The 53,786-nt window shown below is 36.3% G+C and overlaps 2 protein-coding genes across 3 annotated transcripts; one reads left to right on the top strand and one right to left on the bottom strand.

The window, feature by feature from the left end:
- The first annotated feature begins 274 nt into the window (after positions 1-274).
- LOC128680274 (uncharacterized protein) lies at positions 275-15,432 on the top strand. The gene is made up of 12 exons (XM_053763326.1): positions 275-702; positions 1,596-2,271; positions 2,607-2,795; positions 3,266-3,383; positions 4,036-4,224; positions 5,135-5,275; positions 5,802-5,938; positions 6,417-6,556; positions 7,868-8,018; positions 8,633-8,772; positions 9,387-9,491; positions 9,981-15,432. The coding sequence occupies exons 1-12, from the start codon at positions 492-494 to the stop codon at positions 10,568-10,570; spliced, it is 2,787 nt and encodes a 928-aa protein (XP_053619301.1). The 5' UTR covers positions 275-491; the 3' UTR covers positions 10,571-15,432.
- Positions 15,433-15,626: 194 nt separating this feature from the next.
- On the bottom strand, positions 15,627-53,299 carry LOC128680275 (uncharacterized protein). Of its 2 annotated transcripts, none has more exons than XM_053763328.1 (18): positions 53,170-53,299; positions 35,794-36,005; positions 34,796-34,965; positions 34,013-34,113; positions 32,495-32,569; positions 31,758-31,920; positions 28,581-28,678; positions 26,767-26,942; positions 26,490-26,547; positions 26,187-26,342; positions 25,022-25,131; positions 23,696-23,851; positions 20,706-20,797; positions 20,522-20,595; positions 19,883-20,055; positions 18,266-18,408; positions 17,508-17,589; positions 15,627-16,808 (listed from the first exon to the last, which is right to left on the bottom strand). In XM_053763328.1, exons 2-18 carry the CDS (start codon positions 35,986-35,988, stop codon positions 16,806-16,808), a joined length of 2,025 nt encoding a protein of 674 aa, XP_053619303.1. In that variant the 5' UTR covers positions 35,989-36,005; positions 53,170-53,299; the 3' UTR covers positions 15,627-16,805. The 2 variants fall into 2 exon arrangements, with proteins under 2 accessions (XP_053619303.1, XP_053619302.1); XM_053763327.1 differs by lacking the exon at positions 53,170-53,299 and adding an exon at positions 36,716-36,851.
- Positions 53,300-53,786: the final 487 nt, after the last annotated feature.

Consider the following 53,786-nt stretch of genomic DNA (forward strand, 5'->3'; position numbering starts at 1 on the left):
ATGGAAACGATCAGCGACATCTGTTTTAATGATGAAAAAACTCAAAAAAGGCTTATTTCGTTTCATTAGTGTTCACGATTTTGTTACAGATGTCACTACTGTAAAATATTATTCGATTTTATTCCATAATTTTAATTTATATTAATGAATTAATTTCGTTTTGTATAAGTAATTTAAAAAGTAGCAAGTATTTTTAGTTCGTTATCTTTTCACAGGTTGATTTAGTATTTTTTTGATATAACCCACAGGAATAATGTCTTTGCCTCGTAGTAATGACCGATTTCTAAAAAACAATTTGCATTAAAAAAGTAAGGTATCAAGAAATGGCGTCGCAAGTTGTTTTTTATTCTGAATCAATGTGTTTCTAATCATTTTAAGTGATAAAAGAAGTTTATCGCGTTGTGAACATAAAATTTGCTAGTGCCGTCGATGTTTCATTGAAGAAATACCGTTATCTACTTAACCGTGATTTCCTTGTTCGCTTTGTAACAATGGCGTCAAGTGAATCTCTACAATCAAATGTAAAAGTAGGGGAAAATCGGGATTTTGTAGACGATTACTGCAGCCCCATCGGCGAAGCTGATGCCGGCGAGGCCACCAAACGTCGCAGAGTGACTCATGACTACAAAAGACTTTCGAAATTGGGATACGATCCAAGTGTGTCATCCAATGCGAAACTTTTACAATCATCGGAATCAAAAGGTAATCATCTTCCTATACCTATATATACAGGTATTACAACATGGGTCTTACGCGTAATGAGGATAAATAAAGTGTATAATACACTAGACTTTTGGTGGGAAAACTGTTAACCTATCAAATTGTTAGTTACATCATGAATATGGAGGTCATAGCTGTTTATAAACATATCCCACACAGGAGACTTTTGTTCCTGATCTTTTGAAGCTGAAATGTTGTTATGGGATGTTAATAACATACTATTACACATATATATTCTATACTAATTCAGTTCTAATTGCATCACATAATGACCTTGCATGAGTTATACTTTCTATTATTTGCAAGCGCTATAACAACATTCAAATTAAAAAAATCACATTCTTCACTAATGCTGGTGTCTACTATGGTGTTCCTAATAACTTCGGAGCAGATTCATCTTTATTAGTTTGGACTTGTAATTTTGTCACTATTTTTTGCATTATTTAACTTAGTAGAAATGTGACAAAACTTTAAACAGAGATAACAATATATAATACAATTGTAGTAAAATTAATCATTTAGTCTTGTGTCTGTATCAGTCTGCGTTGAACATTCTAAAGACAATTCTAATAATATGTATAAATAAAAAACAAAACACTTCTGACTTTATAACAAGTAAGCTATAGGTATATTATTTCTGGATATCTGTAAATCATGCAGATGATCTATCAACTTAGGTAATTAATTAATTCATTGTATATTCTAATTATTCTGGGGGTGCAATGAAACACTTTTAGGGTTCCCTAGCTAAATGGCAAAAAAAGATATGGGATAGATTTGTCATGTTTTTATTTATCAAAAATGTAAAATTCATTCAATGTAGTTAGGTACTTGAATTATTTATTTTTATTCAGCTGAAATCCTTCTGTTCTCAGGTAAAAAGCGCAAATGCAGTGAAGATTCCACTTCGTCAAGAGACCTTTGTCTGTGGGGAGAAAGTGGAAAGCCAGCTAAACTAAGTAAAATATGGCCAGTATTCGACTCTGGAGGGTATGGTGATGCTACCATGCTGAACCTTCATGTCATGAAGAAGAATCCTCCACGTCAAAACCCCCTGCTCTTCAACCTGTCTGATGTATTTCAAGACCCTGTGAGTCAAGACTTGTTCGGAAGCATCAATGCATCATGGAGACAGACACAGTTGAACAAAAAAGTACCTCACGATGACATCACTAAACGGATCTTCTCATCAGTTTCAAGGCAACTCCGTATCATCAACACACATCTGCAACAATCAATGTTCCGATACAAATATCCAAGAGTGACACGGTCCAATGTTTTGCTTGATAACTCTAATATGAGGAAACCTGGAACTCATTTCAGTATGACGATGCGGGCTATTCGATTCCAGTCTACTCCGAGAAGGGAGTTGCCGTGTTACGGTAATTTGGAATTGCCGTTTAAGATAAAACAAGAGAATATGTTGCATGTGCCGGCTATAATGACGAATGTTAAATCTGAGAAATTGGAGCCAGAAAAGGTTAAGGAGGAGAAAGTGAAAATTGAGAGAGAAAGAGACAGGGAGAAGGATAAAGACCGTGAAAGGGACAGGTGAGTTTATTATTAAATTTTGTTCATGCACCTTACATCTTTTACTGATTTTGAAATCTAAAAGTAAATGGGTTTATGTTCAAGTTTGTAAGTGCCAAAATTAATAGTGGATGATTACTAATGTGACCCAAAATGGAAGAAGGATGTATAACTATAATACATTTCTTTGGAATCATTGGTCCAGTCATTGTCTTCAGTTTCTCAGACCAAAGTCTATCACGAAACATACAAACACGTGTCCACATGCTGTCTCTTTTCCCCAAGGACATGCTACATATTTTATATTTAAGAAAATAGCCTACTGTAAGACTTCATCAGTAATTTTGAATCCTCAGATCATCGCACTCGTCTCGGCACTCGTCGTCGTCCTCCTGCCACCACTGCCGCCGCCGCGCGCGCATCAAGCGGTGCTCCATCGGCGTGCAGTGCCGTCGCGACCGACCCGCGTCCGCGTCCGCGCCGTCCAACGCCTGGGGTCCCTCCCTGGTTGAGAACCCTGCGATTAAAGGGCTCAAATATCACCGGTGAGTGTTATAGTGCCAAAGTATCAATTATTAAATAAAATACATATGGACCAACACCATTGGTTGGCGTTTCTGCGCGATGTCTGCGAAAGTTAGCGAGTCTGCGCTCGCGCCTGACAGATTATTTATTTCACTTTATTCTGAAGAGTAAACCGATTTACAGTCGAATTATCATTGATATCCTTAGTTATGGCCTAAACAACTGTTTAATTTAATTTCTTTCGACATTTCTTCACATCGGTGTTCGTTCTAAAATACTAGTAGTTTGTAGCTTTGAGGAATACTACTTATATGGGCCCCCAATGAGGAGAGAAACTTCTCAATAATTTTCTGCATGGACATTCTTTTTTTTGTCGCTCGTTGAATTAAACCTAGCGTCAATTGAGTTTTTGAAAAAAAAAATCCAATATTCCCACTGGAAAGAAGCCTAGCCTAGTCTGTAATTAATATATTTTTACATTTGTCCATAGTCTAATGCGCGTGGATACCCATCCCAACGGTGGAGCGAGCGTAGTGTACCTTAACCAGAGAGATGTTGACATGCTCAGCGTACACCAACAAGAGTCTCTGGCCAAAGAGTTTTTGAAGGTAAACATATTCTATACATTTTATATACTTCATTTATAATATTGATATATATCTGATTTTATGTTTAGAGCCAATTAGAATATTCAAAATATTCAACATCTTATGATGATTTTAAGAAAATAGATAATTATTTGTGTAGTAGTACTACCAGTAGTTATACACAGTAAACCTTAAATATGAAACTAAAAATATAGACATGCATTTAAGCATTTAATTCTTTTAGTTCTAACCCTGAGTGTCTATTTTGCTAACGTTCATAAAATCACGTTCCAATAGCAGACACTAGAAACAAGAATTGTGGTAAAGAATACTGCTATTATACTAGTTAAAACTTTGAGAAGCCTGATGGTTCCCAAGAAATATTGACGTGGGCGAAAGCTGGATAATAAATAACTATAGCATCGACATAATGATGACCTTGGTGGCGCAGTGGTAAATTGCTTGCCTCTGAACCGAGAGGTCCCGGGTTCTATCCCCGGTCGGGTCATGATGGAATATGATCTTTTTCTGATTGGCCCGGGTCTTGGATGTTTATCTATATATGTATTTGTATTGTTGAGTTAGTATCCCATAACACAAGTCTCGAACTTACTTTGGGGCTAGCTCAATTTGTCCTAATATATTTATTTATTTATAATATTTTCACTCTCAGCTGGTGTTCTCGGAAGACGCTGATGGCTGGGCACACTTCGTATGCGGCGTAGTGCGAGGGGCAGCGGCACGATTACCGTGCTTACTGCAGTACCTGTCCACGCAGCACCCCAACCTGCCCGTGAAGGCGGGGGTGCTGGCCAGGGCTTCCGACATCGAGACCACCACCGTCAGCAGATACTACCAGCAGGTCAGTGTATTATAGCACCTGCAGCTCATAGTGTATTATAGCACCTGCAGGTCATTGTATATTATAGCACCTGCAGGTCATAATGTATTATAGCACCTGCAGGTCATAGTATATTATAGCACCTGCAGGTCATAGTGTATTATAGCACCTGCAGGTCATAGTATATTATAGCACCTGCAGGTCACAGTGTATTATAGCACCTGCAGGTCACAGTGTATTATAGCACCTGCAGGTCACAGTGTATTATAGCACCTGCAGGTCATAGTGTATTATAGCACCTGCAGGTCATAGTATATTATAGCACCTGCAGGTCACAGTGTATTATAGCACCTGCAGGTCACAGTGTATTATAGCACCTGCAGGTCACAGTGTATTATAGCACCTGCAGGTCATAGTATATTATAGCACCTGCAGGTCATAGTATATTATAGCACCTGCAGGTCATAGTGTATTATAGCACCTGCAGGTCATAGTATATTAAAGCACCTGCAGGTCACAGTGTATTATAGCACCTGCAGGTCATAGTGTATTATAGCATAGTGGGTCAAGTGTATAGCACCTGCAGGTCATAGTGTATTATAGCACCTGCAGGTCATAGTGTATTATAGCACCTGCAGGTCATAGTGTATTATAGCATAGTGGGTCAAGTGTATAGCACCTGCAGGTCAAGTGTATTATAGTACCAGCAGGTCAAGTTTATAATAGCACCAGTACCAAGTATAGCAGTACAGTTACGTATCATATCCCATTCACATGTTCGTTTCCCATCCCTCTCTTACGTGTTCCATCCCGTTTACCGCTACGCATCGTGACCCGACCGGGGATCGAACTCGGGACCTCTGGGTTCAGAGGCAAGCACTTTACCACTGCGCCACCGAACACATAATTAGAAAAGCGTGGTCTCGTGCAGGTCCAGCAGTCGTACTCCGCAGGCACGTTCCGCTGCGGGCCGCTGCACCAGATATCGCTGGTGGGCACCGTGCACGAGGAGGTCGGCGGCTACTTCCCCGACATGCTGCAGATGCTGCATCAGTGCCCTTTCCTCAACATGGTGAGTGGAAGTGGTGGACCTTTCTCTCTCCTCTCTCTCTCTCTGTCATTTTTACTTGTGCCCGCACTCGTTAACGGCCGTGATGGTGCATCAAGCGATGATTGATTATTATTTTCGCTGGGTGTTTCGTTCGCAAACTCAAATCAAAATCAAATCATTTATTAAGAAATTAGGCCTTCACAGGCAACTCTTTCAAGTCATATTCTAAATTAAATTATATTAACAAAAGCTACAAACTACTTGCATCTCGTCGTCACACATTCAAAACTCTTCTTGTTCTCAGCTCGCCCCATTTATATAGTTGCGAAAAAAAAAAAATTGAGAATAGGACGAGTTGAGAATGGGACAAATTGCGATTTGGACGAGTCGAAAATGAGACGATTTGCGAAAGGGACGAGTTGCGAATGGGACAAATTTTGCGAACCCTACTCATGCCACATGAGTTTGTATAGCAATGTAACCATTTACAGTGGACGGCTATATACATATATTACCACGCCCGTTTCATAATATGTTATTTCCACAGACGATGCCATGGGGCCCTATGTCCGCGGTGGAGATGGAGCCGCAGGAGTCAAACGACGGCCCCATACTGTGGATCAGGCCCGGGGAGCAACTGGTCCCCACGGCTGAGTTGGGCAAGAGTCCCATCAAAAAGAGAAGGTAATGTTTTTCAAAAGATTGACCATAAAAAGTGTTTTCCGGGTCCATGTTTGTATATTAAATCATTACGCTAATATTATAGCTATACAGGATAGTAATCCTGTATATACCAGTAGGTATCTAACGCAAAAACTTTCAAAGGAGCATAAGGTATTAAGCATAAGAGACTAATATCTTTTGTTCTACGACTTTTGTCTAAACGTAATAAATACAAAAAAAATATCTTTTTTTAGTTTTAATGTCGTTTCTATAAAATGTTAACTCTATGTTCGATTCCGCTACATAACGCTACTGTACTGTCTCGTATTGCTTGGCTATTACATAGAGTTAAGATGTGTAGAATCGCAAATTAGATTTTTTTTTTAAAATATGAAATACGAGATTCGGACAACGGCAATAAAGACCCTAAGTGCGGGCCCCACTAGTTCTCTTATGATTTGGACGGGCAAATATTGTTAGTTTTGTGTGTGTCTCCCAGAACGGGTATAAACGAGCTCCGCAACCTGCAATACCTGCCGCGCTACAGCGAGGCGCGGGAGTTCCTGTTCGAGGACCGCACGCGGGCGCACGCGGACCACGTGGGCCACGGGCTCGACCGCATCACCACCGCCGCCGTCGGTAGGTTCTCATCTTTCAGGAACCAAGTAAACTCTCTTGTTCTATAACAACAACACTTACGCTTGTCTGTATGTTTATATATTTCTTCTATATCTTTTTATTTTAATTTTTTTTTCGTCTAATTTATTTAGTACTGTTAAGTTTACTGCACCCTCTTAGTTTACTTGTGTCTCTTTCCATCCAAAGGTTGGCTGGAAGAAATTGCATTAGCGATAAGTCCGCCTTTGCACTCATTATGTTTGAATATCTTGTTGTAACTGTACTCCTTTGTGAATGGTGCAATAAAAAGTTTATCTATCTATATCTATATATACTATTCAATGACCAATATATGTATAAATATAATACAAATAATATATAACTATAATAAAAATACCAATATAGAAGTACTCCATGCTTATTATAAAATGCGAAAGTCTGTCTTTTCCGCTTTCACGGCTAAACCGCGTGCTTGCAGTTACTATAATTTTCAACTTTTTATATCTAAAACTAAAGCGTTTAGAAAGATTCTGTTAATGAGACAACGTCCGTTACAGGCAAATGGCAATGGCAAAAAATGTAAAAACATTGCTTTTTGAAAAAAGTGTCAGTTGCTTTTTCCGAATTGATGAACTTTGGCATATAGTTAAAGACCCCCTTTCAAAACATAGGCTACTCTTTTATTTTAAAAAAGACAATATTAGGGGATGAAAGTTTGTATGAAAATCTTGTTGTAAAAACGAGCGAAGACTACATGAATTGGCTAGAATACAGTTATCACAAAAATATATTGGTCTTAGAAATTAGTAATCTGGCATGGGTGGGATTTAACACGTAAATCACAAAAAATATATACTGTCAGAACTATTCTACGATGACCAAGTCGCGGGTTAATTCAGTTTTTAAAAATTAGTGCTTACATTGGCTAAATAAATCTATATAGCTAGGTCCCACCGTTTACCAGAAAATCTGATTTTTCCATTATACAAAATTGTATACTTTTTGACCATGTACTACTTTTATACTACTAAAAAAAAACAATAATTGTCCAACACCTTTCAAAAAAGTTTATTTCAGCATTTCTTCTCAGCAGTGGTCGTTTCGAAATGCAAGTAATTCTTAGCTTTTTGTGAATACTTTTTTTAGTTTTTTGTGTCCCACTGCTGGGCAAAGGCTTTTAGTCTTCCAAAGATCTCTAACCTGGGCCATTTGTTGCCAACTACATTAAAACTTGTCTAAATAGTATTTTCAAATACTATTTATTTTGAAATTTCACGTGAATAAGTGCCTAATGGAGGTCTTAATTTTGACCAATTGTTATTGCCCCCCTAGGTGTCCTAAAAGCTATTCACTGCGGCGACGAATCTGATCGCGGTCGCATCACGAAGGACGTGGTTGCTTTCCACGCGGGGGACTTCAACAAGCTGGTGCAACTGCTGCAGCTGGACCTCTACGAGCCGCCCATCTCGCAGTGCGTCACGTGGTGAGTGCTTGACTTGTGGGCGTGAAGTTTTAAAATATAGGGTGTTTTCGTAATGTTACGTACATTACAAAAAAAAAAGTGTAAATATAAAACTTACAAATGGGAAAGAAAACTAACTAGGTACAGTCAACAGCACATCAAGTTACCCTGCATGAAGCTCTATTGCGCGCTTATAGCGGCGAGTTTGCAATGAATTTGAGTAAGTTGATTTGCTATTGACTGTACAATGGTACAGTGGTGGACTTGTACAATGGTACTAACTATATTTTAAGAAATTTCTAGTAAACCCACGAGAGAAAATTGAGTAAAAAATTAATTATCACCTTTATTAATTATGCGATATAATTATTTTTGTTATGATTTCTGTTTTGATTTTTGTTTTGTTCGAAATGCTTTTTGATACACATTTTTGTTTTTAACATTAGAAAAAAAGGCTCTGTTTTTACTATATGAAAAATAGCCTATTATTAATCAAAAAATGTTACAGAAGTAAATAAAATAGTAATTCGTTTTATCTCCACCCATTTGTTTACGTTTTATTTGTGTTGTGTTTGGTCTTTTTATATTATTACTTAGTGTAATAAAGAGTATATATTGCATTGTATTTATTTCAGGTTGGAAGAAGCTAAGCTTAACCAACTGCGTCGCGAAGGGGTGCGGTATTCACGGTTACCGCTCTGCTCGGACGACATCTACTTTCTGCCGAGAAATATTATACACCAGTTTAGGACAGTGTCTGCTGTCACTTCAGTCGGTAAGTAACAGATGCCTTTAGGCGACTTGAACGAAATCTGACAACAGTGATCGCATACTATATTTTTTTCTAAATTTTTGACAAGGCTTCAGTGTACTTTGCCAGCCATACTATTTCTACTGTACACTATTCCCTGTAATATTTATATAAATAATATATAAATAAATATATTAGGACAAATCACACAGATTGAGCTAGCCCCAAAGTAAGTTCGAGACTTGTGTTCCGTAACACACACAATGATACTATATTTTATAACAAATACATATATAGATAAACATTCAAGATCCGGACTAATCGGAAAAAGATCATTTTCCATCATGACCCGACCGGGGATCGAACCCAGGACCTCTCGGTTCAGTTGCAAGCACTTTACCACTGCGCCACCGAGGTCGTCAATACTAATATTTTAAATGCGAAAGTTTGTGAGGATCTTTTTGTGTATGTTTGTTTCTCTTTCACGCAAAGTCTACTAGACGGATTGTTATGAAATTTGGTACACGGGTACACATTACATAGGGTACTTTTTATACCGAAATTCCCACGGAGAGCCCCGAGGCGCAACTAGTATGTACATAAACATATGAATAAATAAATTCTTCCTCATTCCCCAGCGTGGCATCTGCGCTTGAAGCAGTATTACCCGTCGTCGGAGGCTTCCTCACCCGCGGACGAGAGGCCCGCCGACCCACAACCGGTCATCGTGGATCATGAGACAGGTAGATAACTCATATCTGTACATAACATAAATCTATACTTATATTATTAATGCGACAGTCTCTCGTATCTATCAGATAGAATTAAATTGATATATAATTTGATTAATTTACTACTTATTTCCCTTCTATACTTATATTATTAATGCGACAGTCTCTCGTATCTATCAGATAGAATTAAATTGATATATAATTTGATTAATTTACTACTTATTTCCCTTCTATACTTATATTATTAATGCGACAGTCTCTCGTATCTATCAGATAGAATTAAATTGATATATAATTTGATTAATTTACTACTTATTTCCCTGTCGATGGCAAATATACATGCTCTATTATTTATTAAATATTTTCTTGCCAGAACTGAGCCACTTATTGCTTCATCGCAAACTGCCATCAAGTGATTTACAATGAAATGTAAAAAGTTTTCATCAAGAAACTAATATTTTTCTCAAGAAATTAATTTGTAATATATAAACTCTTTCGCAGAAACAAAAAAATCGTCTACAAAACTCAAAACCGGAGTGATAGAGATGAGGGCACTCAGTGCTAAGTTCAAAGAGAAAACGCCACTCAAAATACAAAACTCTCGAAAAAGCATAGAGGTCCAGAAAGTGGAAGAAAAAAAGGAGAGGAAGCCTGAATTCAAACTGGATAAAGACAAAACTGACGCAAAAGAACAGAAGAACGATGTAAAAGAAGTCAAAATCGAAAAGGAGATTAAATCAGAGAAGGAAATCAAAACCGAACGATCAGAGCATAAAGATAAACATGAAAATAGAAGTGAGAAAGACAGAATTAAAGAAAAGACAGATTCAAAATCAGAGAAAGTCGATAAGAACCATCATAGGCATAAAGATGAGAAACACAGGACAGAACGGTCGGATAAACATGACCATCATAGAAGACATTCTTCGTCCCACTCCCACAAGTCACACAAATCGGACAGACCGAGAGAACACAGGAAAGAACACAGAAGCTCGGATAAATATGAGAAACTTAAGGACAGTACTAAAACTGAGAAGCCCGTTGACAGTGTTAAGTTACCGCAGGAAGTGATCCAACGGCCCCCGGACTAAGTGTGAGTGAATGTGTGAAGTGAAATGTTGCTGTCGGAGACTGGATCCTGGACTATATGGTAAAGATTTTTGATTGGTCTTGCTTTACAATCATTGTTGTGTGATTTAAATGGAATTTTTCTGTTGTAGATGAAGTGTAAAAATGTCTACTCAAATTGATTTATTTGTTACATCTATATTCTGTTTGATGAAAAGTAACATTTTAATGCCTGTTAAAAGCCGATTGAAAACATACTTTTTCGTCTATCGTTCAAAAATTTTCAGATTCTTCCTCCTTATTTTCATGTAAATCACACGCCAGTGTTCTCCTTCGTTCGCACGAGCGATTTTTCGACGTGAGTTAAAAAGCGTTGAAATATATCACATACAAAATATGGAACGATATTTCATAAGATCACACTTCTACCGCAACGCTACGACGAGAGCTGTCAGCGAGCATTCTGCTAATTTTTGTCAATGTAAAATATGTCTACAGAAGACATTTTAAAGCTCAGTTTTCAATGAACATTATCATCACTGGTGAAACGGTACGGTTGAAGTTCGCTATGACCTTTATTGTGAATATTTTTCATCACATTTTGAGCACTGTGCGGTATTTTGAATAACTAATTTTGCAAAACCAATATAATGTTACAATTTCGGTACGTTATAATGTTCCGTCTAAGTTGAGAGTATTTTTGACGCCCATGCGAACGAGGGGTTAGAATCGAAGATCGTCTTCGTTGTCTTATGAATCGCAATTAGGGATCCCACGTACCTGATTCCAGTGACCTTCTCCTCAGCATCCCTTCATTTTGACCCCCCCCAAGTTAGTACCTTAGGGTAATTTTGTAAATATTGTAGTCGGTCTCACAGAGGCTAGTGTCGATGGTAAAAAGCGCAGTTTTGGACCGCCAGTGTTTTTTTTTTATTGAATAAAATCTTAATCATATTTTTTTCAGTGATCTCTGTATATTGTGTTTTTCGCTGGATTTAGTGGCAAAAAATAATGGTTAGTAAATACTTAAAAATCAAGCTAAATTAATTCTAATTAAACTGTCCAAGGATAATATGTTTATCTGTAATTTACAAAACATATGGAATCCACAATTATATGAGATTAATAAGATTTAATGTCGTATAATTTAGAATTCCATATTTTTTGAAAATAACTGAATGAAAACAGTGTTTCCGAAGGTACTATGGAGTACCAACTTGTTTGTATTTAAAAAATAATAAAGATAAATCACTTGATTATAGAAAAGTTTTAAATAAAATCGTTTTTAATTTAATCTTTTCTTTTCATTTAAAAACTTGAAAGTAAATGTTTCCAAGTCAAGAAGTTAATAAATGTTTTTTATGAAAATTTTTCATGAAAAAAACAATTCAAAGAATTGTATTACTTTCATTGTGAAATATGTATTTGGTGAGATAACTACTGAATCATTTTCCATACTAAAAAAAATACTTCTATTTTTCTTAAGATGTCTAAAACTGCGTCGCGAATGTGATTGGAAAGAGTTTAACGAAGACGAAGAATATTATAATAAAATAAATTTTAATAAGAAGAATAAATTAATATTCACACATATTTCTAAAAATTGCACTAAGGTTTAAAAAAAAACTATATATTCTGATAGGACTAGTTAAGGATATTCTTAACATTTTGTGATTTTTTATTTTAATTTATTGAATTTGTGGTCATGATCAAAGGATGTATTCTTTACATTATGCGGCATTGTTTTTTTTAAATTGTCTACGTAAAGAATAAAATTGATTTGTATGGTCTTTCGTTTGTGCCGAATATTACGATTTAATAAAATTAACTGTTACTAAACAATTTCATAAGTTATTCTTTTGTTGAAATCATTCATTGGAAATAGAACTTAAAAAAAACAGGTCAGAGTCCTTTATTCTATCTTGTCTATAGTAGCTATCATAAATCACAGATGGAATAAATAAGTTTGTATTAAAAAAAATGCAAATCTCTCAAACTTCATCTGAACAACTACTATGGATTTGTAAAAAACCTATCACATACAAATTATGCAGTAGACTATGTAGGTAACACTAATTAGGCCCATGAATATCTCTTAAATTACTTAAAAACTATAAGTACAGCGAACGTTGTTTACATGTTAGGACTTGTAAGAAAAACGTACCTTAATTGGTTAGTGAAGTTTTGTCAGTAAGGCTAACATTAAAAAATGACAACGCAAACTTTGTTTATGTTGGACGCCAGCGCCCCTATCGGCGAATTTGTTAAATCGTTTAGTGTCAGTTAACCTTGTTAAATCACACCACATGTAAATGGATCACGAACCGTATTATTAAGACTCTTATTGGTATCATTGAGATTTAAAATAACAACGCTTTTTTGTAATTAGAGTTTTTATAAAACGCATGAAACATTGACGTCAATGTTTCATTCGTCTTCATTATTACTAATGTAGAGTGATGCTTACATAGTTCATGCAGCCGTTGCTCACAAAGACAAATAAAACTAGCATACCTAATTGAAATAGAACATTGTCCGGCCCATCTCATACTAAGCGACAAATTGGGGCTTGTAAAAGCGCACACGGTGAGGGACGTAAGATACTGACACTCGGTCCCGTTTCTTCTCGCGTATTTCCCATAAGCAATTATCTTGGGTGAGCGAGAAAAAAATTTACTAAGTCTACTTTTCTCTGTCTATGGTCGAACAAATGGCAGCAATCGTGAGACTGAGGGCGATCGCTATTATAAAAACACTAATGACAAAAAGAGTTCATAAAAGTTTAATAAATGTTGTTTTAAATGTGGAAATGAAGTCGTGTTTCTTGTGAGACTTAGAACTGAGATTTTGTTATTAACTTGGAAATTTTATTATATCCCAGTAGTACACATGTTTAGCTGAAAACCTTTATGATAAGATTTCGTATGATGTTGAAAAAATTCGTATATGAAAAATGAGTTATTATGGAAAAATCTTTTAACAAAACAATGTGAAGAGAATTTTAAAGTTGTTTTATCATCGAAACATATCCACAACTTGCATCATATAAATATATACCTGTTATAATTTTCGTCTAGTGAATGCAATAGCTCTCAAACTAATAGTTACAGTATTATTGTTTTTAAAAAATAGCATAACCTCTTGCCAAAATTTTATTTAGCCCACTTGCATGTTTAAGGGTTAAATGTAACCCAAGGATTGTCAATGTCAAACAATAGACTATTGTGCGGTGGATACGCGATTTAAGGAATTAATAATCTGTACTTGATGGTGTTGAAAATTTTCAAGGTCAAATTTGTTCAACAGTAGCGACGACTTCACCAAACCTAATTATTTAGTTTCTCTGTAGGTTTTTTAAACCCCGCCAGACATGCAAGTTGGCTTTATATTGCATTATTATCGAAAAATAATGGTCTTTTGCCTTTCCTGTAATAAATATACAGTTTATGAACAAGAAATAAACTTTTAATTTTTTTTTTTCAGTAATAATGCAATGCAAAATACTCTATGAGAAACTGTGTATCATGTTCGTTATTTTCTCACCAAAGCGGTACTTTCTTATCATAAAAACTGATGAAATAATGTAATTTTATTTACTTATGCAGAAGTAGGATAACTTCTGTGAAAGTAAATGAAAATTCTGTACTATCAGCAACGAAAATCTATCATTTTCGATCCACTTTGACATCAATCATTTCGCAGTGAAACGCAGTCAACCAATGACAGTGCGGCATTGTGATTGTGACAAGACGACAGTTAATTTGATTGCTGCCTCTCACTGCGAAAACTTTCTTTAGTGTGTGAAATTCAAACCCACACTTGTTTCAAGTCTCATACAAACTGACTTATATATTGAGAACATTAAATAAGAGCAAGTTTTATAATAATATTGCGTGTTGTTAGATTTTCAAAAGTATCGCGATATAAATCTATCGCGAATGAGCATGGAAAAAGATTGACCTCCCATACAAAATCTACAAAATTTGCGTAGATATTCGAAAAAAAGTGCAAAAAGTGCAAGAAATCTATGTTTTCAGTCCGTATATAAATTTTCGTATCATATTTTTAACGTTAGATAAGTTTATAAAAGATTAAAAAGAATCCCTGGGAACAATATTAACTGAAAATATGGCGGCTATATTTTGCGGCCGACGAGTTCCCAAATGAAAATTTTGTAATGTGTATTTTAGTGTAAGCATTAAAACCGAAACTCCACCTAAATATTTGTATGAAAATAATCCTAAAGTATGTCTTTATTTGTATGAAAGTATACAAATATTACATATGGCATGTTCGCTGCATGAATATTACATATGGCTAAAAAAAATCAGTATATTCGTTGCTGATTGTACTTTAGATTAAAAAGTTAAGTCAAAAAGAAGAGAGAAAATGTTAATAACCGATGACTGAAGTCAACATAATGTAAAACTACCTTCATTTATTGAAATTAGTACCATGTATACATTTCTAGACTAGATCCATTGAATTAGCATAATACCAATTACCCGAAAATTAAATGTTTAGATGACCTTATGCACGAAGTGGAAAAGAAAATGTATCCTTGCATCCATGCTAAACGGCTGAAGGAACTCAGATGAGCGATACTAACATTGCGAGAAAACTGAAAGACGAGCGTTAACGTTTTTTTGTATGAATGAAACGAAGGTCTATAGTTTTCTCTGTCTAAATATAAATAAACCAGATTTTTTTTTTTAAAGGGTAGTTGTCAAATTTAGCGTAATTGCTCGGTCTCAAGCCGGGGCCTCCCCGGTCACTGTTGTGATTGATATATTTATCGTATTTATGTTTAGGTGGTTAATTTATTGTTCGTTTCCTATATTTTTTTTTGAAAATATTAATTAGATTACATATAAATAGAAAATGATGGCTTTCTTTTATTTTTCCATTATCCTTTCACATCCCACGATAACTAACAAACACTTTGTTATATATTTTTTTTCATTAATTTATTGCGTTTTCACATTCAATGCACCGTTTCAATGTTATTTTATTCATTTTATTGAAAGAAATATTTTCATCCGTGTGAATATGTAGTAGTTAATGAATAAAACAAAAAAATAATTTTTTAAACTTTAATTAATATCTTATACCGCAGGTATACAAAATATTGACAAAACGGTTTTAAGTACAAACAATAAATAGTTGATATTCAGTCGGATAATAAAAATCACAATTAATGAACATGTGTATAAACCAAAGCAAGTTTTATACAAATGAACATTTCTTTCGCGAATAATCCAAAATAACAAAAGTCATGGCATGCTGTAATTTAAAACATTTAAGTATGTATTTTAAATTACATTTTGTTATGTGCAATAACATATTTAGTATATATCCTATAATATTATGCAAGGCAAGAGTTTTAAAATGGCTAAAATTTGACTGAAATACAATCAATACAGGTATATATTGTTACATATTACAATTAATTTAGATGTGAATATATAAATAAAATATTGTCTAAAATAATGCAGTGATAATGGCACAAACATATTAGGGTTATGAAAAATTGACAAGACTATTGACTTGACTTGATCACTTGCCACTTAACTAACGCTAAAGTGTAATCGAACCATGAATAAGCAAGATTTGGCATCAATAGTTATCGTTGTAATTAGCGTTGCCGAACTGTCGATAGTTTTAATTGAAAAAGGCCACACAATCGCTATTATGGTGCAATCACCAAAACTGGCTATCGATCGCTGTGGATACTATTGATTTTTTCTCAAACTATCGATAGTCTATCGAAACGCTATCGATAGTTGACACACTAGTTGTAATGAATTCGTAAAGGTATAAATTATATCTCGATGAATATTAAGATCTTAGCACCTTTATTATCTTTTGTAAACTTCCTTATTTAATGTAAACATATTTTTTGACATCGATTACATCATACTCTTATTACGAAAAATTTAAAGAAATTCTGACAATATCTAAGTATTAATAGGGTACAATTTTTGATAGAAATATTTTTTTTAGATTTCTCGAGTATTATTTGTTATATAATAAAATAGCTCAATTGCACTTACTAAGGCACATTAAAATGCATCACTTATCAGTCCTACACAAATTAGAAATAAATATTTTCCTATATATTTACGAGTTTTCGTCAAAAATAGGGATACAACCATAGACTAACTACAAATTAATTATAAAGGCAGGTTACGTTGATTTCTAAACCTGTATAGGGTTACTTTGGCAATAGAGGGTCACTCGATGGTTACCACGCGACGGTCACTGGAAAAAAAAATAAAAAATTAACAAATTGTACTTATTTTGTATGGAAATGTTTACAGCGCTGTTGCGATGAGATGAATAACGATTATCAAAAGTTGAAATGTTCACAGGGCTATTGAGATGAGTTGAATAAAGATTATATTGTTACCAAAAGTTTAATTATAGGTTATTTTTTAATTAGCTCAAACGTTTTTAATTTATGGTGAGACAGTTTCAATGTTGGCAACATTTGTGAAATGTCATAATTGCGTGCAATTAAAAATCGGAGTAGATCGCGCCCTTTAAAATAATATTTAAACATTTTAAAATAAATTTGTTATAATAATTTGTAATACTTTTTTTACAAGCTTTTATTTAACTTTCAATGTAACTAAGATGTTCCTATTCTTCGGGTGTAATCTTGCAACTCAAGTTTGAAGCAGATATCTTCAATTGATTGAGCTGAATTTTTGTACACACGTTTAGTTTGGATGACAATGCATAATAATGATAAGCATGACCTGATGGTGCACCCAGTAATGGCTCCAGATGTGGGAACTCCTCAAAGGTTTACTGCACGGACATTATATTTTTGTCACACATTGAATCTCTCTCTAAACAATAAAAGCTTGTGTCAAAAACGATATTTCTGTAAAAAAAACTTATTGTTTATGGAATAACAATGATATCTCTATACTTGTGAAACGTATGAAAACTCACCACAAATCTATTAACTTTGGGCGCGAAAGTCTTTGTGACAGAGTTTGACTGCACCTTCATGTTCTCGAACTTCTCGCGGAGGCTGCAAACAAAGTTGATGATTGTTGACGAGATTAAAATGTTTTTTGACGTCACTTGTGCCCACTGTCACACAAGCCCCAGGCACCAATACTCGTGACGTCACACAAGCCCCAGGCACCAACACTCGTGACGTCACTTGCGCCTACTGTCACACAAGCCCCAGGCACCAACACTCGTGACGTCACTTGTGCCCACTGTCACATAAGCCCCAGGCACCAACACTGGTGACGTCACTTGTGCCCACTGTCACACAAGACCCAGGCACCAACACTGGTGACGTCACACAAGCCCCAGGCACCAACACTGGTGACGTCACACAAGCCCCAGGCACCAACACTGGTGACGTCACACAAGCCCCAGGCACCAACACTCGTGACGTCACTTGTGCCCACTGTCACACAAGCCCCAGGCACCAACACTCGTGACGTCACTTGTGCCCACTGTCACAGAAGCCCCAGGCACCAACACTGGTGACGTCACTTGTGCCCACTGTCACACAAGCCCCAGGCACCAACATTCGTGACGTCACTTGTGCCCACTGTCACACAAGCCCCAGGCACCAACATTCGTGACGTCACTTATGCCCACTGTTACAAAAGCCCTATATATTTTTTTGTCTTTGACACATGAGAAAAAGTATAATTTGACTCGAAGTCTTTATAAAACAGAGGCGTCACCTCTTGGCAGTCTCGAGCTGCGAGTCCCCGTCCCCCCCGAGGTCCCAGTCCGCGAGGTCGCGCGCGTCGCGGGCGCGCGGCTCACTCTCCGACCAGTTCTCGAAGCGCGAGCGGAAACTCTTCGTGCGCGCCAGCTGCTGCGCCTGCGCACGGTTTACATTACATCGCATGCTATCGATAGTAGATCCTCCTCGTTTTGCAATGGTTCGTATTGTACAAAACTATGAACAGTGTGGCTAGTGCTAAGATAACTGATTGCAATATTAATGCCAATAAACATTTTGGAATCGATAGTATTGCCTTTTCTTAAACTGGGGTGTCCACAATTCACGGAATCACTCTACATCGAAAACACGTTTCGTCGAAAAATCTAGATTGGCTTGAATTAAAATAATCGATAAATTCAGTTCTGCTTGACATAATTAAGTTAAGTTATGAAGTTACGGTAAGTAACTTGAGATACAATATTTTTTTCTGCGAAACTTGATTTCGATGTAGATTAATTCTGTCAACTGCAGACACGGTCTCGATAGTCGATTGTCGAGCGGCAACAGTAATATGCATTTCACTTCTCACTATCAAATATAAATAAATAAATATATTAGGACAAACCACACCGAGGTCGCTGGCGCAGTGGTAAAGTGCTTGCCTCTGAACCAAGAGGTCCCGGGTTCTATTTTTAGCATTAAATCTGTCCTTTGTACCATTTTGGTAAATAAAGTTTAAATAAATAAATAAATAAGACAGGCTGTACAATCAATAGTACATCAACCCACCCAAATTCATTGCAAACTCGTCGCTATTACTGTTCTATAGAGGTTCATGCAGGATAACTTGGTGTGCTGTTGACTGTACCTAGGTCTATCCGAACGCCATTAAGTGGGCTACACTTTGGCGTAACCAGGTTTAACCAGCTAAACCTAAGAGTAACCGCACTTCGGTGTTTACCCGTGACACACAGGAATCATAAAATATGCACTGTATGTTTTAAAAAGTCGCGCAAAACAAATATACGAATAATAGTGTCGGTATATGGATTTTGTTTTTCATTTCTGGTTGAGTTGACGTCTCGGTGGCGCAGTGGTAAAGTGAGGTCCCGGGTTCGATCCCCGGTCGGGTCATGATGGAAAATGATCTTTTTCTGATTGGCCCGGGTCTTGGATGTTTATCTATATGTATATGTTATAAAATATAGTATTGTTGAGTTAGTATCCCATAATACAAGTCTCGAACTTACTTTGGGGCTAGCTCAATCTGTGTGATTTGTCCTAATATATTTATTATTATATCTGTTTATTTATTTATTATTTGGTCACAAAGTCTGACAGTCAATGGAGCTTTATAAAGTAGATGGCGCTACTGTACATAATAACGTATCTACAAAATGTATCTATGTTTAAATGTCACTTTAATTGATCAGTTTAATTAACTACGAGATTTACTTATTTTATCGGTCTCATCAAAGTATATTATAAATGTAAAAAATCCGTGAGTTCACAATACATTACTATCACACAAGCTCCATATAAAGTTTTGTTTTTGACATTAGAACAATTATCTGATTTGAATGTTTGGAAAGTAGCCAATTAATAATAGTAAGTAAATAATAAAATTTACCTGTTTTAAAGCTTCATCCCTCTGTCGCGCCTCGAGATACACTCTCCTGCGTTCTTCCTCGCTATCTTCCTCGTAGTCAGATTCTTCGCTGTAATCTTCTTCAGATGACGAGTGTCCCTGGTGGTTGTGTTCCCCTGGGGGAGGGGGGGTGAAGCGCTTCAGGGGCTTCGGGCCTGGGGGGGGGGGGGACATGTCTATATTAAACTAACGCCCCGTCCCGGCTTCGCTCGGATAAAAACAATAAATTTGAGATGACAAAGGTATTTACTACAATTTTACATTGACATATAGATGCAATATTATACTATTATTATAAAGAGGTAAGCGTTTGTGAGTTTTTATGTTTGAAGTGGGTAATCGCTGAAACTACCGAACCGATTTCAAAAATTCTTTCACTATTAGAAAGGTTACATTAAACAAGATTGCTATAGGCTATATTTTATCTCCAAATTCCCACGGGAGCAAAGCCCTAGGCAACATCTAGTGTTAATTTAATTGATTTCACGTGTCTACTGGAACAGATTTCATTTGAAATAAGTAGCACCTTTGTACGTATTTTTATAATAATCTATATTTTAAGTTTCTTATGTGTAATGTTAATTTTATCCTATTAAATTATATAAAAGGTGAAAATGTTACCTTGATTCTCATCTTGTCTGTTGAGTTGTGTCTCCATCTGTCGGAACACGGAGATCATGCGGGACGCCGTGTGTCTGTAACATTTTATTTACATTACATCCACGGGAAGACATGAAGTGGTCCTATTCTAGGGCGGAACCACACGCCACATTTTATTATATTCAGATAAAGGTGTTATAGTCACCTATCGGCAGCCAATTCGGTGTCGCAATGTCTCTCGTCGCTGCGCACGACGCTCGGCTCGTGGTACAGTTCGGGCGATGGAGATTTGGCGCGCTGTAAACATTTTATTTGGATATTATAACTCAGTCATGTAGCACGATACAAAGACAAACGATGGACAGCCCCAACGACTATTTGGAAAGGGCCTAGTGGAAGAAGTAACTCAGGGAAGCTTAAACTCGTTGGTCAGACGATATATTAGCCCTAGCAGGAAAAGATTGGTTGCGTAAGGCCCAAGATAGAGAGGAATAGTGTAGACTGGAGGAGGTCTATACCCAAATGGTAAGAAAAACTGTAAATGTAAAAAATAACAAGAAACGAATATAAAAATAAATAAGGTGACGATCTCGGTGGCGCAGTGGTAAAGTGCTTGCCCCTGAACCGAGAGGTCCCGGGTTCGATCCACGGTCGGGTCATGATGGAAACAGCCGAAACTATTGTAGGAAGCTGAAATTGGGCATATAAGTTCCCTGGGAAGTGTAGATGAGCACTAAGAGAGGATTCTTGGAAATTCCACGCCGAAGGGGGTGAAAGGGGTGAAATTCTTTTATATGAAAGTTCTACACCGTTGAAGTTAGTGACTTGAAAATTTGGATTTTAGTTGTTTACAATAAATGAATAAATACGTGTTTCAGATTGTTTTGAATATTAACCCTCAACCCCATCAAAAGATTGTATGGGACTTAATACAATTTTCGAGATAAAAAGCTGAAAATTTTCATTTTCAGCTTTTTATCTCGAAATTTTCGAGAATTTGAAGCAATTTTCGAGATAAAAAGCGGTAAACATACTCTTCATCATTGTTCAGGTTTAGGTTTAAAGACATTTATTATTATTAAGACAATTTGTCACTTACATGAAAACTTAAATTAATTTTACAATATTATATATTCGTTCGTTGGCTAAAAGTTACACAATAAAGTATTTTTTAGCTTGTATAAAAAACATAACATAATTATTCATTACTAGGTAGCAGATATCAAGTCAAGTACAATAATTCACTCACACCTTATCAGGTAACATTTAGATAGGTATATTTAAGATTATGTGTTTGGCCAGCATTTTTTTAAATATGGCGAGCAATTCAACATTTTTATCATGTGAAGGTAGTTTATTAAAATGACGCGCTCCTTCAACTGTTATCGCTGTCGATCCGTATTTTGTTCGCGACTTAGGAAGAACTATGAAGCTCGCGCGTCGAGTGCAGATGCACGTAACCTTTTACTGTTTAATAAATTGTAGATCGGAACGGACAATGTTATGCATAGTTTTGTGGATAAATATTCAGATGTTATAAATGTATAATTGTTTGATGCTCATTAATAACTAAATTAATGAGCATCGTTATAGATTTTTGCGGTTGCTGTTCGAAAATTATAGTTGAATAGTACTTTAATGATTTTATTTTGTAAAATGTGTAATTCATGTTGTTGAAATATAGAACGCACCCTATTCTGACAATAGACAATCAAACGTCAAGTCGTGTTTTTTTTCCCGCCTTCTGCGTCTCTTCTTCCCGCGCTGCTCTGTCTGTAACGTGCTATTTTTATTATCACTAATAAACTAAACTTAATTAATTATCAGTTTTTCTTTACATGTATTCTAGTTTTAACAGCACTTGCCCAGATTTCGATTAGGTATTATAGTTGCGGTTTTACTAAGGCATTATATATTTTTAAACGCAAGTTGCGTGAAATACAGCGAACACTAGTCCTGTGGCAGGCTAGAAGTGATATTAATTTAGTTTTGATTTGTTTTATGTGGATTGGTGTCCATGTACAGGCCGAGATATTTTTCGTTGGTTTTCTTTTGCACGGGTTTATTATTTATTGTTAAAGGTAAGTAATCAGGTACAGGTTTATTTTTAGTTTTAAAAAGTATATAACTAGTTTTTGAGATATTAATTGTTAGCAAATTATATTGAAACCTAAGTTAGTTTAAGCCTAAGTCGTGCATGTTATTGATATATACCAAGAAGAGCAGCGGTCCTAAAATTGATCCTTGCGGGATTCCATAGGACTCACTCTCGGAACTGTGGCTCACTCTCGAATCTACCATCAATTTTTACTATTTGAATTCTATTTGTTAGGTAGGATTCGAACACTTTCAGTGCTTTATCGGAAATTCCAGCGACTTTTAGCTTTTTTAAAAGTAATTTGTGACTGACAGTGTCGAAAGCCTTTTTTATATCAATGAATACTCCAAGTCCTACATTTCTTCTATCGATATTGTTTTAAATTTTAGTTATAAGGTCAATGGCTGCTGTTGTTGTATTGCTTTTAGATCTGAACCCGTATTGACGATCAAAAAAGAAATTTATTGACTATAAATAATTTTGTAGACGTTTATGTAGAACTTTTTCCATGATTTTTGATAACACTGGCAAAACTGAAATTGGCCGATAATTACCCGGTTCTGTTTTTGATCCCGATTTATATATAGGTGTAATTTTGGCTATTTTTAGAGAGTCTGGAAATAATCCATCCTCTAAAAGTTTATTAATGCATTCTGTTAATTTGACCTATTATTAAATGTTTTATACATTTGATTGTCTTAGTGTTATGATCAAGATTGTTAATAATATCAAGGATTTCCTCCTCGGTACAAGGTCCGAGATTATTCATCTGTAGATAAGAACTGGTTGACTTTGGCAATGCATGAATGTAATTATCATGGAATTCTTTAGGAATTAGAAATTGTTTATCATGGAATTTTGATTGTTCTTAAAGAATGACCGACTACTATGAAATTCACACGGGCGAAGCTGCGGGCAAAGGCTAGTACATTATAATAGAACAAGCGACTCGTAACGATTTCGCCCGTGTAAAACCATTATAAATTATACACCTGAACCTTCCTCAGGAATCACACTATCTATTGGTGAAAACTGCATGAAAATCCGTGCATTGTTTTTTTTTAGTTTATCGCGAATAGACAGACAGACGTGTATACCTGCGGCTGGCGCGGCGGCGTCATGCGGAACTCGCGGCGGGCGCTGTCGGGCCGGAAGGTCTCGAAGAACCGGAACCGGTCGGAGAGGTCGGCCGGCGCTACGCGCGCGTCCTCCACGCGGTCGCCGGACCGGACCACGTCCTTTGCCACGAAAGGCTGGAAATTTTTGATACTATACATTATGCTTCCTACTAATATTATAAATGCGAAAGTTTATGAGTTTCGAATGAAATTGTGGCGAGTAGGCCACTGTCATGCATGTAAATTCCATCGCTACAACGAGGCATCGTATCACGCCACCACTACGTCATCGATCATACGATACCCCCGTCGCCTGCGCCTACGCGTCTACGAGAAGCTCCGCGCACACATCGATGCAAGCTCCGCCCTCTCTGTGATAGCCGGCCAATGACCCGCGGGCCGTGCTACGAGCTACGATATGGTGGAGGCATCGTCTATTGTCTACGCGAGGCAACCATCTTTAACTTCGACCCCACTGCTGGCAGAAAAAGGTGTCAAGCGGGAGTCGGCATAGTGTATATAATAAGAAATTTTGTATTGTTTTTACACTGTCGAAGAAATACACCACTGGTCGCATACAAGTTTTTATTTATATACTTCCCTTGTCCAGTCTCGAGATTAGTAAGTGTTAGGATACCTAGGACACACACAGCACTTCAAAATTATTGAAATATATTCACAAAGTTTATAAGTAAAGCAGAATATTTATATTAAAATGTCAGTTAATAATACTAACAGCCACGAAATAAATACGTTTATAGTATGGAAACACAAGCGTGTCTTTTACATTATTTAAATACTCGAATTAATCATTGTGATAACTACAAAACGAATTATAGAAATAACTCTTAAACTTGTATATGAATAACACATAGGGTACTTTTTATCCCGAAATTCCCACGGGAGAGATGCCTCAGAGTGCAGCTAATCCTAACTATCCTAATGCGAAAGTATGTTTGTTTATTACCTCTTAACGATCTATCTACTCAACCAATCTTCATGAAATTTTGCATACATATTGTTTGAAGTATGGAGGAGAAGGACATAGGGACATTTTCATCCCGGAAAAACTATTGTTCCCGTAAGATTTTTCGAAAAACCTGTATTCTATTATAGATGGCGCTAGATGCTAATAAAATAAACTCTGCAACAAAAACACTAGATGGCGCTGTTTGTCTTTTAAAAGCGCAATAGATATTTTTCTTCAACTGTCCCAATCCCATTTTAATACTAAAAAAAACTGTTCCCGAGGCCATTTAAGCAGGCGAAGCCGCGGATAAAATGCTAGTCGTTTGAATAACTCACGATTTCCTTCCTCTTGGGCGGGTCCTGCGGCGGCGGCGGCAACAGCGGCGCCATGTTCTTAGCGTTCGCGTCCAATTCTAGAAAGATCGAACGAGACTTCTTGCCGATACCTGGGAAATTATAATGGAATAATAATATATTAGGACAAATGGCACAGATTGAGCTGTAACTGCCCCAAAGTAAGTTCGAGACTTGTGTTATGGGATACTAACTCAACGATGCTATATTCTATAACATATACATATGTAGATAAACATCCAAGACCCAGGTAAATCTGAAAAATATATTTTATCATGTTGACCTGACCGAGATTCGAACCCGAGACCTCCAGTGTAGCATGTAGCAGTCCGGCGTGATGACCATTAGGCCACGGCGGTCGTCATCGTATAACATTATTCGTCGATTTGGAATAATCACAGCAGTGGCACTCGAGTTTAAGTTAATTTTAGTAAATTTTTAGTTGTGTAAGTAAATTTCACGCTGTATACGTATAAAGAGAACAAATCGCGAATGAAAAAGCTACAATATCGTGAAAATTTTATAAACTTTAAGGTTTTTTAATGTGATAATTAACGTGACACGAGATAAAATTGACAGTCATGAAAATATAGGTAGTATCGTGAGTGTTGATTTCGTGTAAATTTCACGTGTAAACGTCAAAGAGAAAATAAAACAAATCAAGAGGAAAAGCAACAATATATTGAATATTTAATAAACTAATAGGCTTTTAATGTGAAAATTAACGTCTGTAAATGTAAAAATCTAAATCCTTTTAGGCGGTTTGAATATAATCCTAGGTTAGCAACTAATACACTCGCAAAGAAAAAAATGTAAATAAATATCTTCGCGTCAAAAATTCAATATCCCTTAGGATACAATGATAATATGAGACAGAGAGAGGGTTGATTCCACCCTAGTATTGGACCACTCCATATCCTCCCGTGATTGTCGTACGAGGCGACTAAGAGACAAACTTAACAGCTAGGCAACAATAGCATTCCCAAAGAGGGTTGACTTCAGGCGGGCGGTTGTAAAATATAACCTTCCTTAAAATTGATGGCAATTATTTACGCTAATTAATAGGCTTTGCTGCAGCTCCGAATGTAACCTGGCGCAGATTAGACATAGATAGATAAGGGTGTGGGAGAAAGAGAGAGAAAATTACCTTCATTAAAGAGCGTTCGGTCATCGATCTCCCTGTTCCTGGGCGGCTGGTTCTCGTCATTAAAAACTTCGCCATTCTCGAATCGTTGTTTGATCGCGCGCGCTTTTTCCGCGTCCAATTCTAGCTCGCGAGAGATTTTGTCCGCTGACACTACGCCTAGAACGTGAATAAGTTATAAGAAAAACTCCTCTAGATAAATTAAATGTCTGTGAAAAAAAAAAACACGGGTTGCACTCCGGATTTCAAATATTGAGAAACTATTTAATGTTTAATAATGTTTAATTGAAAAATTAATTGACTAACCTTGTTCGCTCTGCAGTACTGATTGCTCGTACATCTCCTTGATTTTGGCTTGCTTGCCCTGAAACAATTAATTAGATAACAATATGTAACGAAATCATAAAATGATTTAGGACCTAATAAAGATCCTTGGGTGATACTAGATTCTTTCTAGCTTTAACAAAAGTTTTGTTGTGATACGCGGGGCTGAAGCAAACAGGTGGGGTGCGCGACTCCGCCATGATCTCCCATTGTAGATACTACCAGAGCCATCTATGTTGAGAGACCTAACAGAACTCACCATGAACAACCTGCTCCTTATGTTCTGAATCTCCTGCTTCCTCTCGCGGTGTCTCTCAGAAGAAGAGTGCTGTCCGCTCTCAAACTTGCCAACTATCTCGCTCATGTTGCAGAAAGACACCGGCTGTTCCTTATTGGCTGTGTGTTTGTACGACTTCTTGAGCACTGAGTCTTCGTCTAGAAAAAAATATGCCATATTTAATAAAATCCATACATACATAGGTAACTTTTTTATCGTGGCTTTACGAAGCCGAGTCGAGCGAAGCAGGGACAGCAACTTTTTAAAATAAAACTAACTTGGCCAAGTGCGAGTCGGGCTCGCGCACAAAGGGTTCCATACCGTTATATGTATATCAAAACAGCAAAAAAAAATAAAATTAGTTATATATGGGATTCTGTTGTTATGGCGGCAACAGAAATACATCTGTGAAATTTTAACTGTCTATCAACACTGATGAGAGACAGACAGATGGACGGAGGTTACGTTTTACCATTTGGGTGGTGAAAACTGGTGCCGTCGTCACATTCATCATCATTCATCATCTGTATAACATATTATACAGATTCCAATTTTGGTCTAACAGGCGGCCTACCATCAACTATTACCAAAACGATTCAATTGTAGGGCAGTTCAGTTTAGGAACTTAAAATGAATCGCGTTATTTGGCACCACCAACTAATCTTCACAAAGTCGCATTTGAATCGTAAGGAGTGAATGAAATCAATAAAAAAAAAATTGTCTCTGAATCGTAAACCCCAGTGACAGTAGCCAAATGTAAGAAAGAGATAAGGCTATACGTGGTCTCATCTTGATGGTACGAATTAGCGATGCAGATCAGTTTAGGTCCTGAACTGAATCGCATTAAGAGAATAAGCCCCCAGGTAATATTCTCTGGCGTGTGTTTTTGGGTTAGAATGGAACCACTCCCATATCTTCCCGTGAATGTAGTACCTACTAGTCTCCTAGGTTTGTTTATAAGCTACCGAGGCAGCTTCAAAAATAGACAAAAGCTGTTTTTTTTTTGGTGTGGAGATAGTTTGAGAGTTGTAGAGTTATTACAGACTACTTTATCCACTACTAGCTGCTCGCCCAGGCTTCGCTCTGGTAAAGCCATAATATAAAGTAGCCTATGTAATTCCTGAAGGTTTCGCCTATCTCTGTGCCAAATTTCATCAAAATCGGCACAGTAGTTTTTCCGTTATTACAAACAAAAATACAAATATTTTCTCTTTATAATATAAGTATGGATTCTACGGGCGGAGACGCTGGTAAAAGCAAAAGGTATAAAAATTTCATCACCCTGTCCTTGGCAGGTCATCACCAGGTGATCGACAGACTCATTTGGCTCGCCTCCAAGCAAAAGTGAGTATTATTGGACGTAATCGTCAAATTTAGGTGCTAACTCTTCTTCATAGTGTTATTCCTCATGGCTGAGGGTCGTGGTCATTAGATGGAATGAAACACACACAACTTCTTGGCACTGTTACTGGAGTGGTTTGCCATTACCTTCTCCATTTCACACACAAGTTAATAATCAACCAGTGTGCAGGTTTCCTCACGATGTTTTCATTCCCGAGCAACAGCTAGTATCCCAACTAATATTATAAATGCGAAAGTAAGTTTGTTTGGTTGTTACCTCTTCACGCATTATCTACTGGACCAATTGTTATTAAGTTTGGTACACGAGTAGAAAATAACCTGGAATAACACATAGGGTACTTTTTATCCCGAAATTCCAGCTCGAAGCGAGCGAGCCCTGGGGCGCAGCTATTGTATAAATAAAAAGCTACTGATATAAAAAAAATGTAATTTACCATCTTCTTCTTCCTCTGGCTCGCTGGAGCTCTGCTCGATGGGAACTCCATTCAGGTATTCGTCAGACACACCGACGTCCATTCCCTTCGCCTTGAACCTGAAAATTATTTTTTTAATACAAATTGGAGTGCTATTGGCCCCTATAGCTTGAAGATGAAGCAGACAGATTAAAGGTCTCGAACTAAGGAGGGAAGAGTAGTGACACAAATATCTATACTATTATTATAAAGAGGTAAGCGTTTTTATGTTTGAGGCGGGTAATCTCCTATACTAGCGAACCGATTTCAAAAATTCTTTCGCCATTAGAATCCAAAATTGCTATAGGCTATATTTTATCTCAAAATTCCCACGGGAGCGAGGCCCCGGGAAACATCTAGTCCTTCATATTATAAGACGGATCTATATCTTCAAGAAGTGCTGTGATATAAGACAACGCCTATTCACTCTTGCCTTATTATAGACAAAGAAACATTAAATAAAAACCAAATTACTGGTAAATTAAAATGTTGAAAATATTAACTAAAAATTAAAAACAATAACATAGCACTATATGTCATCAAGAGTGTTACCCTGTGGTAACGTGCCCAAAAGGCTGCTAGATTTTGTATTTTATTAATTTATTTCTGGCAACAAGATACAATAACAGAGGCCCATATAATATATACCTTACAGACAGACTAACATTAATATAATAAAATATAACTTAATACTAGGTCCCACGTTGTGTTAGACACCGGACTTTGATCAATATAGATTTGTTTAGTAGTTACTTAAACTTAATAAAAAAAACCCTAAAAAGTTAAAATATCATTTTACACATCCATACATAAAATGATACATACATATTTTATAGTTCGACCGATAAAACATTAAATACACACAAAATACACAAATAAAACACGGCACAGTCACAAAAATAACAAAAACTAATTGAGAATCTTTCAACTTTTAATTAAAAAAACACGACCGACCAACAGGAAACAACACGTATTAATGACATGAAAGCTACATTACGACCGAACAAACTTGTATTTCCGGCCTATTTATTAAAAATCGGCCTAAAAGCTTCGTAATAAGGGTTATGTCGAATGAATAGTCTTTAAACAAATACATTTTCAAGCGCAAAACACTTAAATCTATAACAATAAGGTTGAAAATCGAGATTTTTTTAATGTCAGCTTTTTGTTGTAGTGGCTTATGAACTTCTTTATGTGAAGTATCGGATATGGATGGATATTGAATGCTGAAAATACATATGGTATGCTCTGTTACACGTATATTAATCTTGATAACTTGTAATCCAAGTCTTAAAGTAGGAATACACTGAACTAAAAAATTGTGGAAGGGCGTTGCCCTATTTTATTTTGTAGTGAAGTATGTTTTATATGGAACTAGCGACACGGCGTGGCTTTGCCCGGTCTTTTGTATAAACCGTTGGAAACTGTCTAAATAACAGTGAAAACTGAATAAAAAATTTGACTAATTATATAGGTTAGTAGGAAAATAAATTATAAAATGCTGTATCCTATTTTAGTAATATTATAAATGCGAAAGTTTGTGAGGATATATGTATGTGTGTATGTGTATATTTGTTACTCTTTCACGCAAAATCTACTGGGGCGATTCATATGAAATTTGGTACACGGGTAGAATATAACCTGGAATAACACATAAGGTACTTTTTCTCTCGAAAACAAGGCTAGTTTTTATATATTTTAAGTTGATTTTTCTCGAATTTGAGATTGTGCAATAGCCACATCGTGATAGAAGGCGCGGATCTTCTCATGGAAACAAAAATAGACTGTTTCGAATTAACATAGTGAGATGACGCAAATGGCTGGAGAATGGACTGAAAGATTTTCATACTTGACTTTCTTACAATATTACTAATTTATTTATTTCAGACGTTGAAATCAATCAAATGTTATTAACAATTTAGTATTATAAATAGTATTATTAATAATTAAAACTATCACTTTGCCACAATTTTAGTTTAATCCGTCCCACCGCACCAGCGGTCAGCAGATCCTTTCGAACCGTTCTATCTTGATGCCAAATCTAACCATTACCTCCTAAAGCTTGACATTTATAATTTATTTTTCTGTGTAGATTTTTTCAATACACAGTTTTTGTCACACTTTGTAATTATTTATCTTCGTAGAAATAGAAAAAAAAAACTTGGTGAACATTGATAATTTAAAAAAAAACAGTTCTGTAATTTTTTTTTGACTAAGGGAAGGGAAACATACTCTTAAATTTTTTTCGGAGGTTATTATCATATTAACAATGAAAAAGTTTAATCGATCGATGAGTTCGAATGTGAATTTTTGATAATGCAGAAACTATGATAAACATTTTTTTGAGTTTTTTTCAATTACTTCATCAGTCAAAAGAAATAGTCATTGCCCTCAATTTTGTGACTACTTTTAGTGAAAAGACTAGATCCCAAATATCTGAGGTTTGAAAAATATTAAACCGATGCAAGTATCAAGATTATAGGTTAACAGTACAACACTGGGATTCAATTCCAACACATTATTCACACGGTAAACTATCGATCTCAACCTGTCTTTCTCCGAATTTTTTTAAAGGTATACAAATTCACAATCGTAAAATTCAATATATATAGGTACTGCGTAATTCAATATATATATATAGGTGCGTGCGTGGTGATTGTACTCATTCGATTGTAATGTTCTGACATGTTGAAACGGAGAACTACAAAAATAGAATGAACTTCGATTGCGTGAGAATCGGGCCTCCGAACGCGGCGATACAGTCGCTGACTACAACGTGGCCGATATTCCTCCTAATTATATTATATTTAGTTTAGTTAATTGTGTTTTATATTATCACTCTCAATCATAATATGTATTAGTTTTACTTTTTGGCCAAAACTGCTCTTCTATTGATACTTCCCACATATAAATCGCGGGAGTTATTAGGTCTTAGAGTGGCCGAAGACGAATATATACAACACATTTTGTGAATTTGGTAGTCAAAAATCAATGCTTTCCTCGTGATGTTTTCTTTACCAGAAAACTATTGATCTATTGATATAAGAAAATACTAAAGACACGATTGGGATTTGAACCTGGGACCTTTCGATCTCAAGGCGGCCGCACTAACCGCTAGTCCACGACCGCTTCGCAGGACTAGTCGAAAATAAGACTCACTTGGCGAGCTTGGATAGTAGTGCTGTGCTCTTCTCCCGCGGAGCTCTGTGTTCGTGCAGCTGCGGCTCGAGCTGCGGCTGTGTGGCGCGCTCGAACACCTCGAAGCGGGACTTCACGTCCAGCTGCGATAACTCCTCCAGACCAAGGTCTGGCTTGTCTGATGCTGTGGGGGAAGACGCGAAAAATAGTACGATGTATACGAAGAAGTGCAGTTAGATTCATAATAATGTTGACGTGCTTATCCAACTATACATACTAAAGATGAGTTGCACCAGTAAATTTTGACATTTTGACGTTAACTGTAACCTAGCCAGCCAACTAGCCAGCACTGGCGTCACCGTTGCACAAAATGGCGTTTGTCTACGCAGGTTAAAAGTTTATGTCAAAGTTGACCATTGCAACACACACAAGATTCTATGTGCGAAAACAACGGAGCCGCAATATAGTAATGGAGCATGGATATAGATCCATACGATACGATAGAATCTCCATACGATTTCTGCGTTGTCAGTCGACGAACATCATAACAACGGATAAGCAATCGAGCATTCCCCTAAATTAATTGTTACCACCATTAAAATTTTTTATTTTTAATTATTATGCAATATCTAGCGTAATACTGAGACGTCTATTTGTAAGACCCTCATATTTTGGTATTTTACATTTTTGTATGTGTGTGTTTTTGCAAATAAATAAAGTATTCTATTCCATTCTAAATTATCCATTCAAATACCTACCTCTAACGACATCTGGCGGCAGTTCGACGGGATTACTCTCGCAGATGATCATTTGGTGCTTTTTAGTTGCTGCGGCTGAAACAAAAATAAACGTAAATTATTTAGGAAAACAAAAATTTTTTTTTTATGTACATGAAGTTATGTATTATACATTTTATAAAACGTAAAATGATATAGAAATCGCCAATTTCTGTTTACCATTTGGCGAAAAGGATTTTTTTGCGAAAGGGACATTTTCGGCAAAGCGATTGGGAAAGAAAGAAAAATTCGTTTATTTGCTCAAACGTATCAATATTAAAACAACACCGTACAAATGGGAACGGTTAATGCTTGATGCAAAATGGTCTTAAATACCAGTATAATTGTACAGTAAAGGTAATTAATATTACGATAGATTAGCCGCTCTTTAGATGTGGTGCTGGAGAAGGATGGAAATAATAAGATGGACAGAGAGAAAAAGCAATGAGGAAGTGCTGGAAATAGTAAACGAAAAAAGAAGACTGCTGACAGAAATAGAAAACAGGAGAGGAAGAATGATTGGTCAATTGATACGACACGACGCCTTATTTAAAAACTATTTTTGAAAGAAAGGTGAAAGGAAGAAGAGGTCCAGGGAGACCGAGGAAGAGTTATGCGAGCAACTGAAAGAGAAGGCAGGCGTCGTGTCGTGTCGAGACCTTAAAAGCAAAGACGAGGATAGAGATCCGTGGCGTATACTCCACCGACAAGAGCATAGCTTTTAAATAACAAGAAATTATAACATCATTGGTGACAACTCTGCTTACACACATTCACTTGTATGATATGATTTTTATCTTTTCGTATTCGTATTTTCCTTATTAATATTATAAGAGGTCCTCCTTCAGCACCATAAGGGTGCAGTAATAATGCATACAGCATCCTTATGAAGCTTCCTCGCTACTGCAGCGCGTCGGGCATGTTCGCTGAGGGGAGAATGCCCGATTTCTTTGCTATTATAATGTCACGTATATCTTCCTTCTGGGACAGATTGCGTGACGCTAGTAATGGCATTCTTAAAGTCATTTGTAAAGACTTGACAAGCCTGATGATGCTGTATTGGATCACAGCACATCGGGAACCTAACAAAAAATTATCATTGTAAAACTGGAAGACTTATGGCTGAGGGTCGTGGTTATTACGTGGAATGAAACAAACACAACAACTTTCTTGGCATTATTAATGGTGTGGGTTGCCATTGCCTTCTGCATTTCACACACAAGTTAATAAGAATCAACCAGTGTGCAGGATGTTCTCCTACACAGGAAGAAAGTGGTGGACGATGAAAACTACTATACATGAGTCAGATTGGTATAAAAAATCATGTGGCATGAGTAGGATTCGAACCTGATACCTTTCGATCCACAGGCGGGCGTCTTAACCATTCCACCACCACCGCTTCGATTTTTATCTACTTGCTCGTTATTATTTTGTGTTGTGGTGTTTAATTTTTAGCAATAAATGTTCATTCATTAGTTGATTCAAAATTAAGATTCGTACCGTCAACATCGTCATCGCCATCAACAGGTTTCGGTTCGAACAACTGTTTGAAGTGGGGCTTGCAGTACAGCGTCGTGTGGTCACTCTGGTATGTCTCCACGCTGCAACAACCACATGACCTCAATCATTACCTTATATACTAAATACTAAAAGGATATACGTGTAGCATTGTATTTAAATAACAATAAATAAATGACTTGATTAACGTGTGACGTGTGCTCCCGCCTTATAATAGAACCACCACTTCATGCCCACCTGTATAGAGGCTTGAGCTGTTTGCATATACCTTAAGCCACACAGTGGGCGATGTGCGGGTTAGCATTTCACATCTCACCATCGAATTGATTCGAAATGAGACACAGCGAACCAATCACATTGCGCCATTGTGACGCAACGACAACCACACTGCAATGTCATTGGTTTGCTGCGTCACAAGTCGAAACAATTCAATGGTGAGAAGTGAAAATGCTAACCCACACTGCCAGTGACATTTTTTAGTACTTACTAGCTGCGCCCCGGGGCTTCGCTCCCGTGGGAAATTCTACATAAAAAGTACCCTATGTGTTATTCCAGGTAATTTTCTACCCGTATACCAAATTTCATAACTATCGATCCAGTAGATAATGCGTGAAAGAGTAACAAAAAATATTAGTTGGTATGCTTATGATTCTTTTTAACTGTAAATCTACTGGACTGATTTCGATGAAATTTGTCACACTAATAGATGAAAGCTTTAAGTAGCACCTAGGTCAGTTAATACACCGAAATTCATAGGTAACTCACGTGAGTTGTTTGTTGCACTGCACACATCGGAAGCACTCCTTATGCCAGATTCTCTTCTCGGCCTTGATCCGCTCCATGGCGTAGACAGGGCGGGAGCACTTCTCGCATTGTGGGTTCGAGTCCGCCTCGGCCGCCTTCATCTTCTTGTACAACTTGTCTGTGCTTTTCGACTGTGGAGAAATAAATAAGTTTTTAGCAAAAGTTTATCTGTTCAAACATATCTAAGAACCATCGCGTGAAAATTAGATATTAAATAAAAAAACGCTTCCAAATCGGTTTATCCGTTGATGAGTTACGTTGCCACGTACACAGATAGACATAAAGACTTAGCGGTCAAAGTTATAACACCCCGATTTTTGCGTCGGGGGTTAAAATTACGTTTTAATACAAGTTTTTGAAAAAGATTACTTCAAAAATGACGTTTTTTGACACAAGACAACTCTCAGACGTCAAGTCAGAAAGTTGTCATCTTATTGCATTTAACACGTGACAAAAAATATGTTCGTGTATCAAACCGTTGAGGAGTCCCTTGATCGAGAGCCAGGTTGTACCATCAGGTCATGCATGATTCCACGGTGGAATAATTAATGACATAAATAAATATATTTGGACAAATAGTTAATAATAAATATATTTTAAAAAAATATATTTTAAAAAAATATATTTGGTATAAATAAATATATTTGGATAAATAGTTCGACAAATCATACAGATTGAGCTAGCTCCAAATTAAGTTCGAGACATGTGTTATGGGATACTAACTCAACGATACTATATTTTATAACAGATACTTACATAGATAAATAAACTTCCAAGACCCGGGCCAATCAGAAAAAGATCATTTTCCATCATGACCCGACCGGGGAACGAACCCGGCACCTCTCGATTATACATGAAGGACTTTACCATTGCGCCACCGGGGTCGTCAAAAATGATATGCACAGATGGTTGGTGTTGCATGCAACATGCATTGCAAGTTAATAATAAATTATCCTTACCACTGAAATGGCGCCTTCATCCTTATGTCTGCGGGACTTGCTCTTTTTCTTCAGCTTCTCCGAGTGTCTCTCGGACACCTGTCGCTCAGACACCTGTCGCTCAGACACCTGCACCTCCTGGTAGCTGTGCTGGACCCTGCTCTCTGATTGGATGTGGGTTGATGAGGTCTCCATCGTGGCCGCCACTGTGGCCATCGCTAGTGTTTTAGGCTCTGTAAAGAAATTCAGTGTTTAATTTTTATTTATTTATCAAACAACAGAGACAGAAGATTATTTTCCTTGAAAAAAAGATTTCGAATTTTTATTTCGTGAACGACTAATTGAGAAATTCTTAAGTGAAGATATGATTTGAGAAAAGTGAGATGGCTTATTGAAATCCTTTTAAATTCAGACTAAACTAGATTATTCACTTCACAACAAGAACCCAACAAAGTCATTGTAATTTATAACATTATAATCATAAAGACATGAAAAATGCTAGAATCATAGGAGGCACTCAACCATGTCATAATTATGCGGTGTTTTCTAGATCAGAATCGAAACACGACAAAAAAACTACTTATATTTGGCTTTATTGGCAGGGGAAAATTCTTGGTTTCTTCCCCAGCTATGAAGCGATATGGAACGCTTCTATTGCCAGAGAAAAACCATGTATACAAAAACAAAGGTGCTTTAAATGCATAATATTAGCTTGCCAGGTGTAAGCCATGCTAAACAAGGGCATTTCATTGTGAACTACTCTAGTTTTGAAACTTGTTTTAGTCCTGACATGAGAAGAAAGACAGACACTTAGAAGCAGTTTTGAAATATCTGATCATAGCTGGCCAATAACACAGGTAAAAAAGAATGATGGTGGAGTATATAACAGAAATACGTAATATGAAGTGTATTTATCTACCAATTAGGACACATATAATATTACCGTCACCAAAGGGATAGTAAATGGCTGCAACCATTTTGTGAAAATTGCACTAGGTATATAATTTAAACAAATAATTAGTAAAATCTGATCCTAATACATCAAAATGTAAACTCGAAATGACTTGTGTTTACCGAAACCAACGATTTTTATAGAAACTATATTCACCTCCTACTGTAACTGAATCACGACTTCGTTTTGTGAATAGGTGACAATGAGATGAGGAGATATTTATTTACGTACAAAATGGTCATACGCAATAATCGTTACGTACGTAAATACAGATCTCTTCTTTAGTAGGACAGCAAGGTCACCTGTGACTCATTGACCGTATCCTACTACATATGACTAAATAAATAACTTCTCTACTTTTCTTTCTGATTTATTTTCTTTCGCGATTACTTCCACATCCATAAAGATTAGACCACAGATACCTTTTTCCTAGTTTTACTTCGCACGGTCGTCGGCATCCCTAGTTGTCAGACCATTGGCACGCATATCATCCTTAACAACATATTCACGTTATTTTACTAATTACAGAAATACAGTTATTAATTAATTAATTAATAAAAACTACCGATTAACTGATTGCAATATGCAAATAGGAAGACTGCATTTCTTTATTCGCACGCGACAAATTTTACGATTATGTAAAATTATACACGCAATTATTCGTTTTTCTGTCGGAAATACAATGAATCAATTAACAATAATGACATTATAACATACAACAAAATTTTCCTTGCTTCTTATATTTTTTATATCGGATCGAATGTAGTACAATTACTGCTATTACATATGTTACAGCTAAATCCTGAAGCGGTGTCACTTAAGGCCTTGTATCATTTACGACGAATTATATACATTTAACCATAAGACAGTGTCAGCTAGACTTAGGACCCAGCACCTAAATCTAGCCGGCTAAACGTAGGTGTAGCCGCACTTCCGAGCAAGACTTAAGGCAGAATAATTATTTGAATAGATGTAAAAATCTGTATATTTAATCGTATTAAATATATTCATTCGACGCAATGTGCATTCGTAACAATCTTCTATTAAAATATATATATTTTTTACTACTAATAAATGGATAGAGCCCTACGAACTATTCGCCGACAGAATGTCTCCTCTATTCTGTCGGCGAATCGTTCGTAGATGAAGGGTACTGTCGTTCAAACGCCCGATGTCGAAACATTCTGTCGACGAAACGTTCGTAGACGTAGCAATTGTCGGAGAACCGTTTCAGGCTCTCACAACTAATATTCGAAATGCGAAAGTAAGTTTGTTTGATACCTCTTCATGCATTATCTACTGGACCGATTGTTATGAAATTTGGTATACGAGTAGAAAATAACCTGGAATAACACATAGGGTACTTTTTATTCCGGAATTCCCACTGGAGCGAAGCCCCGGGGCGCGGCCTGTATTCCACAGACAGAATGTTAGGGGTAATGTACTGTCTTTAATTAAATCATATTTATCAGATCGTAGACAATTTACCGAAATATCTAAATTTAATTTTAAAACTAAAACTGAACAACGTTATTTATCAAAGGAACGTTCAGTAATATGTGGTGTTCCACAAGGTAGCGTTCTTGGGCCCCTTCTTTTTATAATTTATATAAACGATCTTCCTAATACGACGAAGCATAATATGACATTATTTGCTGATGATAATTCAGTAACAATAAAATGCAATGATATAAATCTTTACAAATTAGATATTAATTCAACTTTAACTTCAATTATCACATGGCTTGATGATAATAACTTGAAGATAAATCTTGATAAAACCAACATAATGCATTTTAGTCAAAGACCGCAAAATAGAGAAAGATTTAAAGTCGAATATCAAGGTAAAATTTTGAATGAAGTTGCGTCGACTAAATTTCTGGGGATAATAATAGATTCAAAATTAAACTGGAAAGATCATATACATGTAATGTGCAAAAGATTTTGTAGTTCCGCGTATATTTTATTTAAGTTATCAAACGAATTAAATACGAAATCCCTTCTTACCGCATATCACGGTTTAATTAAATCAATTCTTGGATACGGAATAATTTTCTGGGGAAATTCTACAGACAAGGATTTAGCCTTCAAAATGCAAAAATAACATGTAGGATTAAGTTTTTCTTTTAACACCACATTGTAAAAAATTGTAAACTCATGTTTTTGCAAATAAATAATCTTTGTCTTTGTCCATAATTTCAATTCCACCAAAAATGCCTCCGTTCGCGACTCTTGACTCTGTTTACGCCGTGAGGGGTAAAGACTTTAACATACCTAATTCTTATTGTTATGTCGTAACAATTCATTGACACATGAAAGATTTGGCGAGCAAATACGTTTATATTTAGCGGTTACCATCTCGTCTATCTAAAGGTACTACGAATACAACAACAAGTTTATTTGTGAGACAAATTAAAAAAACCCCGACACTTTCAATATTAATTTCGCTACAACTTTTGAACGGCTAAATCGATTTTGATCACAAATATCTAAGAACCACTGCATAAAAATTAGCTATCAAATAATAAAAACCGCATCCAAATCGGTTCACCCGTTGATGAGCTATGGTGCCACGCACACAGACATAGAAACATAAAGACACACTTAGCGGTCAAACTTATAACACCCATCTTTTTGCGTCGGTAAGTACCTACTCACATCTTGCGAAGTGCAACTAATCGCCTTATTCCAAGAACGTTTTACTTATTTCAGATGCCGCGGGCAAAAGCTAGGCTAAAGCTAGCTTTTGCCCGCGGCATCGCCCGCGTTAATTTTATCCCTATGTCCTTCTCCATACTTCAAACGCATTTATAATATTAGTTAGGATATACGACACACATCCTACATCCTAACTAATATTATAAAAGTTTGTGAGGATGTATGCATGTGTGTGTGTGAATGTTTGTTACTCGTTCACGTAAAATCTAGTGGACGGATTGTTATGAAATTTGGTACACGGGTAGAATATGACCTGGAATAACACATAGGGTTTTTATACCGAAATTCCCACGCTAGCGAAGCCCCAGGGCCCAGCTAGTCTTATATTTGTTTATAATATTGTCATTTATAATATCTACATATATATTGATTTGCTGGTGTGATTCTTTCACAGATTATTCTATAATCGTGTGATTATTCAAAGAGGCATCAAGCTAAAATTTTCTCCCGTAGCCTATATATATAGAAAGGGTCATGTTGCGCAATGCACATTATGCGCCAGAGTTGACGCTGTTAATGTTGTGAAAATTAATGTACGGATAATGCTTGTTGTTGCATTCGTGACAAATTTGATACTATTAGCGCTCCATAGAGCTCAACGTTTTAATTTGTTTATGCAGTAGACTGTACAAAACAACTGTTAGTTTCAAAACAACCAACAATCATGTCTAAACAATAATCAGACGAAAAAACAATGTCAGTTCATATATTTTCTCAAGAAACATTCAGAACGGTTGTAAACCATTTTGAAACTTCCCTTGCAGTCGGGAGTTTACGGTGGTTAGATGGCAACACCGTACAAAAATAGCGCGGCCCAATTAAGATGTGTTGCTTGTAACACGACACTTATCTTCCATTAAACTGAGGAATAACATTTGGGGAAATAATGGGTTAGTTGATGTCAGATTTTCGGATGGAAGATAGAACAAGGCGAGAGGTTAATTCGCGGCAATAGGTTATCTGGGATATAGGCATGTTACCGCCCTAAAATAGGACCACTGCTGCTGCCTGCTGACGTGGATGTCGTACGAGGTGACAAAGGGAAACTGCTTTGGCAGCTAAGGCTATAACGAATGAATAAAATATTTAAAAGATGTTGATCATTTTTGGGTTTATTTTTTTAAACTTTCTCCTTCACACGATTAACATGTATAAAATCACGGAGGATTCTATTAAACAAATGAAAATGATACAATATTTGTGCTTATTGCGAAATAACACTGGGCTTAATATTGAAATGTAGTTTTATCATACTTTACCTTTCGTCACAAAAAATTGAAAAATACATTAGACACTCTGAATGCTTTATGACATGACATCTATTTGGTCATTAATAGTGTGTGGGCTAATACGTGTGGTCGTGATCTAGTGGGAATTTAGGGGATTTTAACAAAAACAAAGTAACAAAAATTTCAGCTAAATAAAATCAAAATGGAGTAAAAACTTTGTATTTTAAATACAGACATTCGAACTGTAACACAAATACTTGTAATTTAACCAAAATTTAAGTAACACTGAAACTTGAAAATAGTAACGAAATTTCGGTAAGACACGACATGACACAATCAGAAATTAAAGTGCAATGGGTTACAGAACAACTGTAAAATTGTATCTGTATTTTTTGGGCATTTATTTTTTAACATTATATACATCTTTCTACATAAGTATTAATGCCAAAAGCAAGCGCGAATATTAAACATTTCAACGTTGATATATCGCATATCTGGTGCGAAACACTTCGTTCATTTCACATAAGTTTGATTTTGTGAGTGTACTCAGTGAGTAACGCTCGCGATGCAGAAGCCCAATTCTCCACACAAACTCTTCGAACTCCAGTTGTGATTGGACCGTATGCGGCGTTCCAAGCATTTAGGCACCACTTGGATTGTATTGATTTAAGGCTGCATTCATATAGTTGATCATATGTAATAAAAAAACAATTAACTTTATTCATATTTAAATTGGAAAAAAAAACAAAGTTCGCACTTACAAATATCTAATTGTTGGTAAACACACATTGAACTTTATAAACAATAATAGCTAGAGTTCTAGTTACTAAATATACAATTTCACGTTGTGTACATGATTTAGAGACATTTATTGTATGAACATGTTTGCTTGTTGCATTAAAATGAATTAAAATCGAAAAATGACAATTTTCTATCTTTTTTCACGAATACTCAAATATCTCGAAAACTAGAATCTGCCCAGTGATATCCTTTTGCTTGGAACGCCACATATGCCCATTAGTTGGAATGTGTTTACACAAAGAATCTCTGGATAACTCAAACAGATAAATTTCTCGCTAATGTTCAGGTGCAGAGTAAGTAGTGTAAATATAGGCGCAAAATCGTGTGGTTACTCTTCACTTACAGGCGTGTAGTGTCGCCCTAAAATAAGACCACTCTACCCTCACGTGGAGGTCGTAGGATGCGACTAAGGGGCACATAGCCTTGGCAATTGATAGGCAATAATAACATTGCCAAAGTTCACGTATCTATGGTATCTTATTGGTTTTCACTAACATGATTCGCCGAGTCGAAACGCTAAGATTAAATTGACATCAAAACTCTAAAACTGTAAGGTTAATTTTTTACGGTGAAGCCGGGCTTCGCGGCCTCACACACCTTAATTTTAACGCCGGTTGGGAGAAAGAGAACATTTCATTTATGCATTCTGCACCCTAAGAAATTATATTCTAGATTTTTAAGAGAAAGTCTCAGGGTAACAGTTTTGATATAAACACTACAAAACAATGTCACAATGAAGTACGTACAATTTATACCGAGGATACGTAAACGTTTCCGAAATATAAAAGAAAGTGAATCAAGATGTTTAAAAATATCTGTTGATATGATCTGTTGATATGATGTTTAAATAATCTGCTCGTATTACAAAGCAAGTCCGTTCCCTTCCCACACCCACGATATACCTACCTGTTTCACTTAAAATATTATTGCATCTTCGAACGCTTTTAAGAAATAATATTGACATTTCTAGTGTACATAAAAGTCATGTCAGATGCCTGTAGGCGACTTGAATAAAATCTGACACAAGTGAGAGCAATAATATTCTATTATATTTTTGACATAAGTTTATAGGAATATAAGGAAGATCCATCGAAATAGAAAAACATTTTGACCTATTAGTGCAGTCAGTGGTCCTCAGAAGTCTGTCCCGCGGAGCCCTGGGGCTCCGAAAATATATTGGTGCATATTGGAAAAAAGTATCTTCTAGTAGTAAAAACAATATAGCATAATTAGCGACCCGTCTCTGCTTCGCTCGGATAAAACTATAATAAACACATAAACATTTCGCAGAAATCACACAATCTATTTAAAAACCCTCATCAAAATCGTTGTTACGTAGTTATAAACATCTAAGCATACATAGGGACAGACAGACAGCTGGAAGACTCTTTTATACTGTGTAGTGTTGATAGGACAGACATTTCGTTAAAAAAAAAGGTGTTCAGAAAGGACGCAGAAGGCAATAGAACGAATGATGAATTTGTGACCGAAGCATCAGTGACATCATCCAGAGAAACGAAGACATATTGGACCAATGTAAGAGAATTTATTACATCGTTGATGTTCAAATGTTAATTGGTGTATTAAACTGATAAAAATCTTACGATTGCAACATTTATTGATTTCTAAAATGGAAAACAAGGACTGACATGTCATTTAAATTTAGTTAAGGATCAGAAACGCCAGACTCGTCGAATCATGGGAGAGATGCCACAAACTACCAGATTTCGTCGCCCTGCGAGAGGAACTTCCGTCTGGGCATGATCAGCCCTGGCCCACTTGGAAGTCCTTAAAGAGACTGCGCACTCGAGTAGGCCGGTGCAAAGACAATCTGGCTAGGTGGGGTATGCTTGACCAGTCTCAACATGCGATTGTGGCTTCTCAACCATAATCGATGGCTCATCTTCTCAATCTGTCTCGAGCGTCCAATCCTGTACTCGAGCTAATTTGAATGCAGCTTCCGATGAAGCCATTTAAGTGGGTCCGTACTAGCACCCAATATTTAGCACCCAATAGATCGTTATAGATTTGCCAACAACACGCAAAGAAGAAGAAGATAAGGACTAGATGTCGCCCGCGCCTTCGTCCGTTTCCCCCATGTCACTCTTCAGCTCCCCAACTATCTCCACACGAAAAATCACCTTAATCCAATTCTCCGTTTTGACGTGAAAGACACACTTTCACATTTTAATATGGATGGATATAGTATGGATATGATGGATAGCTTCTTGTCCATATCCATACTAATATTAAAAATGCGAAAGTCTGTCTGTTTCGCTTTCTGGACAGATTTTCATGAAATTTGGTAAACATGTAGTTTTAGGCCTCCGTTCAAACATGTGTGAAAATCAAGTTTGTATGAAAATTACGTTGAAAAGACGACCGAAGTCGATATAATTGGATATTCTTCGGTGACGAAGTTGTGAGTAAACAGAAAAAAATTGCTGTGTTGTAATTGCGACTGATTTAAGTCTGAGGTGAAATAAAGAGAATGCAAATTCCATAGTTCAGGTAAACGGAGTGGAATAACCTTCTTCCTAGCCATAGTTTGTTTTACATGTTGGTTCAGTTCCAAAGACAATGCATTTTTATGGTAAGCGTGACCTGATTCTTCTATTCTTGGGATTGGCTCCAAATTCTAAGACGATTCTAAGATGTTTACGGAAACAAACCGAAAATTTGCAGAGAACGAATCAAATAATTACAGGTTAGACAGGTTAGTCTCTCTCTCTCTCTCTCTCTCTCTTATTCTCGCATTATCGGGTGCATTCGTGATTAGGACACTCCCGGGTCAGCTTTCTCATAAACTCAAAAATTTGTTACTTCCCTGACGGCCAATTTTGACGGCCTCTTAGGGGATTTTGTCGTTTTCTATTACCCGTTAAGGCTTTCCCGCTTCGTAATGACATCCATATAATGGAGGAGTGGAGTGGTTCCGACCCAAAAAGGAATTGTATACCATATACATATAGTAACGTATGAAAATCATTATAATGATAAAATACTTATAATGTTTTTCATACGTACATTATAATGAACATGTCCTTCTACTTTCACTCTGAATTTTAAGATTATATTTATACATATATTTTTTAGATTATATATATATTTAAGAAGGTAATTAGTAAAGAACGTTTAGCCCCTCCAGACCTGACCTATCGGTCTACTAATCCTTTTAGTCTATGTAGTCTGGTTTTCGTTTTTCAAACTGTACAATTAACAAGACCTGAGAATTAGTTCCGTTATTTATGATATCTAAGCTTATGATGATGCGAGATATTGATGAGATCTTTCACTAATGATTCTATATTGTGAGATTCTTCAAAGCCATCCAATCAAATGTTTGTCCGGTTATCTACTCTTTCTGTGTCCTGTATCTAAATAGCAGGACTCAGCCACATAATATTATCCACCAAAATTTCACACATCAATTCTATGAACTGGCCAATAAAGCGGGACTGTATCACATAATAATCCGTGTTATAATGTTAAGATGGTCGTAACAATAAAAATAGCATGGTTATTTCTGACCCGGGCCATGTCGGTCAGATTAATCTGATTCGGTTCAAAGACCGGGTTTACCGGGTAATTTAATTTTTTTGGCGTGTGTGATTCAGAGTAATTTTTAGAGTTATAATGTGTTATATTACGGATAAACAAAACTCCGAAATGCGGATATGTTTAAGTGCCGTCTCAGTTGGTTACATCTAGATGCTCTGCTATCTTTTGGCTAGACCCAGGTGTATCTATCATACATCTAGGTTCAGCCTATCATTTCGACTAGACCCAGGTTACAGATGTACATCCTGACTAGACCTGATATGACTTTTTCCCAATCATGAGAGTTTAACTCTTGGATTTGCCATTTCACATAAGACTCCCTTTCTATTCTTACTTTCTTTAACGCAAACCATCCACCTCTTTTTTGGGTTTCCTCTATTCCTGAGAGCTTGGACCTTTTTCAGCAATAAGCTTAACATTAATGCTATCTCTAAATACAAGTGTATACTTGACACAGGGTTTCGGAGCGCTACAGAATATTCTTTCTGTCAATATTCAATGTCTAGTACCTCTCTGCTGCTACTACTACTAAACATTGAGTGCAAAGTGCATTCTTCTTCGTGGAACCGCCAATGAATTCCATTCAATAAAGTTCAGCCGGTTAAAATATAACGTTTCTATCTGGTATGCGTTAATTTTAACCTTTCGGCCTCCTGCCAACCGGCTCAGGTGCGAAAGCGCAAATTATCAACTGGTGTTATTTTGTGGATTATTTTGATTCATACTTCGAGGACCTTCGAGGACACTAAGTATATTTTAAAATTTTACTACCGACCTGCCCCGGCTTCGCACGGGTGCAATATTATGCATGTTATATACGTATAAACTACCCCAAAACCGCATGAAACCCGTTGCGTAGTTTTAAAGATCTAAGCATAGATATGGACAGAAAGACAGTGTGAAGCGACTTTGTTTTCTATTTATATAATATTAATAATGATTAATCTTGGACGATAAAGCAAAACGAGTACATACAGAGGCCCCTATCGGAGCATACCGATACAGAAGACAGCAATCCGTTTGAAATTTTTTTGAAAATTGAATTCCAACAATTGTTTGAAACAATTTTCAAGCAATCCGAGAGATCCGAAAACTGGACGAGTTGATCTCAATATGTATTTTACGACAGCGTTTTTTTTCATAGGAAAAAACTAATAAAATCTATGACGGAAATCATCAATCACTAACATGTGAAAATATACAATGAGAAAAATAACAGAAACGGTTAATTTACTACCGACACTTCAGGGAAATGTTTACAACATGGCAACACCGAGCGCACCTGCAGCGATGCGCCGGCGCACTCCAATTGGCTAATTTTAGCCACCGAGTGGTTATGTCACAGGCATCAGACAATACTCTAACAATCTCGTTTTGCTTGTTGTACTATTTCCTGGTTTTTGCTAATTAACCGACTTCAAAGAAACAGGATGTTTTGTGTTGTATGCTTTCGGATGAATGAAGAAATGCGATGAGGCGTTTTCGGTTGATTACGCTACAACCCCATTCTTTCATGTATAAACACCAAAGAATGCCAATATTCTTTAAAAAAATACAGTTTTAAAAGTGATGATAATAAATCAAATTTCATTGACTTCAATACTAGCTTACGCCCGCGGCTTCTATGTTGCGGCTGCTTCCTTTCCGCGGCTTAGAATTTCTCTGCAAAAGCAGAATAGACAAGATTTTCATAGAAATGTCTCCCCCTAAATAAAAATAAAACCTATATTTGAACGGGGCTCTTTAACTACATGTATATCAAATTTCATCAAAATCCGTCCAGCCGTGAAAGCGGAATAGACAGACAGACAGACTTTCGCATTTTTAATATTAATATGGATTTATGTGTTTTTTATCACTTTATTTTATAAGTATGATAAGAAAATACTTAATTGAAATAAATTTGAAAATTATTCAATAAAAATATATTGAAAAATTTAAAAATTTTATCAATCTTTTTTCGTGTTTTGTTTCTTCCTTTGTTATTAAGTACCTAGTTTGTATAATAATTTTTGTATTTCAAGGGAAATCTGAGCAATGTACAGTCTGCCACTTCATTATATCATGGCCATGATCGTCGCTAATCGATGTACAGTCTGCCACAGAGAAATCTGACCCTAAGAGATGGTGTTCAAATCGCGGGAGTCAGATTTCTCTGTGGCAGACTGTACATCGATTAGCGACGATCATGGCCGATGTTCCGAAGCCATTACAAGAAAATCCTCCGACTTTCCCTTTCTCTTATATGGTATGGCATACTTTTAGTCAACATCGTAAAATGGGTATTAAAAACCAATCTTGATGCGTATATTGCAAGGTTAACCGGTACGCACGCCCTGGTGATGATAATATTTGACATACAGAAATTCTTTCCGGCGAGGCGTGTGGTTCCCGCGATGGAATAGGACATATTCTGCCAAAGGTCATTTACGAAGGAAGGGTATACCACATTATCTACCTGGGTGATATAACCTAGGTGAGGTTGTAATGTCCTCATTTCTTTCGCGGGCATAAATCTATGTGGGGTTTGGTCGTTGGAATGCGGCAAAGTACTGAAATGAGAAGAAATAAAATTAACATACTATCTCTCATACTCGCGTATTCCTTTGCATTTTGGCTGTGATGCCACGATGCCAATATACTTCTGGCTCACTGCAAATAATTGGTACATTGAATAACTTTAGGATCCATAGTACCATAGTATATTTTATGTGAAAGTGTGTTTATCTATATTCTACTTTCACATCAAAACGGAGCATTGGATTGAACTAATTCTTAATGTGGAGATAGCTGAAGAGCTGCAGAGTGAGTTGGGCTATTAAATACAATATTATATATGTATATATAGGCTACTTAATGCCGCGAGAAATGCCGCTGGTAACACTAATGAATGAGACCAATCATAGTCAAATACTTAGATCGCTAATGAAGAAGACCAATCATAAGACGAATACTTGGATCGCGGAAACAGTGATGTGCCTAACGAACTAATGACAAAACAGTGACTCAGTCTATGAAACCTAAAGACAACAATTAGGTACCGTCACTCGACACCAACCATCCTTTGTACCCAGTGGAATATGCACCAAATGCAATCTATTTTGAGCTATAACGCAATGGTGCGAGAGATGAGAATGGAATAATTGTTGCTACGCAAGCTACCACACACATAGGTGATAAGGAAGGACAAAGAAATGTTTTAATTACTAAGAATTTTATTTCAAGTTTAGAACTGTGCTATGCGCGTGCCAGCTCCCATTGATACGTTGCGTCGACGTGCGTTATTTCAGTAAATTGCATAAATTGCAACTCATTTTCGAAGCAGATATATTAAACCAATTTAACTGGAATTTCTTTCACGTTTAGTTTGGATGACAACCAAGACTAAAATGACCAAGGATCGGCTCTTAACGAGGGAACCTCTCAACGGTTTTCTGCGCGGATATGATTTTTTCGTCACTCGTTGAACGCAACAAGACGAAATAAGAACTTGTGTCAAAAGTGTCATTTTTGTAAAAAACCATATCTCTTTTTATAACACTACCGCATCAACCAGGTAGATACTTATTATGATAGAACGTTCATTGTATTACAGTTTCAACATGTACCTATATCATGATTCAATTTAGTTAAAACAATAATAATGACATCATAGCGATCAGTAGGTTTATATTTACACCAGGGTTTTCATATATGAGTCCTATAACTGAATGGTTTTCCTGTCCGGGCGTCCGTTCGTCCGGTAATTCCTTTATACAGGGCGTAGTTTTACGGGTGCAACAAAATAACTATATATACAATAAGAACGAAGTGCCATGATATGGTCCTACCTACGGAAGATCATTATAATTATGACAACATAATTAATATTAACACTTGTAAAAGTAGTCTGTGAAGAAGGTGAATTCAAGAAGTGGGCCCTCAAACCACACGCACATAAAAAACGGATTTTTGACGAATGGCAAAATGTATGCCATTGAAATAGTCGAGATTGGTTGAAGACAAATACCTATATAAACAGATACAAATATTTGCTCCGGCTGGGAATCGAAGACCTCCTGATGGCCACATACAACAAACCACTATGATATTAAGGTCATCGCGTACTTATATCATTCACAAAACATAAAATTATTTTCCTTAGTTACTTTCAAATAATAAAAAATCAAAGTCTACGTTTGCCCCGATGATAACTATGTTTATCGAGCGAATGCAAACAATATCGGATATAATGAACGTTTGGACTAATTCAATCAAGGTCTAATGGAGACAATTGTCTGTCTGTTGCAATATTAAATGGCTGAGGAAGTACTTAATATCACACTTGCATTGTTGACCGAAGAGGAAGTTAGGTCTGGGCCAACGCGCACACTAGCGCCACCATTGTATTTTTAACAATATCTTTTAATTAATAGCGATATCTAATGCCGGCTCTTTGGCAGCTTCGGCATATATTGCTGGGTTTTCATTGAGGTAAATTAAAGGTCTCATACAAACTACACAATGTTCGTGCAATCTCGTCGGCATCTGTCTGAGCTCGGCGATAGTTTGTAACTAGCTAGCATAAAAATTATTACAGGAGTTTCTGCTACATTTAGGGTCGTCAGATGGCCGGGAAAACTGGGATTGTTGCGGAATTTTGCGTGTTATCCCGTGTCCTGTAATTTTACTTTTTGTCCCGGAATTGCCTTTAGGGCGCCAAGAAACAAGATTGTTCCCAAAGAAATGTAATGTTGAGGTAAATAGTCCGGGCTTCCGGGCGTCCACCAGTCGAAAGGACATAAGATTAATTCTCCTGTCTACGAGCCATCAGCAAAAAGAAAACAGCAGACAAAACGGATCTAAAAATAAGATACGGTTGCTTAAGAGTCCATTCCATCCCACTTCTGATTACGCCAGAATGCGCGGTATGTGTGTCAGGAGTCAAAACGGATAATATGCGATCAAAAGGGCTTGTTTACTCAATTAATTGTTTACTCAAAGGGTCTTTAAGATTGATAGAGAGTTGATTGAAGCGATTGTACCTATATTTCTAATAGGTGTATTTTATTTTTGTGATTAAAAATTATTATTAAACCCAAAATATTTATTCAGAAAACAGACTTACACATGCACATTTAAATTATACAATAAAACATTATCAATTACACACCTAAACGTTCCTCAGGAATCACACTATCTATTGGTTAAAACACGTGAAAATCCGTACAGTGGTTTTTCGAGTTTATCGCGAAACGACAGACAGACGCGGCAGAGGATGTTTTTTTGTATAATATGTAAAGATAATGATGTAAGGATATCTAAAAAAGCTACAAAGTACTTGCATTTCGGAACGGCCGCTGCCGAGTAGACATGCCAAAAGAATAAACAGTGTTTCTCCCTATCATTCAATGTTATTTTTTACGTGACTAGGCTAATCTATATGCAATTAAGATTTTGTTTTAGTTTCTGAAATTCTGCCAATGTCTAGGTCATTTTGGAGCATCAAAAATAACAGATTTATGGCCAGTTACATAGTGTTGTAAGAGGTATTAAAAGCTTGCTTTATTATTCCTGTCAAAGTGACGACCTCGGTGGCGTAATGGTAAAGTTCTAGCCACTGAACCGAGAGGTCCTGGGTTGGATCCCCGGTCGGGTCATGATGGAAAATGATCTTTTTCTGATTGATCCGGGTCTTGGATGTTTATCTATATATGTATTTGTTATAAAACATAGTATCGTTGAGTTAGTATCCCATAACACAAGTCTCGAACTTACTTAGGGGCTAGCTCAATCTGTGTGATTTGTCCTAATATATTTATTTATTAAAGTTCATCTGCACATATTTTCACTAGTTTTTAGATGTTATACCTAGTTAGTAGCTTAGGCTCCAGTCCACCCCCTCCCTTGTTAAATACAACTGATGTAATTTGAATTATGGTGGAAATAAACAATTTATTTCAGTAGCAATCAGCATGATAGCACACCTACTTTATTAAAGTGTCACCCAAAAAATCCATATTAATATGATAGTTCAATGAGACTGATACAGTTGTTCGATTTAACGACCTCGGTGGCGCAGTGGTAAAGTTCTTGCCACTGAACCGAGAGGTCCCGGGTTCGATACCCGGTCGGGTCATGATGGAAAACGATCTTTTTCTGATTGGCCCGGGTCTTGGATGTTTATCTATATATGTATTTGTTATAAAATATAGTACCGTTGAGTTAGCATCCCATAACACAAGTTTCGAACTTACTTTGGGGCTAGCTCAATCTGTGTGGTTTGTCCTAATATATTTATTTATTTATTATTTTATTTATTTATTCGATGGCCTCGATAAAAGCGAAATAGTCGCCAGAGTTGGTAATACAGTCAGGATTGTCACAAAATATGAAATTCGTGATAGTTACTGTTTGAATTATGTTTTATGATTTAGCACCCAATGTTCTTGTACTTGTGATACAGTGACTATTATAAATGCTTAGCTAAACAACTATTATAAATCAAGTAGGTCTCTTCTTCATAGTCGTATTCCTCATGGCTGAGGGTCGTAGTTATTACGTGAAATAAAACACACACAACAACTTTCTTAACATTATTAATGGAGTGGTTTGTCATTGCCTTCTCCATTTCACACACAAGTTAATAAGAATCAACCAGTGTGCAGGTTTCCTCACGAAGTTTTCCTTCACCGGAAGCAAGTGGTGATCGAATACATGAGTCAGATTGGAATACAAACTCATGTGGCACGAGTAGGATTCGAACCTGGGACCTTTCGATCCACAGGCGGGTGTCTTAACTATTACACCACCACCGTTACTACACTAATCAAGTAAGTACCTAGTGAAGAATTTAATTGTAGTTTAAACTTAAGTTTGCTGAGAGAAGTATTTTAATGGGTCCAAGAATTAAAAAACACTTGAGTTTTATCTATGTAGACTGAACTGTTACCGTAATTAGGGAAAGTAACAATATCTGTTGCAGGGAAATTAGTGGCATAGCGCCACTTCCATTCTATTTGCATTTTATCATGACTTAGTAATGTTGTACTTACTGCAAATAATTATATTATTACTGTAAAATAAAGTTACCAGTAAGCTGAATATCAAAATTATAATAAGCGAAGCCCAGTACATCCATACAAATATTATAAGCATTGAGTGAGTTTGTATGTTTGAGGTGGGTAATCTCCGAAATCAACAAACTAATTTCAAAAATTCTATCATCATTAGAAAGATACATTATCCAAGATTGCTATAGACTATATTTTATCTCAAAATTCCCACTGGAGTGAAGCCATGGGCAACATTTGCTTAGCAGTTTCAGAGGGATAATAAATATAAGGTGTTATACCTACAAACATTTTGGTTCCATGTTAAGGGAAAATTATCATTTTGCATGAGTTACTTTATAGGACATGTCCATCTAAAGATTTCAAACAATAAGAACAATTTTGAAATTTGCAGCTCCACTTCACTTAAGTATTCACTTTAGACATGAAAAATACTAAGAATATTTTTTTTACTGGAAGAGAATTCATTTGAAAAAAATAATTTTTAACATATATTTATCATACTTACATCTATAAGTTTTTTATATATTACATAAATTGATAAATAAAAACTTGAGATGATTTGGACAGCATACACAAGAACTGGAAAACTTTAATACAGGACCAGATTAAATGGAAGAAAAATTAAACATTGGATAAATAAAAATAAACATGAACTTGAAAACGTTTAAAATAAAAGTGAGCTAAGTATCTAGGCTAAGGTAAAATAATCTAATTTCAGGTGTGTAACCCTCACCCACTAACACAAATGCATTTGAGTAGTTTACTTTGAGCTTTGCCAATCCCAGTAATCTATTTTAAGATTCCCAAAATCTGCGAACAATATTACGACGAGTCATTTGGCGTAAAAACAACGCAAAAGTGCACAAGCGAATCGCAGTAACTTTCCGTTGAGTTGGATTGGAATGCAAAGCCCTGCAGATGATACTTTTAAAACTTTTTCTCTTTTTATTATGGCTAACGTAACAGGCATTTCCGGGAACACAACAGCTTAAACGACCTTAATTACCACATAAAACAGATTTCTACGTCTAGTGTCAACTTAAACTAGTGTTATTATATAAAGTTTATGTCAAAAACTCACCTTTTCCTTATAATCACTACATAAAATTATTTTTTTTTGATAATAATCTACACACGTTCACTGTCCACTCAACTTTACTGCGAAATGTCAAACTTTTTCTGATTTAGTGTTGCCACACCTAGAACAAAAATACCCCGTCAATAATTTAATATTCCCGTGGTAGTAAAACAAGTTTTCAGGATGAAATTAATATGTTATAAGTCGGAAATGAGATATATAGTGTTAATTAAAGAAAACCTAGAAGGAAATTAATTCAAAACTAATAAACAAGCTTGGCGTAGGATTTTGTACTCAAGATTGCCATTGCAAATAATTAAATATCCCCGAGCTTTTACACTTCTCTCGGAATTCTTTGCCAGCTGAAAGGTTCACGTTACCTACCTTTTCTAATTATTATTAGCGACAACTAAAAATAGGTCAAATATTTAAAAATGCCTGTTGGCACGTATTGCGGGCCGCAGCGGTCGTAATCACATTCGCAGAGCAAGTGGGAAATTATTGCTGTTTATATCGAAATCATTTGTAGATAATTTTGTACAGTTGTTTTGATATAAAAATGAAGATTCACCACCATTTTGCAGCATGAAATATCTTCTTATTATGAAAATACATTTAGA

This window comes from Plodia interpunctella, chromosome 23 (genome assembly GCF_027563975.2).
Source record: "Plodia interpunctella isolate USDA-ARS_2022_Savannah chromosome 23, ilPloInte3.2, whole genome shotgun sequence".
Classification (NCBI taxonomy): Eukaryota; Metazoa; Arthropoda; class Insecta; order Lepidoptera; family Pyralidae; genus Plodia; species Plodia interpunctella.

Excerpts from the sequence above, each read along its gene's own strand:
- LOC128680275 (XM_053763327.1), bottom strand. The coding sequence starts at position 36,749 with ATGGTTGCAGCCATTTACTATCCCTTTGGTGACG. Across the intron at positions 26,343-26,489 it reads AGTACTGCAGAGCGAACAAG|GCGTAGTGTCAGCGGACAAA; the intron begins GTTAGTCAATTA and ends TTCACGTTCTAG. Across the intron at positions 20,056-20,521 it reads CAGACAAGATGAGAATCAAG|GCCCGAAGCCCCTGAAGCGC; the intron begins GTAACATTTTCA and ends CCCCCCCCCCAG.
- LOC128680274 (XM_053763326.1), top strand. The coding sequence starts at position 492 with ATGGCGTCAAGTGAATCTCTACAATCAAATGTAAAAGTAGGGGAAAAT. Across the intron at positions 5,939-6,416 it reads AGTCCCATCAAAAAGAGAAG|AACGGGTATAAACGAGCTCC; the intron begins GTAATGTTTTTC and ends TGTGTCTCCCAG. Across the intron at positions 9,492-9,980 it reads CATCGTGGATCATGAGACAG|AAACAAAAAAATCGTCTACA; the intron begins GTAGATAACTCA and ends ACTCTTTCGCAG.